General features: G+C 38.9%; 1 protein-coding gene across 2 annotated transcripts; it reads left to right on the top strand.

Moving 5' to 3' along the window:
* The first annotated feature begins 14,609 nt into the window (after positions 1-14,609).
* Positions 14,610-61,809, top strand: akt1 (v-akt murine thymoma viral oncogene homolog 1). 2 transcript variants are annotated; one of them, XM_083550494.1, is made up of 14 exons: positions 14,610-14,821; positions 25,461-25,601; positions 44,724-44,852; positions 46,643-46,754; positions 47,241-47,367; positions 48,303-48,434; positions 49,509-49,574; positions 51,205-51,273; positions 51,362-51,487; positions 52,536-52,664; positions 57,870-58,084; positions 58,275-58,362; positions 58,790-58,892; positions 60,523-61,809. In XM_083550494.1, the coding sequence occupies exons 2-14, from the start codon at positions 25,556-25,558 to the stop codon at positions 60,600-60,602; spliced, it is 1,422 nt and encodes a 473-aa protein (XP_083406620.1). In that variant the 5' UTR covers positions 14,610-14,821; positions 25,461-25,555; the 3' UTR covers positions 60,603-61,809. The 2 variants fall into 2 exon arrangements, with proteins under 2 accessions (XP_083406620.1, XP_083406621.1); XM_083550495.1 differs by lacking the exon at positions 14,610-14,821 and adding an exon at positions 14,946-14,963 and having other exon boundaries at positions 25,456-25,601.
* The last annotated feature ends 10,280 nt before the right edge of the window (positions 61,810-72,089 follow it).

The raw sequence follows: 72,089 nt of genomic DNA, 5'->3' as shown, positions 1-72,089 counted from the left end.
TGCAAGGTTGTGACAGATTGTATAATGTTACAGTATCTCGTTTTTTCATGTTCTTCTTCTTAAAGAATAAATCAACCATATCAGCTTTGTAAGTGATACACATCATACATCATTATCATACACATCCAGCCTTTTCAGCAACATGCAGAGAGATATGGATACATAAAGATGTAGCACTGCAGCCGTCTCCCTGATCTACTTGACCTAAAGCCAGGTGCCTTCATCCAGTAGTTGCTGAGCGTAGCCTTGCACAAAAATCCCCAAGGTCACAAACCAGCACATTTTTTGTGCAAGACATATCCTCACGTAGAGTACTTCAACCAAACTGAGTGGCAACTCGAATGAACCCAAGAGTCTCGAAGTAAGAGCAGTCTCTTTCTCGAGAAAATCAAGTGCCCACTTAGAGGGGGTTCTAGACGTTTAGCAGTGAAGAACCCGCCTAAATAGATTTTAATGTTCCTGATTGTTGCTATTCCATCAAATGAGTTGAGGAAAATGCATTCCTGTCTTTTCACTAGATTTAAGTGTATAATTAGAGGCCCTTGCAGACAGTTCCCGCCTCCATCTCTGCACACTGTTGTGAGTGTGTGTGTGTGTGTGTGTGTGTGTGTGTGTGTGTGTGTGTGTGTGTGTGTGTGTGTGTGTGTGTGTGTGTGTGTGGATCTAGGATCTCATGGAGTGTGGTGAGGGCTAATCCTAATCAGAGTTGGAATGCTTTGGCTCTGACTCACCTCTTAGCGATGCTAATGTTGTCACACACACACACACACACACACACACACACACACACACACACACACACACACACACACACACACACACACACACACACTCAACATTTCATACGTAATAACTGGTAATGCGTAATAATATTATTTATCATTTTCATCATATTTATCAACTTAGATTGCGTTTGAGAAAAATAATATGTGTAATCAGATTAGTTACTCCTGATAGATTTTAGTCAATAGGTATGTCCTTATTTCTTAGACCCAGCTAAAGAATGTACCTTTACTCCTTGCCTTCACACCTACAAATATATTTTGAGTTGATCATTTTATACAGTGGACAGTAAAATAAAGGAGGTCAATAACATTGACACGCTATGACGACTCAAAACATTTAGTCATTTCTTACAATGTCGATTAATAAGGAAAATGTTCGAAGAGCCATGTGTGAGCGTGTCATAGGCTGAATGAATATTAATGAGGCCATTGGCATTCGGCCACACACTTGGAATAATTTTATTCACACATCATGCATCGTATTAAAACTTCTTCTTTTTATAGACATTTATAGATTTTAGAAAGAGGGAAAAAGAATATTATATGTTCATTTGATTGCAATTAGGTCAAGCAGTTACAAAACCTTTTTTTCTCCATGTCTTTCCATCCTTCCTCGAAAACTCATGTTAAGGAGTGTAGTAAAGAAGCAAACTTGGAGGTGCAGCTGCTGAGCTTGTGCCCTCCACAACTGCTCAGGTCACCTTTGGCCCGGGTCCCAGCTGTCAAACGCTTTGAAAAGCCCATTTGCAGCTTCTCCCTGGGGTGCTGGGAGAGTTCTGCTTGCACACTGATTCGAGACCAGATTTGTTGCTTCTTCTACACTGGCCCGAGGGTTCTGATTACTTAGTTTGTAGCAGTATGAAAGGCTTTATTGCCCTGGGGAAGCAGTAGATATTGGGTACCATGGTGGAAGGGTTCTTCCACAGCTCCAGTGAATTCCTTGAGAGAGACTATTAATTAGTTTTATAGGTAAACCACTTTTCATATTAAACAATGATTCATTTTTTGTTCTGATTCTATTCTATATTGTATTTGTTAATTAAATCTATTGGTATATTTGAAGCTTATTATCAATTGTATATTATAAATGGTATGAATATATACACACTAATTTACTAGTAATATGTTTATTAGCAATAATTAATTACAGGATAGTTTATAAGCGTATGTAAGTTATAAGCGTCACATAACTCTGAAATGATCCGATATGGAAACAGTGAATATGTTGACTTCTCTATCGAAACCAACTATGTCCTGTTTGTAAAGCAGCCTGATCAGCATGGGTGTAATGATTTCCTGAGGACGATGTTGTTCTATGAGATGTAAATGAAGCCCCTGGTTTTCCCAACCCGGAGAGAGGGAGGTTGATTGTGTTTCGCTGGGGTGTGTGTTTATGGGTGAAACAAAGCAGTTGTTGTGCACCCTGGGACCGGAGCTCCTGAGAGAGCCAGCAACTACGAGAGGTTCTCACAGAAGGGAGAGACAGAGAGCTTCCAGGAGGCTCACTCTTTCACTTTGCACTCATCAATGGCCCCACCCCCTCCCCCCGCCCCCGACCCTCTCTTCACTCAGACAATAGCAGCGCATTCCTTTGCGGACCTTTGCTCAGCTCAGCCAGAGTTTCACCATGTCATTCATTTCCAGTTCCAGCACACGGGACATTAGATGCTCCTCACACTCACAGTCTCACAGGCAGCATCTGTGTGGTACTGAATGTCCTAATGTATTCTGAAAATACAAAGGCAGGGGAAACATAATGTACACTGTGGAAAAATGAGGTTTTAGGGGTTCACATGTAGGATTTAACCTCCAGTAAAAATTATATACAAAGATTCAGAATCTTTTTTTTTTGTTTGTTTGTTATTTTTTTACATATATGAGACAGTGTTTTGTTAAATTATAGCGGATGTATCTAATCAGAGCTGTATTTGTGCATTTATTTTTATAAGAGGCCATAAGTGTAATAATCATTAACGAACCATATGCACAACAAAAAAAACCATGCAGGACATTAGAAAACTATCAGTTATAAAAATTATATAAACTCATAAGTTAAAATGCAGGTCCATCATAAATATTATTCATGCTTTTTGCTGATTGAACATAGCAGACGACTTTGACAAAAAAATGGAAGTGCATTTCAGTTGCAGTTATCTGGTTAGCATCAGTGGTGTACAGTAACAAAGTCAATGTAATTCATTACTGTATGAGTAGCCATTTTGTGTATCTGTACTTTACTGAAGTATTTCCATTTGGGGAGACTTTTACTTTAACTTACTCAACTACATTTAGCAAAATCAGTCGTTAATTTTTATTTATTTATATACTTATTATTTATTTATGGCTTGAGACTCGGTGGTATCTACTCATCACCTACATACAGTTCAACCTTAGTTCAATTTTAATAGACATTAATCAGTATTTGACTCAATAATATGATTCTATTAATAGATTGGTTTGCTAAATCTTTTCACATAAACTGAGTTAATTAAGCAACAGTCTTGTGACAAAAATTATAATAGGAACAATATAGCCATAATAAATCTTAGTACTTTGGATACTTAAGTACATTTGAAGGCAAATAGATACATCAAATGCAGTGTTATTCAATATACATGTCTTAACTAATACTATTTGTTTCTATTACATCACTCAGACCTTTTGGGTAAGAGCTTGCCAAATGAGCAGATCCGGATTTACCAAATTGTGAAAATACTCCAGGTAAAATTCCACACTTTTCGAATAGGATTTCAATTTAGAACTGATTGAGCTAATTCGAAACAACAACTCTTCTGTATTGACTTGGATTTGTGCTTTGGGTCATTAGTATGCTGAAGGGTGACATTTTTTCTAACAAATGGATTGGAATTTAGAGCTATCCATTTCTGTCTATCCTGACTAGAACTCCAGTTCTAGAAGAACAAAAGCAGGCCCATAGAATGATGCTGTCACCACCATGCTTCACCATGCTTATGATGTTCTTTGGATGATAAACTGTCATGTGTTTGCACAAAGCCCGATTTTTAAGAATTATGCATTTTAATTTCCACTGTGGTCTCATCAGAATTTAAAATTTTTGGCATGTTTGGATGTTTTTCTTTTCTTTTCTGTGAGAAAGGGTCTCCATCTTAGCCAGCGTACCCTATAGTGCAGAGGTTGTTGTCACATTCAAATAAATTTCAATTCATTTTTATTTGTATAGCACTTTTAACAATGGACATTGTCTTAAAGCAGCTTTGCACAGATAATGTGGTAAGAAAGAATCAATAAGATTTTTTAAGGACTGACCAACCAGCTTACTTCTTGTCCATTCATTAATATTGGAGAGATGTCCTGTTCTTGGAAATATCACTGTGATACCCTTTTTTCTCCACTTGTTGATGGCCTTCAGTGTTCCATGGTACATCTAATGGTCAATTTTTGTACCTGACTTTGTGGAACAAAGCTGCAGCACTCGGTTGAAACCAAGATGATTAAAAAAAAAATCATCTTGGTTTAAGTAGAAGGGCTTAACCGATGACAGGTGTATTATAAATAGTTTTGAATACGAGCACAGCCACTTGACCCAAAATGATATAGTTATTTCTGCAGCCTGCAATTGCTATCACATTAAATGCAGAAAATGTTCTTTTTTGCTTGTTTGTTTTTGCATTAGAAAACCTGCAGTTTTAAAGGGGTGTGCATGCTTTTTTTTATATACACTATACCTTCAGTGATTGAAAGAACTGAGCATGAATAAAAGCATCAGTGATTTAATTTAAAATGACTGAAAACTTCCTCTACTGCTATTTTTTACATAGATTTCAGACTTCCATGTGCTTCAGCAATCATATGATGTTCAGTATGGACTAACTCTTTTTATTTTGTGCTAATGCTGTTGTTTTAGAGTTTCCCGGGTTTTTGTTTTATTTTGTTTTGCTGCTGTTTCCAGTTTTTCTGTTAAGTCTTATGTTGTCTTTTGTATGTTCCTGAATTGCTATTATGTTTTTTTGCATTGGAAATTGCATTCATGGTTCATCTGCATTATTTCTGCTAACGCCAATTAATAATGAATTTCTGAGATTGTATTTAATTGCCTTTTGCATAAAATTTGAAATGTTTTATTTAAATCTAGTTTTTTTTCCCCATTTAAATCTATTTTTTTTTTTTATCTGTAAGCATGGGAAGCGCAGTAGTTAGTGCTGTCCCTCACAGCTCCAGGGTTTCTGATTCAATCCTAAACTCAGATTACCGTCTGGGTGGAGTTCACTCCAGGTTCTCCAGTTTCTTCCTACTGTCAGAAACATACAGGTTGACAGATTGACTTTGCTAAATCGCCCCTAGGTGGGAACGAGAGTGTGAGAGTGTGTGATTATCCATGGTGTAATGAATAAACTTCCACTTTGCTGTAAGCATTTTCCGACATCATAAACAACTTCTGTGTAACTGGACAGCAATGACCTTTTTGTGCCAAAATGGATATTACAACTATACAGACAATGGTATAGTATAATAGACAATGTCCATTGTTAGAAGCGCTATACAAATAATAATTAATTGAACTATACAAAATTGCCCCCATTTTCCCCCACTGATCCATTGCAATTGTTGCATGTACGACTATGTATGTCTGAGGGAACAGTTACTGTCAATTCATTCTACAAAGAACAAGTTCAGCAGATGTCACATCAAGCGAAAGCAGGGATTTACAGTGTGAGGTTAAGGAAGACAGGAAGATTAATGCCTTGCACTTCATTTTTAACCATTTCTTTCATTGTATTGTTTATTATGATGATATAGTTTGGTATAATGGACATTATCTTTTTTTACTACGTGGCAATACACTTTTTTCATGGAAGCATTTGATGGAACCTGGTCAGAGTAATATTGGTTGAAGGACCAGACCATCCGATATCCATCACATGCTACTGTGAATTAATTATTATAATAATAGCTAGATATTGTTACTGAAAAGGGTTAAATAATAATAAAAATTATAAAATAAATTAATTCTATATATGCACTGATATCATGCTGTTTAGCTGTTCAACTTTTCCCCATAATGTTTAGTGAGTGTATAACAAGCTGTTACCATTTATATATTTTTTTTGCATATGGATATATTCTGATCAGTTACATCACAGATATAACATTAGACCCACGGAGAGGTAATAACATTGATTATCTTGTTAAAACTGCATATCTTGTTAAAATAGCTCATCGAATGGGATATATGAGGCAGCAAGCGAACAGAAAGTTCTGAATGGGCAAGACTAAGGAACTGAGTGACTCTGACAAGGGTCAAACTGTGATAGCTAGACATCCAGGTCAAAACATCTCCAAAATAGCAGGTCTTCTTTGGTTATACGGGGGTTAGTACCTCCTGAAAGTGGTCTAGGTAAGGACATGTGAAAGAGCAATAAGATAATCGACACCCAAGGTTCATTTAAACCTTTTTGATGTTACGAAAGAGCTCCTGTAGCATAAATTGCTGAAAAATGCTGACATTTTTATGGATTATATCCAGTATGTGTCAGTATCATCCTGAATAAACCCTAGCAAATCTTGAAATATTTTCCCTGAAAATTTCAGAAGGTCAGCAAAACTATTGAAACCAGAAATAGTGCAGTAACAAACACTTAATAATTTATTCCAATTCAGATGTGAACATTTAATAATTTCGGAATTTTCTATACTAATGTTGGCTGCAAACCAAAATGTAACTTTGACAATGCAGATATCATATTCTACTCAAAAATATAGTCTCATTAGCTTGAAACATTGCTTAGTAACTAGTAGGGAACACCAAACATGCTCCAAGTTCAAAGAAGTCACTGAGGAAATTACTGTACATTTAAATTTTGGGAAACCTCGCTACATTTTTATGTGTAATACAGTGCCCTCCACTAATTTTTCACCCTTGTTAAATATGAGCAAAGAAGACAAGAGAAAATTCTGAACTTTTGATCTTTTATAAAAACCAAAAAAACAAGTGCCACAATTATCAGCACCCCTATGAATGTATATGAGTAAAATATATTTGAAAAAAGTTCCCAATGCTATTTTTTTTTTTACATTTGATCCAAATGGAATAATCTTAAAAATACATCAAAACCAACACAAAAATTAATTGCTGATCGCAATAACAAGGTCCTGCCATGTGCATCCCAGTCATCTAACCTGAACTACATAGAAAACTTGGAGGATCTGCAGAGATTCTGTATTGAGGAATGGTTTTAAATCCCTTGTCATGTATTCTCCAACCTCATAAGGAATTATGTGATCTGGACAAAATGAGGTAGCACAAAGTATTAAATAAAAGGATGAAAATAAACGTGACACACAGCAGACACACACATATGCATATTGTATATAACTACTGTTAGAGTCGAGTTTGTTACATCATTTGCTACTATCATAATGTTCTGCTTGCTTAAACTGACGCTAACTGTAAGCTGGTGATAAGTAGATACCATTAAGCGGCAATCAAAACAAGTTCTGAACAGAGCGTGTGCTCTACACTGATTGGTAACTTGCTGCATGCTTGACCAGTTACGTTTTTATCCACGCATAAAGACATTTGACTTTGAAATATAGGAAAATTTAAGTAAAAGTCTCCCCAAATTAGCAAAGTAGAGATACATTAAAAAGCTACTTAAGTAAAGTAACAACTTACATTTACTTTGTTACTGTCCACCACTGTATGACAATAAAACAAAGAAAATCCCTCTCTGATCATATTTAGGGTGCCAATATTAGTGGATGGCACTGTATCTGATTCCACTATATTTCAGAAAAACACAGTTCTTTGCTATTTTGATGTAAATACATACTTTGTATTAAATGAGAACTTTTCGTGAAACCACAAATGTAACCCCACAGTTCTCATGAGAGTTAAGTGGAGTAAGGGTTCTTTCACTGTGTACCTGTACCAATACAAAACTCTCTCTTAATAAGGAATGATGTGCAGGAGAATGAAACATCAACTTGCAAAAGTGATTAAAGTCCTCATATCATAGAACAGTACTTTTACATTTGGTATATTTATAAGCATTTCTACCTTTAATTCCAGAAACGTCCAGCTTCACTGATTAAACGTACTATTTCCTGACATTTTCTGATTTTTGTTAAATAAATGTCTTCAGATTCCAATCTTTCCTTTATTAAAACAAACTGTTGTACTTGGTGCCATCAGAAACCCATGAATGGTGCGAGTCATTGGTAGTTACAGATAATAGCATAGTGTAATCATGGTTATGGGGAGGAGACTGGATTTAAGTGGTGGAATGACATGGGATAGTTTTTTAAATTTGCATGCCCATGCATATTCATCATAGTGAACTGAATTCCAGCTCTTTTCAGGGAGTCAAAGCAATCAGGTCAGTTCTTCAATGTGAATCAACTCTTTCAGCTTTCTCTATTTCTCTCTCTCTCTCTCTCTCTCTCTCTCTCTCTCTCTCTCTCTCTCTCTCTTTATCTATTTCTCTTTTTTTTCTTCTCAAAACTATTTAGTTTGTCAGCTTTGTCCATTTTCCATTTTTAATTGCTCGATAAAATCTTTGGTAATCTTTGCTTTGTAACTGTTTAACAATATAACATCAATTTTATCAAAATCATTATAAAACCAACATTGTACTACTTAAAAAAAAACAACAACACCACACTAGATACATACATGTGACTTTATATCACTATACTTTGCAAAATGTCAATAAAATTCACTTAATGGCTTTGTTACATTAGAAGCAAAAGAATAGCCTTTTTTTTGTCACATACATTACAGCACAGTTAAATTCTTTCTTCACATGGGGTCTTAGTGCAGCGTCAGCCATGACACAGCACCTCTGGAGCACAGAGGGTTAAGGGCCTTGCTCAAGGGCCCAAGAGTGGTGGCTTGGCGATACTGGGGGCCTGAACCCCAAACCTTCTGATCAGTAAATCAACACCTTAACCACAAAGTGACCACCTCTGCAAAGTTTTAGACAATAATCAATAATAATGAAAACAGTGGGTAAAGAAGGCTCTATATATTTTCTATATTGTTTAACCATTTGATCTTTGTTAAAAAATATTACAAAAATATTCTATCTCATGGATATAAAACATTTTCTAACACAACAGTTTTGTAAAAAAAAAACGAATGTTGTTAAATGTGTGTAGAATTTTTAAGCACCCTTATGAATTCATCTGTGTAAACTATATTTAAAGTATATATTTTAGATTTTTAGTATACTTAAGTGACTAGAAGGAAATTAGAAAATTATTCACACATTATTTCCTTTTTCACAGAGTATAAATATGAGGTAAATTTACATCATTGATCACTTCGGGTAGCTGTGATGTGGAGGGAAGAGCATATGAGTCACCTTCAACAAGCCAACTTGTTCTGGATCATATTTATTAAACACATCTGTATGTAGTAATGTATGAGGAAACGAGGCCGGAGATGTTCTACATCATCAGCATTTCTCCAGTACATCCGTGTAAAAAAAAGTTGGGAATTCTAAAGGTTATGAGAATTTCAGCATGTTGGAAAATAAAAGTCAGAACTGTATCCTCCTCCTATTGTACGGAAGTGAGAGTCATATTCAGCTTTTATTGGTTTAATTTATAGTCAGTGTGTATTTATAGTGCTACTGTATGTGCCATTCTTCTACAAATATAATTCATGTCCCTCCTCTGCACATGTCCAAACCATCTCAATCTCGCCTCCCTCACCTTGTCACCAAAACATCCTACAGGGACAGCGCATGTAGGACGTTTTGGTGACAAGGTGAGGGAGGTGAGATTGAGATGGTTTGGACATGTGCAGAGGAGGGACATGAATTATATTGGTAGAAGAATGCTGAGGATGAAGCCACCAGTTAGGAGGAAAAGAGGAAGGCAATGGAGGAGATTCATAGATGTGGTGAGGGAAGACATGCAGGTAGTTGGTGTGAAAGAGGCAGATGTAGAGGACAGAGTGGTATGGAGACGGATGATCCGCGGTGGCGACCCCTAATGGGAGCAGCCGAAAGAAGAAGAAGAAGAAGACTGTATGTGCCATACTGATATACACTATATGGACAAAATTATTGGGACACAATTGAATTTCCCAGTCATATTTGGTTCTTTCCCAAACTCGTTTTACAAAGTTGGAGGCACGTGATTGAATAGGACATCTGTGGATGCAGAAGTAAACATGTTCAAACATGACAATGTTCCTGTGCACAAAGCCAATTCAATTCATTTTTATTTGTATAGCGCTTTTAACAATGAACATTGTCTCAAAGCAGCTTTACACAGATAATTTGGTAATAAAAAATGAATGAAATGTTCTTTATAAGTAAGTTTGTCCCTGATAAACAAGCCGGTGGCGACTGTGGCAAGGAAAAACTCCCTGAGATGGCATAAGGAAGAAACCTTAATAGGAACCAGACTCATGAGGGAACCCATCCTCATCTGGGTTGCACCGAATGTCCATTTATTGCAGATATACGATGTTGTGGGGTACATTGATGGTGATCAGAAGCAAACTGTAGTCCTGAGTCAATGTAGCAGTCTGTTGACATTAACTACAGTCCAGTCCATCCTCAAAGCTCCCGTTCTTACTCCGGAATTTTATGGAACCACCCAAGGCGTTGATGAGAAACCGTCCCAAGCTGCACAGAGTCGCCTCCAGTGGAAGAGGACACTATCCAGAGGCAGGCCTGGACGAAGTGGGAAGATCCACGGAGGGGAGAGGGGCAGGAACAATGGTCACTGGAACCTCAGGAGCATGTTTAATTCGACCGAGAGAGAGAGAGAGAGAGAGAGAGAGAGAGAGAGAGAGAGAGAGAGAGAGAGAGAGAGAGAGAGAGAGAGAGAGAGAGTGTGTTACATAACAATGGTGCTCACACAAAATATTCACACTTTTTAGACACAGTTTTGACATGTTCACTTCGGTGTAGTTTTTTTTTTTTTTACCAGTTATTTATACAATTATGGTTGTATGTTGAGTTACTTTTAGAGGACAGTAAATCTGTACTGCTAAACAAGCTGCACATTGACTACTCTAAAATATATCCAAGTTTAATTTTTATTGTATTGTCCCTTGAGAAGAAATACTAAAATGGTTGCTGATATAGGAGTAGTATACTCACTTATGTGAGCTACTGTAATTGTTTCAGACTGTACATCAAATAGGTGTTTGCATGACTTGTATCATTATAACACCAGGACCAAAATGACCCTAGCAATCTGTTCAATTTGATGAAGGGTTGAAGTGCAGTGGAGTTTCTTACTGTGTTGATTTGTTTTTATATACAGTACTATCTGCAAAGTTGAAAGTTCACGTTTCTCTAATGAAGAAAGCAATGACAGAAAACACTTTAAATACATATACATGTTCTTTTTGCATATGGATCCAGAGCCTATCCCAGGAACAATGAGCACAAGGCAGGAATAAACCATGGATGTGACTCCAGTTAATTCATAGGGCATCATTTGTACATGCATGCACACATTCCTTTTACAATGCAATTTATTTCACCTGCTGGAATGTTTTTTGGGTGGTGTGAGGAAACCAGACAGGAAACCTCACATGAGCAAGACTGAAGCTCTGGATTACACCAGGCAATTTGTAGCTGTAACTGCTGAATCACTGTGTTATATTCATTCACAAATATACAGGATGCACAGCAGGTCTGTGCCTGCCCTGATCACTAGATTATTGCAGTAATAATCGACCTTCTGTAAATTTTTTCCCCATCACCACACATAATCAAGGGTTTACACAAAGCTCATCAGGTTCTTGGTCAACTCTATTATCAAGACCATTCTCTACAATTCGCTCAGTTTGAGCATCTACTGTAGCTTTAGGAATAGACCTGGTTGTTCCAAACATCTTTCATAAGAATTTTACATTTTAGGTAGCCTTACTCAGAAATGGGCCTTGACACAATACTTTTCTGAGCACTACATGGTGAAGTGCTGAAGGTGTGGTGGCTTTTTTTTTGTTTTTTGTTTTTTACCTCTGATACCTATTACACCTTATATAGACAGGTGTGTGCCTTTCCAAATTATGTCCAATCAGTTGAATTTGCCACAGATGGACTCGTGTAAAAGCATCTCAAAAATGATGGAAAGAAATAGACATCAAGTGTCAAAGCAAAGGATCTTAATATTTATGTCAATGTTATATTCAATTGTTTTCTTTGTATTAAGTATGTAATACTTTGTTATCACAAATCTAGTTTTTGCTTTGTCATTTTAGGGGGTTGAATTTTACATTCATGTGAAACAAACAAACAAACAAAAAAAGTATTTATGATATGTTAAGGGTCTTGCTCAATGGCCCAACTGTGACATCATGGTGGTGCTAGAATGTGAAATCAGAAGCTTCCAATCAGAACTCCATAAACCCTAAAAACCAATTCCCATAAAGGTATCATAATGCTGCAACATAATAAAATTAAAAAGGGCCTGAATATCTCCTGAAATCACTGTAGCATCAGCCCAACACTTATGAGCCACAGCATACAGTACTAGTGGTGGATGGAGTAACTCATAAATGATGCTCTTACCAAGGAAATGCAGCCATCATAAAACAATATACTGGTTTGTTGTGATGTTTTTTACTGTATATATCCAAAACTGCACTTTTATGGCACTGTATAAGGTATAATGATGACTGCAGTAATATCCGTCCTTTCCTCCTGAGATCAATTTTTTGTTGTTAGCATCACATATGAAAATAATGATTATAGATACTGACTTATCTTGAAAAATATTGTGAAAAATGAAATGAGAAAGACCTGGATAACAGGCGAGACAAGAATTTCAAACCACTAAAACCTCTGCGTCTTAGAGACGTGACTTGTCCTCAAGTCTCTGAGCATTCAATGAAATTGTTACATGGCACTGTGGCAACATTACTCCCAGAAACACACTTCCAATATTTTTAGTATTGGGTTTTATATACATGTAAACAAAGACATTTTCCAGCTCTAACACACTTGTTTTTTTCCAAGTAGACATGTTTTAAAGTTTATTAAATAGTGTATTTGATAAAGCTGAACGTATTCATCTATTTGTGCTTTTTCTTGTTTAAATTGATTATATATTTCTTTGTAAGGCACCTAATTTAAATTTCAATTCAAAGTTTCTGTTTTGTTTTGTATTGGTACTCCACTGTTTGAGCTCCACCTCCGCCTTGTACATGTTGTCAAGATAAGTCATACATACATACATACATACGTACATACAATGGAGGAAATAGTTATTTGATCTCCTGCTGATTTTGTGTTTTCACCCCTTACAAAGAAATAAACAGTCTAGAATATCTAGAAACTAGAAACAGAGAGACAGAATATAAAAAAATCCATAAAAAAAACATTAAACAAAGGCTATAAATTATTTTTTATTTGATCGAGTGAAATAGGTTTTTGATCCTGTACCAAATTAGCAAGAATTCTTACTCCCACAGGCCCAAATTAGTCTCTTTAGGAAAGTGCTCCTAATATCAAGTCATTATGTGTATAAAAGTCACCAGTCAGAGAATCAACCTCTTCCATTCAAATGGTTTGGTTTGGTTTAGCTACCAAATCAGACATCAAGATGCTACACTGGACGGTCAGGACTATTGGTGCCCTACTGCCCAATCTCCAAGATCTTTACTCATCCAGACTGGAGAAAAGCTATAAGAAAATCACTTTGGACCCCACACACTCAGCCCACTCTCTCTTCAAACTGTTGCCTTTTGGTCGGCGCCACAGAGCCTCGTCCACCAGAACAGCCCGGCACAAAAACAGTTTTTTCCTGCAGGCTATACTCAGCCTGAACAATTAAAATATTCATAACTACACATTGTCCATCATAACAGACACATTTATACATAGAACCCAAATGGTACATTTGTAAACTGCAAATACTACTGTAAATAACATCTGTACATTTATTTAAACAATATTTCTACTTCTGTATATAGTGCGTTATTTAATTGTCTGTTTTACTTACAATTTTTTATATTATGTCTGTACTTTCTTCTGCACTGGAAGTTCCTGTCACCAAGTCAAATTCCTTGTGTGTAAACGTTCTTGGTAATAAAGCTATTTCTGATTCTGATTCTAAAACAAACACACACACACACACACACACACACACACACACACACACACACACACACACACACACACATCTGTATTACCCAAATGGGGTAACACATGTTACCTATTTAATAACATTTTTTTCCATTTATTAAATTTCATTTAATCAATTTAATTTGTGCCAATTTAATTCATTATTCAAATTAATCAATATAATAAAAAGCGTGTTGCATTAATCTGATTCATTCAATTAAATTTTTTTAATAAAATATTATAAAATATTTATATTATAATTTTTTTTTATATTATTTAACCAAGCAGTCATTTTATTTAATAAAAAAAAATGTAAACTGTTCAAATATTGACGATCACTTTAATAAAAAAAAATAAATAAAAAGCAAAAAAGCTTTGAAGTACATTCAATAGCAAGTAATTTTTTTGTACTTTTATGCAAGCATGAGGAGTAGTTTTACTTTTATTTGAGTAATATTTAAGCAGGAGATTTGTACTTTTTACTCAAGCACAGGAACGCTTGCTAAAAATGATACACTGTGATGCTAGGCAGAATATAGCTGTTAACCAACTACAGATGGATGGATAGATGGATATGTTTTTCTTATATTATATATTAACTATATATTTATCTACATTAATTAGTTTTAAAAAATGCTAAAGAAGTGGGTTGAGGGTGTTCTCTGTATACCTGATTCGACTGATGGTGTGCACGTGGTCATTATGTGCAGGGGTGGTGGTGAAGCGGGTCGGCGCTAGGACCGCGGTGTCCTACTAGTAGTAGCAGCCCTGCAGCACCAGAGCCGTTTGGGAGGCGTAGTGGAGCAAAGGCAAAAGGGGAGCGGGGTAAATGAAAACACTTTACCTGGCCTTTTATTTTATTTATTTTTTTTACCGTGGGATTTTAGCAGCCAGCGAAAATCGCCTGACGCCACCCAGGGCAATGCTTCGGAGACATTTTTGATCTGTCATCGAGGTAAGGTGCCATTTTGTTGCTCGGTTTCGGCGGCGGGCGACGCGGACGGCGGACTGTTAATGTGAAAGGGAAGCTCAGTGTGCGCGCTATAGGATGCAGTCCTGCTCTCTCAGGCCTTTTATTCTTCTGCTCGTCTGTATTGCGCTGGTAAATATTTAGACGTGGCGTGAACAACATTTCGGTGTTTAAAACAACAACAACAACCGTGTGTGTGTAAACAAGAAGAGTGTGTGTTGGTGTGTGTGTGTGTGTGTGTGTGTGTGTGTGTGAAGAGCCCGAGTGCTGTATTGATCTGTCATTTCTCTACATTGTGTCTCTCCGCCGCCGCGTGGACTCTGAAGGCCTGCTTGGTTTTGCTCCCTCACATCCCTCATCTTCATCCATTTTCTTTATCTGAATGCTTTCTGAAACAGAAATGTAGGTGGACTTTTCCTTTGTCTATCTGCTGTGTTTTTTCCCCTTTGGCAGGGCCGTGAGTAGTAGTGGCTATTTAAGTTGATTTATTATCCATCCTTGTGTTTCTACTGTATATCGATATCGACACTGCTGTGTCTCAAACAGCTACTTGTTTACTCGTAGTGCAGTAGATGGTATTATCCAGACACACCTAGTGCACCTATGTAGGGATGATTTGATGTATTTGGAAAGAGGTCTGTTCAGGTAGTAGCAGGAAGAACAATAATGGCATTGACTTTTTATTGCTTCTTATTTAACCTATTGTAGGTTTATATTATTTTATTATTATTAATTATTATACAGCTCTGATTACCCCCTCCCCCAGTGTCTTTAAACTCAGGAGACCTTAATAAGGGCTGTTTTTTTTCCCCTTTAATAGAGAAAGTCTTTGATGCCTTGAAGATGCTGAGGCATTTTTTCCCCTCCTGCAGTCTCCATTTCATTCCTTATGTTCATTAATATGTGAAAGGGCTCCGAGTTCCTCTGGGTCCCGTTGACGCAAATGTGCCGTCAGTGACATGCAGAATCTGAGGAATGTGGCCTGAAATCTCTCGCACACAGTCGAGGTTATTGTGTGTATCGGTGCTGGGTAGGGGAGGCATACCTCAGGAGTCAGGCCTAAACATCAACAAGGCGAAGGAACATAAACAACAAACAAACCTGCTGCTGCTCGCCTTGTCATATGACTGGCCCATTATCACTTAAGATCTTTTTTTAGGCTTTTGGAGGAACATCTTAGGAACTCCCGCGTTTCCACGGAATGCTTTTCAGCCAGGATTTGCTGTTGGACATCTTCAGGGTTTATGTGATGCTGATTTAATGCTACTGAGGCCAAAGACATGAAGCACCAACATTGAAGAGTTTCAAGAATTTTGCATAAATCTCAAGGATACAGAGTATTGATGCTCATTTAAAAAAGCCACTGATATCCAAACAGCAATCCAAACATGCAGACCAGCTCTGAATGGTCATGGATGGTTCTAATCTTCATCATGTAATCTGACCTGGAGAACACAAGGTTGTGTGACCCGTCTTTTTTTTTTTTTTTTTTTGATCACTTTATAGATTGTAACAAAACATAATCTTCCAGTTCTGTAAAATCACCCAAGTCCTTATAAGACCTGATGGTATCACGATTGAAATGTTCTCAGATCGGATTCATATTTAAAGTCCAGCCCATTTCTTCGTGTTTTATTTATTTATTTATTTTTTAAAACCCACCTCAATGTAGCCTCAGCTAATTATGTGCTCCACTTGCTTCTTTAGTTGTAAACATGACCAGTAATGGAGTGGAGTATGTAATAGCTTGACCTCCTACTTGCATGTGTGAGCTGCTCAGAGTTTATGGAAAATGGAATAAATTGTTTTATTGCCAAAACCAGACATTCCCTGCAAGCTGAAGCATGCACAGGCTTCTTGCATTTACAGCTTCAGAACCTCGTAGCCCTTTGGGGTCAAGGCTCATCTGCTGATCGTGAAATATTAAAGCGATGAATTCTTCTTATCCTATCATATATCATTTGGTGTGTGCTTGATCTGTTTTATTTCAGAAATTCCCTCAGCATTCTTGTTGCCTCTTTTTATACATTCAACTTTCCAATCCAGGGATTCTGTGCTTCTGTTGAAGTTGATCTTTTTTTGGTTATTTCACTACAGACTGAGCTTTTCCAACCCCATAATCGGATAGTTGTGTTGTAATGGCAGAGCATGATGCATCATTACATGTGACGGAACCAGGGACTAGTATGTTTCTAATCCAGTTTGACTTCAAACTCTTTTTATGGTTTCCGTAATGTGGTCTACCTGACTCATTTGATAAAGTGTATAAAAACCTCCTCTCTGGAGCACAATGTAATGGCTTTGCTGGTAGCAGATTATTATACCTGTAAGAAGCCAAAGAGAGACAATCCTAGCACAGTTACAACAGTAACCTGAAGCAAACTCAAATAGTAATGTCAAGAGCTTAGTTTCTCTCCCATCATTTCCCACTGATGTTTCGTATTAATGAGATTTCTGCTGTAGAAGTAGAGGAAACAACAAACATTGGACTCCAAGAAAGAGACTGAATTGCCTCTTTACGAGTTGCAGCAGTGACGAGATTGCAAACCTGGTACTGTTAGCCTCAAAATAGAAGGTTTGAGTACTGCACACTAAAAGACGAAAGTGCTGCTGCATTGCCCTCTTTACGTAGAGATGAAGAGAGAGCTAAAGCCCACTGGACCCAGCATTAGTATTTGAATGCCTTTGGCAAACTTACTCAACATGAACCATGCTGAGGAGAAGAGGTTTCAATTAAAAATAGGAAATCAAAAAAAAATCAGGGTTTTCATTGCTTAAGAAATTGTTGATGCTTGTAAAAAACAAATACTTGTACACGATTATATACAAAATTAGTTCTGAGTGGATTTTTCCATTAATACGCTGTAGCAGTAGTGCTATTATTACTCCAGTGTTTCACCTGATATGAAGCGTCTTCAGCACTTCTTGTCATTCTTGATGACTCATTTTTGCCCTAAAACGTTCTTCCACGTTGTAGTGGTAGTGTAGAAAAACTGTTCCACCAGGACGTGGTTAAGTCTGAGCCATGAGGCACTGATTTACTTTGAATGAGGCCGATTTGAGCAGGCCGGACTGGAATGATGAATGGCTCGAAAGAGAGAGAGAGAGAGAGAGAGAGAGAGAGAGAGAGAGAGAGAGAGAGAGAGAGAGAATGTGTGTGTGTGTGTGTGTGTGTGTGTGTCTGTGAGTGAGAGTGGGTGGAGGCCTGGAAGCTGCCGTAGACCATGTGACCCCGAGTCAGGGTATTGAGTTCATTCAGTTGCTGCTGGCTGGCTGCCAGCAATGCAGGCATTTAGCTGTTGGTAACGCAGAGACTGCTGTGTTTAATGGTAGCACTGTGTTTGGGTTTCAGGCCCATCATACACTGCTGTTATTTTCTTTTTTTTTTTCCTTTTTCCATTTCTGTCCATTTCTCTCAGCTAAACACTGTTTTCTGTATAAACCTCCTCACTCTGAGTGCTTCTGTGGTTTGATATCTTTAGCCTGGTAGTTAAGATGCTGTGGGCGTATCCCAAGTGCTACTGTTAAAGAAAGGGAAAAAAAAAAAAGGTAAAAAAATTTTTTTAATGAAATTTTAGCTTGTTCAGTATCTGATATTAATGTGCATGGATGGTGAATACACGATTTCCAGCTCCTAGACCTATAGTGCTGCTTTATGCAGATATCTTTCCGCTTTTATTTTTTATATATAATAACATGCACGGAGGAATGTATGGGCGTATATGGGGATGGATGACGTTTATAGATGCACACTGTCTCGGTTCACCTCAACTGGTATGCGCTAATTCAGTAACCGTCTGTTCGAGCTGACCCGGTTGTCCACAGCAGAATATGGAAGATTCATTTACTACAATCCTGCCAGGTTTTTTTTTTTAGACCTATTAATGTAAAATCATGACCATTTCCCCTCAATAATCATTAAAACCTTTTTTACTTAACTACTTCATTACCATTTATGTAACTTCTTCTCCACCCAGTGTTTAAGCACTTCTCTTAAGTAGTTTCATATTGCTTACGGTATGGTAATGTGTGTGCATGCGTGCGGTGCTTTTGAGGAAATCGCGCGGTGGTGGAAGGCACACCCAAACAAAGCCAATATTTTCATTGAAGTGAGAGAGAATGCAAAGTGGAAAGTTGCCGACTGTGTTAAATTGCAACAAAAACAGGAGTCACCCCTCGTCTGTGGCTGAATCTCACCTGCAAGCAAAGAACATTTACTCATGAGAAGGAAATCAATCAGGATTTGGATGAAAACGTGTGAAGATGGTGGATTTGAATTGAGAAGCTCCAAATATATCTCACTGGAGAGAAAACCAAACATCGCATTCGATGAATTGATATTAAATCTGAAATGTTACATTTATTTCAAAAATTGACTATAAAAAGAATGTTTCAGATTAGATCATTTACCTCACAAACCTACTAGGATCAGGATATTTTTATTAGGGAAAAAAAAACGTTTGTCGGTAACTGCAGTAGCTACACAATTACTGTGAGCTAAAAGTAATTTATAACAACTTTTGTGTGTTTTTTTTTTTTTGTTTTTTTTCCCGTCTATATTTAGCAGTGATCTGCTAAATCCTCAAGAATGACAATAAAATGCAGTAGTGTAGTGTATAAAATGTGTAGTTGAGGGTGGAATGAATTTAATTTATTTGCACAGTGTATAGGAAGTGTATCGGGGAACACAGACTCAGAAGGTTCTTAAATAAAAATGGTAAGAAAAAAGTGCAAGCATTTAGACGGACCAATGAAACCAGATAAAAAAAAAAATAAAATCCGAAACTGGGTGCATGTTGAGGACGGCTCTGTTATCAGTGTGAAGAATCTGTGCAGCAAGTGCAAACGAAGTGTCCACGCATCTTAAAATGAAGTCGGGAATATGTTAACGTGAACACCGCTGATTAAAGGAACATTACAAGCTGAAGCCCTCCGAGTTCACTCATAGTGGGGTCATGACACTGCACAGCCTCATCACGGTGCCATCAATTCTGCCATCGTTCTATTAAAGCTGATATGAAATTGCGTTATCCAGGGATAGAGTATATTATTTTATTATAATAATATATTGTTATTGAAGGGTGTGTGTGTCATTGAAACCTTTTTCTAAGGTACACCATACATACATGTTTGTGATGTTGGTTAGAGCCAGCCCTTCATTAGCACAGAACTTAGCAATCTAACAGGTAAACGTTACATCAACCGATTGCTAACACCAGCCAGGGGCTTCTGATCAGTAGTGTAGCCTGTAGGGTTATTTCCAAACTCTGACTCTATTGAGTAAACATCAGCATAATCATCTAAACTAACCTAAACAAATACAGTAGATCTGTGTCTGCTCTCTGAATCCGGCTTCCATTTCTGAGCTTATCAGGCTGTCAGGTGTGGCAGAACACCAAATAGAGGCTAAGCTCCCAGATCTAAATATAAATACTAATACTAATAAAAATGTTGTGTTTATTTGACATGAAATGTGCTAATGATATTTTGATTTGACTTTTGAGAACACAAGTTAATTCCAGTGTTTTTAGCTTTTCCTCAAACAGGTCACTGCAGCGAATGTGGCACAGGAATGTCTCAGGAGTGCACGTGTTTAATCTGCTCATTTCCTGACGTTTTTTCCGTAAAGTAAAAAAAAAAAAAAAACCCTGCCCTTTGTGCCTGAGAATTTAAAATGAAACTCATTTCTCAGAAGCTCCAACCTTAGCTTGGTAGCAAACAGTCCGTCAGTCAGTCGTGACTCGGCTCTAAAGAGTGTGTCCAATTTTTTTAATTATTCCACCCTAGCCACCGCCGATTCCACACGTTTGATTAATCTGAATTTCAAGTTCAGTGGAATTATCAGCAAGAGCTTCTGCTGGGTTGGAATGAAAACCTTTGCTGATAAGACTGGACTAAAATCCTCATTTGACAATGATTAAATAAAAACGTGTCGACCTTCTTTAGAGTATTTTGCACGTCAGATCTTCAGGAACTAGGTCTTACCGTGCACATTTTAGGCTTAAAGCATGTGAGGCGTATCTACAACACTTTTTCTGCTTCCGAACTCTCTACCACGCGGACTCAAAGGTGACCCTCAATATAAGATGTTACAAATCACAGGAACGATTTTGAAGGACGGAGAACGTTTCCTGTCTCACTAATATGACATTGATCTATTGTGAAAACAGGAAGTAACTTGTCTTGCAGGGGTTCAACAACATTAACTGCGACTATAAATGTTTAAAAGTAAGACGTGTAATTAGGGGACCAAACACTGAAGGGGTCCTAAATTACATGTCGTACTTTTACATTATTATAAATAATTGATGGAATTACAAAGAACCAGAAGATAAAAAGAGCGCAAATAAAGCGAATCACTGTTAATCAAAAGAATGTGGAATTTGGGTTTTTGGCTCTCACAAGTAGAAGGTCAGCATGACTTGTAAGAGGAGCATGCGCTCAATACGTTTCTGTTTGTCTCTTCCTTCATCAACTAAGGAAAGGAAAATTGTATTTTGTATTTTTGACTCTATTTAGCCATAAATACAGAACGATCAGCTGTTAAAAAACTTGAAGCTTGGAGACGACCTTTTTTTTTTTTTTTTTTTAAGTGTTTTTAATCATAGCTCAGAAATATCCTAAAGCTAAATTAATCACACCCGTCGCCCCAACACTATTACAATAAATTCCTACTATTATGTACTCTCTATATACATTTATTTAATAAAGCAGCTAATCAGAGAAGTGTAATAGAAAAGAACACACCACATGAATCTCAGGAATCGGATGCAAGACTGAAGTGTGGAGCTCGGTATAGTCTTCAGTTGTTGTAATCTATCTGCCTCAGCGTTTAACTCAATGTGTGTTCTGAAATCTAAGTTATAAATAGAGGGGGAAAATATTAAGAAATGACTGTGTTTTTCCAGCCAATCAGGCAGGTGAAACTCCCAACCTTGTGCTGATCCAGTCTGCTGCATTGGTTGCCTGGAACTTTACAGGATAACATCTAAACCCCACAGAGTAAAATCAAGCCACATGGATTAATGCTGATTAATCTGAGTGAATCCTTGTCCTCCTGTAGAGGAAAGCATTGTGTTTGATGGCAATGTCTTCATTTGCAATGGACCTTTCTAGTCCAACAGGCAACTACACAAACAGCCCAGAACCACACTGTCTGTATGACTTGGACTAGGGAGGTTTTTGTTTTTGTTTGTTTAACTTTTGCACACTTTAGTCCTACTTCATTAATTGAAGATAATTGGATGGTAATCGTGCAGGTTTTTGTAGTTGGTTATGCCTAGATATGAACAAATGATCAAATTATGGAGCAAATGAAAACATTTTTCCCACCGGGAAACAGGTGCAGGAATCGCAGTTCTCTAATTCTCCACTGAGTTCATGCTACAACCAGGTGCATCGTTTTATTTTTAATATTTATTTCAGGTTACTAAAAGGTTGGAGGCACCCAATTGTATTTGTGATGTATTTGGATGTGGTAGCATTGATTTAACCCTTCACTTGATCTAGGAGACCCAAACCCTTTTCGGCCTGATAATACCCCTGTGCACAAAGCAACCTCTATGAAAATCTGGTTTACATGGGTTGGAGTGGAAGATCTCGAGTGGCCTGCTATAGAGCTCTGACCTCAACCCTAATAAACAGATGTGGGATCAATTAGAATGCTGACTGCACTCCAGCCCCTGACTTTACTAATGGGGAATGAGATGTTCAAAAATCACATACTAACCGTATGGTCAGGTGTCCACAAGCTTTAGTCATTACAGTGTGTATGCCACAAGAACATGACAACACACTTAATGTTTAGAATTCCAAATAACATATCAAGCTACATTGAATTGCATACGAAATTAATAGTAATTAACTGCATTTTACGTTCTAAAAAAATAGATTGCGAGCAGCCACGTATTCTATAAAAATGCGAGCTCTGTGACTTTAACGTTGGCTATTCGAGTATTTCATAATCTGCCGTTCTTCTGGGATTTTCACACGTAGCAGTCTCTAAAGTTTGCAGAGAATGATGCCAAAAGCAAAAACAGCATGCGAGTTGAGTAAGTGCATGCTGAAACCTCTTGATAAGAGAGATCAGAGGAAATTAAGCAGACTGTTTTAATCAGACAGGAAGTATGTAGTAACATGAAAGAATTTCAGAATGCCCAACACCTCAATCTTTGAGGTGGACAGGCTACAGGCTTATCAGGTACCACTTTTGGCAGCCAAGGACAAGAACCTGAGGTGTTCATGGGCAGCATTTCACTGAAATTGGACAGATGAAACCTGGGAAAAAGACCATATGATTTACAGTGCATTGCAAAAGTATTCATACCCCTTAACCATTTCCACATTTTGTCACGTTATAACCACAACCTTGCATGTATTTCATTGAGATTTTATACAAAAGACCAACTCAAATTATTGCATAATTGTGTAAGAAGGAAAATGATTTATGGTGTTAAAAGATATTTTTACTAATAAAAATCTGAAAAGTGTGCTGTATTCAGTCCCCTTTACTCTGATAACCCTGATATAAAATCCAGTGCAATCAACTGCCTTTCGGATGTCACCTAATTAGGGATTAGAGTCCACCTGTGTACTTTAATCCCAGTATAATTACAGCTGTTCTGTGAAGGCCTTAGAGGTTTGTTAGAGAACATTAGTGAGCAAACTGCATCATGAAGACTAAAGAACACACCAGACAGGTCAGGGATAAGGTTGTGAAGAGGTTTAAAGCAGGGTCAGGTTATAAAAACACATCTCACGGAGCACTGTTCCATCCATCATCCAAAAATGGAAAGAGTATAGCGCAACTGCTACCAAGACATGACCGTCCACCTAAACTGACAGGCCGGGCAAGGAGAGCATTGATCCAAGAAGCAGCCAGAACGCTCAAGGTAACTCTGGAGGTGCTGCAGAGATCCACAGCTCAGATGGGAGAGTCTGTCCACAGGACAACTATTAGTGGTGCACTCCACCAATCTGGTTATTATGGAAGAGTGGCAAGAAGAAAGCCATTGTTGACAAAAAAAATAAATTAAGAAGTCCAGTTTGCCACAAGCCATGTAGGGGACACACAAACATGTGAAAGAAGGAGCTGTGGTCAGATGAGACCAAAATGGAACTTGTCCTACATGCGAAACGCTGTGTGTTGTGGAAACCGAACACTGCACATCAGCCTGAACACACCATCCCCACTGTGAAACATTATGCTGTGGGGATGCTTTTCTTCAGCAGGGACAGGGAAGCTGATTGGAAGATGGATGGAACTAAATACAGGGCAATCCTGGAAGAAAACCTATTAGAGGCCGCAAAAGACTTGAGACCGGGGCGGAGGTTCACCTTCCACAGGACAACGACCCTAAACATACAGCCAGAGCTACAATGGAATGGTTGAGATCGAAGCACATTTATGTGTTTGAATGTCCCCGTCAAAGTCCAGACCTAAATCCTATTGAGAATCTTTGTGGCAAGACTTGAAAATTGCTGTTCACAGATGTTCCCCATCCAATCTTATTCAACTGTTTTGCAAAGAAGAATGGGCAAAAATGACAGTCTCTAGATGTGCAAAGCTGGTAGAGACAGACCCAATAGACTTGCAGCTGTAATTGCAGCGAAAGGTGGTTCGACCAAGTATTGACTGATTACATATGCACACCACACACTTTTTCTGATTTTTATTTGTAAAAGAATCTTTAACTCTATGTATCATTTTCCTTTCACTTCACAATTATGCAATACGTTTGTGTTGGTCTTTCACATAAAATCCCAATAAAATGCATGTAAGTTTTTGATTATAACGTGACAAAATGTGAAAATATTCAAGGGGTATGAATACTTTTGCAATGCACCGTATTTTCCAGGCTTTAGTGGTCCAGTTATGTTGATATAATACCTTTTCTCGAAATTCTATTTCTCAAACACAATTGCATAATTCTGTAGTAACACAAATGAAAAATACACTATATGGACAAAATTTAGTTGACACCTGACCTTCAGATTCGTGTGTGCTTTTTTTTTTTTAACACCCCATTCCACATTTAGTCCCCATTTACTGTTCTAGTAACACTTCTGAGAGGCCTGTGGTGCAGTCAGTGTTTCAGTTCATCCCGAAGGTTTTCTATATTGTTGTAGTCAGAGCTCTGTAGCAGGCCACTGAAGATCTTCACTTCAAACTATGTAAATCATATCTTCATGGAGCTCGCTTTGTGCACGAAGACATTGTCATGCTGGAACAGGTTTGGGTCTCCTAGTTCAAGTGAGGGGAAAATTGAATGCTTCTGCATCCAGAAATACAATTGTGTGCCTCCTACTTTGTGGTAACAAGTTATATTTTAATGCTCTCCTACCTCTTTGTTAACACTTAATGGGGGGGATTTCTCAGACAGAGGATTTTGCTGTATCTCTACCATGTCAGTAAGATCTTGAAATTGGTGACTGGCTCTAACTTGTAATTTGGTGGCCAATCACCGAAGTTGTCTAGAAGAGAATTCTCAGATGGTCTTGAAATGAACACGTGGGTTTTTCCATACAGGAGAAAATGTATTTTACACTGTTAACGTGTTCTGCGATGTTTTCACTTGCTGTTGATGCAGCAGACTAATGTGTATTCTGCTCTGTGCTCGAACAGGTAAGCTTTGAGAAGAGGCTCCTTGCCCAAGTGAAGGAGTTTGTGGGCTGTGGAGCTGCTGCTCTCCATCTGAGACGCTGACTGTCTTCCTCTGTCCAGTATGACGGACGTGGTGATCGTGAAGGAGGGATGGCTCCACAAACGAGGTGTGTAACATGTATTTGTGTCTTGCTAGAAACGATCAGCGAGCCAGGCTTTTTGTTCCCTCTACAGTTCATGTTTGCCTCTCACACATATGATGACTTAACACAATAATGGGTTTATGTAGAGAAAAGCACAGTTACCTGCCGTTTGAGGTTTTATACCAGCCGTAGCTGTGAATTATAATAGTTACATTTATCTTTCTTCTAATAAACTCCCAGTTTTTTGGGTTTTTTCCCCAATTCTAATGCATCCTCCATTATGTCATTGGTATAATTGTGGATTTAACCTGTAACGAAATGTATACAGATGAGTAAAATGTACCAATACAGCAGCCTTTATTCCTCCCTGAACACATTCACCCCGTTCTGTTTTATGTTTATTATAACTACAGTGAAGTAAGGAACGCTCGGTTGATCTTTCTCAGTTTTCCATTTCCAGAAACTCTGGCTTGGTTCGAGTGACTGCGACTGTGTCCTGGTGTACACAAACATTTTAATGGCATAACATGTTTGTGTTAACATCGTATGTTTTTAGTGGAGTTAAACTCCAGGAAAGACGAGACAAGGGCTTTTCTTTTATTTCATAGAAGTATGAGAAGAGAAAGCACACAATTTTGGTTCCTTGTCAGTTAGGAGCTTCGCTAAGGAGTATAAAGCATTTAAGATAAACATAAATATCCTAAATATCCATCTTAACTATCCACTTGGTATCGACATCAGTCTCTGTTTATCCTAACACAAGTCTGAACAGGATGCAAAGCTACTTAATTGTTTAAAAAAAAAAAAAAAACCTAAAGGGTTGCATGTACAAATTGTAACAACTGGATTGTGGCACAATGGCTGGTTGCGTTGCTGGTTTGCTTCAGTAAATCAGTCTCACTAAGTGCTCAACCACGGCACATTTCCTTTTGGTTTTAGTGCAACAAGCAGTTGCTGTTTACCTCATCCGCTAATCGATTGACTTTGATAACATGAGTCAGAGGAGTAGCATCTTAATTCTGCTGAAACGGAGAGAGGAAGTGAGCACAGCTGATGTGCGAGAGTGCAGTCAGAGAATAGAGCGGCTCTATAGGCTTTCCTATCTCTCTCTCGCACACACACTCCCTTGTATATACAGCACATATGCAGCCTGTGCAATAAAGAAAAGGCAACTTTTAATAAAGTAAACAGACTTGTGCACAAAAACTCCTTGGGTCCATTGGTTAAGTGAAAATGGGTCTTAGCATTCAGGATGCTGTTGGTTTTCAAAGGAAGTGATGCTCGGTTTGCAAGCGTCATGCACTCTGTAGCTTTCCGTAAATGACCAGCCAACCTTCTAACCATACCGCGCTGAGTATCTTATATTATACATTTGAATTTGAATCACGCCTAAACGAACATTCTTTTATATTCTTACCATTTAGCCAATTACGGCGGCCATTTTAATTTTATTTTATTTGGAATTGTCGAAAGTCAATTGCTTGGGATTGTACCATCTACAATGCTTGTTTTATATATATATATATATATATATATATATATATATATATATATATATAATTTTTTTTTTTATAGCGACTTATTTATAAAGCTGCACATACACCATGTTCTCATTATTCTTAGCTCCTCCAAAGCTCCCATATGACGGCGAGACGCTCTTCAACATCAACCATGAAGAAATCGCTACCATTCGAGTCGACTTTTGTCATTGGGGCGTGGGGGATCTGGGGTGACACCAGATTATAGCAGAGCAGGAAGTAGCAAGCCATTAGGAAGAAAAATGCTGGTTTGGTTGCTGCTAGTCAGTAGATCTGTTAACATTCTTACTCACTTTGATAAGCTGGACGACATACAAGATATGGGCTCATGTTTAAACTATTGACTGAACACGTGGCAGGTTCTTGGGGTGGATGCGAGACTGTTGAAAGGAAGCACAATTAAGTTTTATATACACCCCTATCTTTACGCTTTATTAGCTCATTTATGCAGCCTACTGTGTGGTAACAGCTCAATGCAAAGATCTCTGTAGAAACTGGTCACAAGCTCCTTAAGGCTCATATAAGCTTGCTGTTAGCCATGCGTGTGTTTCACAGGAAAGTGGTAGCTCAGTGGTTAAAACATTAGAATTCTGATTGGAAGATTGTTAGTTCACATCCCAGCACCATGCCTGTTGCCACTACTGGACCCTTGAGTAAGGCCCTCAACATTTAAGTGCTCACTTGTATCATTGTAAGTTACTCTGGATAAGGGCATCTGCTAAATGTCGTGACTGTAAATCTAAATAGTGGAAGCAAGGTGATGTGCTGCTGTCTGCGACTAAAAAAAATCACACTAGTGTTATGTCTTCGATCGTACGAACTATCGTGTTCGATTTCAAGTAACTTTAACTCTGATTTTTGAAGAGTCGAAGTTCCACAGATCACGGCAACAGTCCTGCCGACAGCAGAACGGAGCTCGTCAGTTTAACATGCATACGTTTATTCAACTTTACAGCTTGGTTTGACCTAAAGATGGGCAGGGGTTTTGGGCTCTGATGTGTTGCATAGTAGATGCCATTTTTAGTCCTCCAGACGTGCGAGACTTTCAAACAGTTCTGCATGGTAAAAGGGAAGTTTCATCTTATCAGTATGTTGGAAAAATATCTTCGACACTAGAAGTGTGTAGCGTTAACTCAGAATGGTGCATCCAGAAAGCAGCAGATCTGTGTAGGGAAAACCGTGTATATCGTCCATGAAAGAGGTCAGAATGTCCACCTTGTTTGAAATGAGCACAAACGCTACACTAAGCCTGTCCGACTCGATACACGATACACTCTCTCTGTCGCCGCACCTCTTTATTCCAGCCAGTCCTCATTGAGTGTTGTACTTTCATGAAGCCAGCAGCTGTGCGCAGTGAGATGACATCGAGTGTCTGTGTGATTTGATCGGAGGGCAAGCGTTTCTATCAGCTAGAGCAAAAGGCCTCGCCGCAAGTCTGACTCAGTGTCACATCACTGTCAAGTTCTCTTTGCTTCAACCTCCCCACGGCGCAGGAGGCCATTTTAGCTTGACATTGTTCCTCCATGGTCACTTTGGTCGCTACTCATAAACAACAAAACACTTTTTTTGGAAAAGCTTATGACATTTCTGACACTCATTTGCTCTCTGTCTCAGCTTTTTCAGGGTTTTGTTTTGTTTTTTGGTAAACTGTAATATCTTGAATCATTTTCAGATAAAATGTGTTCAGCGTAATGAACACGAGGAACTTTTGGGATTTATGGCAGGAATGTGTTGCAGAAAGGTTATTGGTGTCTGGGTTTAAATGTTTGACCGTCAATGTGGTATTACCTCCAGGCAGATGTGTGTAGATGAAAGGGGAACAGCTGTGACTTGGAGAGAAGAATGTCTGTGTCATAAAGACTATTCATGCTTTTGTAGAAATGGACTAGCCATGTGATGTTGCTCGGCCACAGCTGACGTTTGTCCTGCAACGTCATCAATTCATTCATTCGTTTTCACTAACATATGTTGTCTTTTCCCAAGCATTATTTATTTCTTTATTTTCCATCTGTCTTTCTTCCTTTTTTTTTTTGACGTTGTTATATTGAGCAGAATCTATATTTCCAGAACACAAGCTGTGAGGTAATAATACACCCCGGGTGGGACAACCGTTTAGCAGAGAGCACCATGGACACACACATTTGCACCTTTTAAATCACTTTTTATTCTGTGTTTCCCATGTATGGACCTCACTTTGCTCATACTACTTCAATCAGGTGTTTTTATCCATTGTTTGTTGGTGTAAGATGCAAATCTCAGGATTACCAAAAATCATGCCCAGACTTTTAACCCTCCTGTGATTAGTCTTCATCTGTCTGCTTTAGATAAAAGCCTGTTCAAATAATGTCAATGTACCAATAAAACCAGAAGAACGAACAGTTCTTACACATCGAAAAGGAGACCTGTTGGTGTTTTGCAGTTCAGATAAACATAATGAATAACAAACCCATGCGCCTGGAGGAAATTGTACAAAGTCCCACAGGAAGCTCTAAATCTAAGAGATGTAAAGTTCTATTCCGTTCTTCTTTCAAGCTCTTTACACGCTGAGTCCAGTGCTGACAATCACTCTGCTCGTTCATGAGGCGATGAGTGTTGGGAAGTTTCCTGAAGTTCTTGACTGGAACTTTCATTGTTTTGAATGAGAAAAGAGGTTCTTCCAGACCCCCCCATGTTCTGGCCAAAAATTGCTCTTACAATGCAACAGGCCTTAATGGAGTGTTTAGTTTGGGGGGGGGGTATGTATATGTTTAATCAGACACAAAATGACCCACTGCCTCTTTCTTTTGAGGTCATGATTAACGGGGTAGAGCGTATGAAGCTGGCTCCACTGACAAGATAGCCAGAGAAAGAGTGCCGTCTTTGTACTCCTGTAATTGTGTTTGATGTGTGTTATGTTGGTCAACTGCATGTCCAGACTTGTGCTCGGGAGCTTTCTAGCTCCATGGTGGTCATATGATTAGAGCACAACACCTGTGCATTATATTGTGGAAGCCCCAGTGGTATAAATTAGGCACGGTTGTCTGTGCATGTGGTGCACAAACACCCCCCAACTCCCGTGAACAAAGCTAAACTCTCGCATTATTGGTTAATTCTTATTACTAACAACCACCCCTCTGCCGCCCCCCCCCCTTTTTTTTTGCGCCCATTCATCATTAACACCACATCCTGTCTATTAAGAATGCGCTCTAGACTACACGGAAAGTGTCCATCACTGGTTAACCCCTCACATAACACACACGCACACACACACGCACGCAAAATTGCACTTTGTTGTATCTGCAACATATTTTAACTCTCAACTGGTGACATGATGTGGATCAGATAAAAGTAGTTGGAGTCCAAAAGTGCTGACAGAGGTGGTTCTTCCCAGCACCCAAAGTATTTTTTTTTTCTTTATTGAATGGAGCAAAATCGGAACATTTCCTCTAAGGATGGTGTCAGGCTTCCCGTGATGAGAGCACTCTGTCTGCTGTCTGGAGGCCAGCAGGGCCTTGAGTGAGAGCAGACTGGCTCTTGCTAAATGTGCTGGAGAGATGTAAATTGCCAGGGTGTAGCTGTTGGGAGGGGGAGTGTGTGTGTGTGTGTGTGTGTGTGTGTGTGTGTGTGTGTGTGTGTGTGTGTGTGTGTGTGTGTGTGTGTGTGCGCACCAGCAAGACCCACCTCTGTCGCAGTCAGCCTGCTGTGTGCTTACTTTTCTGTGCCAAAGCCTCCTGCTCTGCAACTGCGCTGCAAGGATAAGTCATTTTTCTCTGTGTTTCCTTTTTTGTCGCTAATGTTTCCCCCATCATTATTCCTCCCCTCCTCGACATGCTTTCGCTTCTCTACTGATCTCTCCTACTTCTGTTCAGCGCCTGTATGAACCCCTATTATTCATCTGCTGCACTCGTATTCCTCTTTTACCCTCTCTTTTTCTGTCTCTCTCCCAGGCTGGAGTTCGTTCCGCCCCGTTCGTTGCTTCTCCTGGTCGACGTAAAGTTCTCACAGATTCTGCACACTTTCCTTGTCTCTCGCTTTCAGCCCACTTTTCCCTTTCGCTATATTATATTTTCTACTTTCTTTTGGACAATGCGATACGATAAATCCACCACCATGTGGGGGGTGTGCGTGTGTGTATGTGTGTGTGTGTGTTTATTTATTTAAAAAAACATTTTTATGCCTGTCAGTCATTTGTCTGAGAGCATAGCATTTCTTATTTAGTTTGTTAGTTTTAAGTGCTGTTGTGTGCAATGGTGCATCTCCATGTCCTCTTCAAATGCTCTCAACCAGGATGTGGAGAACTGTGGGTTCGGATTTCTGTGCTTTGGTGCGAAAGTGCTAAAATTGTTCTCTCTCTCCCTCCACTCTGGCAGTTTCTGCAAGTCCCTTCTGTCCCTTACTTAATACAGACATTCCTTCTGACCCCCCCCCCCCTCTGTTCTTCCTCTGTTGAGTCCAGAGACCCCACTGTCTTCCCAAAGTGCTTTGCGTAGGCTGCTTCTGTTTGGGGTTTCACTCATCTATCCTGAGCATCCATCATCAGCTCTGCATTCTTCAGCAGCTGGCCAGAGCAATGCAGATATTCTGCTGCTTTGTTCTGAGCAGCTCAGGTATTAACAGTGAATATGGAGTCCGGTGTCTCAGCCAGGCTGGAGATCAGCTCCTGCAGTTACCTGCTGCATTATCAAGTTTGTTTTTCTTACATCATCGTGCTTTTTGTTTGGAATAGTAGTTTGTTCATTAGGGGGATTTTTTTTATTTACATTTTTTTCTGTATAAATGGAAACACCAAACACTATCTAGACAAAAGTGGGGACACCTGACTTTTCCAGCCACATGTGATTCTTCCCCAAACTGTTACTACAAAGTTGGTGGCACGCATTCGTGTAGGACATCTCTGGATGTGGTAGCATTGAATTCTCCCTGCCCTCGAGACTCAAACCTGTTTCAACATGACAATGCTCCTCTGCTTTAAGCGACATCTTTTGGAAGATGTGCTTTACATGGTTTGGAGTAGAAGCTCTTGAGTGGTCTGCAACACAGCTTTGATCACAACCCTACTGAACACCTTTGGGATGAATTGTAACCCTGACTGCACCCCAGGTCTCCCCACCCTGTACCTGACTTTATTAATGCACTTGTAGCTGAATGTGTTCAAATCTCCAAAAGCACACTCCATCATCTAGTGGAAAATCTTCTCAGAAGAGTGCAGGTTATAACAGCAAATGTGGAATGGGATGTTAAAAAAAAAGGACACTGTTATGTGCAGGTGTCCACAAACCTTTGAAATGTATTATATTTACACTAATAGTTTTCTGTATCCAAACAAAGATATATAGAAAACATGAATAAGCACAGGAGCATATCAGAATATAGAAATGTGGAAGTGAAACCCCATTAATGAATTACACATTCTTTAGAACAAATTAAGGATGTGAAACACCAAAAGTTAATCCTTGAATATCTTGTCTAGGTTATGCGCCATCAAGAAAAAGGGAAAGAAAAAAAAACCTGTCAGTGGTCCGTCCTCTAGAAGTGTCCCACACATTTGTAATGAAGGCCTTTGAGACTGCGGAATTCCGTTTTCTCCCCCTGTTTGTTTATTTGTTTCCTGTGCAGCAGCCCATTTAACTAATCCGCCAAGCGCTTGTTTACAGAAAGAGGAAGGGGGGGGTTGAAACAGAATTTAAACCGGAGGGGGAGACAACGACGGAGGAGGGCCGGGCCTTCACACAGCGTCTCTATGGTAATCAGCAGGTGCCTCTGGCTGACGAGAAGAAGCGAGGGCTTTCTTATGAGCGTGAGAAACAGGGGCCCGAGTCCTCTCTTTATCCTCCTTCCCCCCATTTTTTCCCCCTTTCCTGTAGCGGTGGCAGCGCCCAACCCAGTGGCAGAAAAAGGGAGAGGAAAAAAGGGGCGACTGCCAAAAAGCTTCGTCCTCCCATCCAGCTGCAGGGGAGAATGAAAAAAGGAGGCCAACAAAAGAGAGGAAGAAAGGAGGGACAGAGCAGGGAGAGAGGGACGGAGGCGAAGGCTGAGCGTGGCATGCGTGCGTGGGTCGTCCAGACCATAGACGTGGTGGGGGACGGCATTGATGGGGTTCCGCTGATGCAGTACTCATTGAAATGCTGGGAGCAGTGGTGGCTGGCACAGCTGCAGGATGCCAGTGTGGAGAGAGAGAGAGAGGAAAAGAGAGAGAGGGGGAGAGAGAGAAAAAGAGGGGGGGGGGGTGACCCAGGAAAAGGAAAACAAAAGCACTCCATTCCCAGTTTTTAAGTTTTAATTCCCTTAATCCTCCACCTTACTGCCTGCCTGCCCCAATTTCTCTTTTCTCCAATCACACTCATGTCTTTTTTTTTTTTTTTTTTTTTTCTTCCTGTCCCTCCTCCTCTCAGTCACACACACACACACACGTACAGAGTCACTACTGCCTCTTCGTCTCTTTCCTTTCCTGGAAGATGAATGGAAGGGACAAAAAGCAGTGGCTGCTCTCTCAGGAAGTTCTGCCCTTTAGCCACTAGCACTTTAAAGGGTCTCGCTCTCGCTCTCTCTCTCTCTCTCTCTCGCTCTCTCTCTCTCTCTCTCTCGCTCTCTCTCTCTCTATCTCTCTTGCTCTCTCTCTCCCCCTCAACCACCCACACACAGACTTTTACATGTCTGTTTGACTGTCTCTTTCTCTCTCTTTCTTGCAATCTGTTGTCTATCTATCTTTTTATCTCTGTTTTTCTGCATCCCTCTATGTCTCTGTTCCTGTGTTTCTCATTGTCTCTCTCTGTGCATTTGCCCATCTGTTTCTGTCTCTCTCCTCCTCTGTCTGATTTTGTCTCAGGTTAGTCTCTCCGTTTTCTCTCGGTCTGTGTGTCTGTCTCTTACGTTCAAGTTCAAAGTGGGCTTCACTGGTCTGAGTGTTATTGAAGCGTAAAATGATGAATTTGCCAAATAAACACCGAATGGAACATGAATAGATGATTAATGAACAAACACATTACAGAACAGACATTAATAAATTAACATTAGAATAGAATGGATTAGGGTTAGATTGAACTATGTAAGAGGTGATTTGTGTTTCCTGTGTAATTAACAATGAATGAGTGTCGGTGCAGATGCACACTTCCTTTGTGTTCCCCTAAAACAGCTCAGTTTCTGCTCAGTGCTCAGAGAAGTTTGGGTTTTGGTGGCTCTGAAGTAATCTCTCTCTCTCTCGCTCTCTCTCTCGCTCTCTCTCGCTCTTTCTACAGAGTTATCTTAGCCCCACTTTTAGTTTCATGTTTTTCACTCTCATGTCTTTTGTTACCTATTTTTTTGTGGTTGGTTGTTTGTTTGCACTGCTGTGTTTCCTCACATCATTATTAATGGGCATCTTGTTGTTTTATCCACGCATATTTTTTCGCTCTTATCATTGTTTTTTTTCCCCAGTGTCTTTATTTAATCTCCCTGTCTCTCTTCATGTAGAACTTCAGTCATGTTTTAGTGAGCATTTACCCATTCTCCGTTAAAGGCACTTGCCTCTGCTTTCTTTCGTCCGTTCACTTATTCATTCTCTCGCCCATTTTCTTGTTTCTTTTGTTCTTGCTTTCCGTTCTTTCATACTTTTATTCTGTCCGTCTTTCTGAAAGGTTTTAAGCAAAACTAGTTCCAGCACTTCCTGTAAAATGGAGCAAACCTTGCACACCTTCACGTTAATTCCCCCTGCTGCAGAACGGAGCCATCAGCTGTAACTCCACAGCGACACAGCTGTACTCAGCAACTTCCAGCACCTGATAGTCGAACAGCTCGGGTTTCTGTCCAGTCCATCAGTCCAGTTTGAACGGAGAGGTTCGGAAGTGCTGTATAAGCATTTCTGTCTGATGATGTTCGAATATCTCGCTGACTTGGCTCACACGTTCTTCAACGGTTTTTGTGGCGCGCTTGGATGTTTAAGCTCGGTGTAGCCGTCTACACAAACTGCGTATCTGAGGTGTTGTCAAGGGTGTAGTCGAAGAGGCAAGAAATATTTGAGGATGTTTTTTGTGTGATAGGTGATGTTTTGAGAGAGCGAGAGAGAGGAATACTGCTTTTAGTGCTGTATAGGCAGTGCAGCAGTTGTCAGATAGAGATGAATGTGTGTGTGTGTGTGTGTGTGTGTGTGTGTGTGTGTGTGTGTGTGTCAGGAGTAAGTTGTCAGATAGAGATGAATTCTCTTTTGAGTGCTAGAATCTTGCTCTTCATTATATTCCACTTTAGCATCCCTGAGCTCTGCAGCTGTTCTGCATGTATAAGCACTCTATCAGGACCTGACAGGTCTACACACACACACACACACACACACACACACACACACACACACACACACACACACAAACAGAGTCGTTTATCTCCAATTTATCTCTATCTGACAACAGCTGTAAAATCAGCAGATCTATGCATGTACAGTTTATTGCCGTACACACACACACACACACACACACACACACACACACACACAAAACCTTTGCTCCAAGTCACATGTGTCTCTCTGACAAGCTCTAAACATCACTTTATAATCATCTTCTTGCAAACACAGCATGTTCCTAAAATCTGTCTGAGACCTAAACAGTGTAATGTGGCCTTCTCTGTGCTGCAGCAGAAGCTGATAACACTGTGCCAAACACAGCGCTCTCACTCGACGTACTCACAGGCCACTTCCTGTTTGTGTGAAACTCTGATCAATAGATGCCACAGTCTATTGTGCCAGTGTAGGTAGATAACGGACATCGGTTATATCACATGATCTGCTGAACTGAGGAATAGCGTTTTACTCTCTCACACACTCGCGCTCTCTCTCGCTCTCTCTCTCGCTCTCATTCTATCTCTTGCTCGATTTCCAGGTGAAATGTGTCGTGTGTGCAGACTATCGAGTGATTATTGAATTTTGAACTGTTGTGTGACGTGTGTATTGTTACTGAAGTTTATAAGTTGTGTTGCATTTCAGGAGAAATGAATAGACAGTGTATGTTGTAATCTGATTCAGGGAAGTAGATCCTTATTTTTAGTTGCTTCGTACTTTCTGTAATCTTTTTAAATAATTAAGTTTATACTTTTTGGAAAGTTGGTGTGCATTAGTTCAGGCTCTGTGTCTCCCTTCTTACTAAGGTTTTTTTCCCGCTCTCTATTTAATATAAAGACGACCAATAACAAGTCTTTCTTTTGCCTGTCTTTCCTTTCGTCTGTCAATCTTTTTTATTTCCTGTCTCTCTGTCTGCATTTTCTTTCTTCCATCATTTCGTCTGTCTGCTTGTGTATGCCTGTGCTGTCGCTTCCAGAACGACTGTGGCATTTTTGTAAATATCTCCTTTTCCTTCCCCAGATTCCGTATCTGTTTTGTAATTATTTTTTTTTTAACAGCTACTCTGTTAACAAACTGTTATAAATTCTCTTCACCACAGTCACCAGAGGTTTTAACACCCTCACTTAACCAACCAGAGAAACGAGACCTACTTCCTACTGACTTTCACGAAAGCAAAGAGAACATGGTCTGTTCTTTTTGTACTAGTAATATTAAATGGATGCTGGATAATTTGTCCAGAGTCAGGATGTATAGAAAATTGGATGGATGGATGGACAGATGCACATGTTTTTAGACACCTGACCATTAGATTTGTATGTGCTTTTCGAACATCCCATTCCACATGTGGTTCCCATTTGCTGTTATAATATCCTCCACTCTTCTTGGAAAACGTTTTACTAGATTCCACTTCTAGTGTGTGCTTGTGGAGATTTGTGCTCATTCAGCCATGCAGGTGTTGGTAAAGTCAGCTACTGATGTATCTGGGGGCAGTCAATGTTCCATTCATCCCAAAGGGGTTCACTTCAAAGAATGTAAATCATGTTCTTGGTGCTTAATTTGTGCTCAGCAGCACTGTAATGCTGGAACAGGTTTGTGCCTCCAACTATGTAGTAATGGGGAGGTGGAAGCTCAGTGGTTAAGGCTCTGGGTTGCTAATAGGAAAGTTGAGGGTCCAAGCCCAAGAACTTGGGGCCCTTGAGAAAGGCTCTTAATGCTCTGTGCTCTGCTGTGATTACTGCGTTCTGACCCCAGCTTCCTAACATTGCCGGGATGCGTGAAGAAAAAAAAAAATCATTGTGCTGCAGAGTACATATGTCCTTTCTTTCTTTCTTTCTTTCTTTCTTTCTTTCTGTCTTTCTGTCTGTCTGTCTGTCTGTCTGTCTGTCTGTCTGTCTGTCTGTCTGTCTGTCTGTCTGTCTGTCTGTCTGTCTGTCTGTCTGTCTGTCTGTCGAAGAACCACATATGCTGGAAAAACCAGGTGTCCCAATACTTTTCTCCATATTGTGTAGTTACAGATGGAGCAAGAAAGAGAGACACACTTTTCTTGGCCACTTGTGCTGGTCCACTGTAAAAAATAGTTTTTGTGGTTTTTTTTTTTTTCTTCTTCTTTCTTCCACAGCCTGTTAAGTGTTCTAGAATAAAACGAACAAAACAAATCTCCCAGTACTTCCTGCTTTGTAGCTTTCTGTCCACGTGCTCAGTGACATTTTATTCTCCTCCACATTGTTATTGTGACCTCATCCTGAGACCCAAACATGGACAAACACACTCACAGCCAACACTCATACGCTTCGTTCCTTGTTTACTGTCTCTGTACGAGAAACAGGAGGTGAGTGTAAAAAAAGTGGAAGCAGTGTGGGTGAAAAAAGAGGAAGAGTTGTTGAAAAAAAGGAAACGTGGGTGGATGTGGTGGCTGTGTGTGTGTGTGTGTGTGTGTAAGGGGCGAATTCGCAGAAGTGATTTTATTAGAAGCTGGCTGATGTGAAAGGGAAGGTGAAAGAGACCAGCAGACAGTCAGACGGATGTGGTGGGCAGGAAAACTGTTGCCAGTAGCGTTGCTCTTTCACTCTTTGAACTATATTGTGCAAATTCTGTAGTAACTCAAATGACTGGACTAGAGAGCAAAATAATATTTTTTTTCAGAAAATGTTTTCTTCTGGTCAGTGTATGCAGCCTTCATTCTTTATTTTATTTCTCTTATTTACATCACACAAAAGTGTAGTCATCAAAGTCTCACTGTAACTAATAGGTCCCAAACCTTTTTTGCACCACGGACCGGCCTTGTGGAGGATAAATACAACAAAATAAAATGATACGACCTGCATAAAAACTGGTATTTTCTAAATATAATAATAAACGTGAATCCACTGTGTTGTGTTTTGTTCATTTTGCTCTCTTGGGGGGTTTAATTAAGCAATAATGTATTATGTGTTAGCGGCCGGAGGCCCTTTGAGAAGGTAGCGGATGTTGGTAGGACATGTGACCACAAATCCACAAATTTTCCCAAATAAAACATCGTTCAGAATAAGATAATTAATAAAACTGAAATAATGTAAGTTATGTATTCTTTCTGTGCGGCCAATTGACCCGGGGGTTTGGGGACCACTGCTCTAAAGTGCCGATATATCTAACTATCCTAACCTAAAAAAAAGTGTTTCTTGTTTAAAAAGAAACGATGCATAATTCTTCTTCTTCTTCTTCTTCTTCTTCTTCTTTCGGCTGCTCCCATTAGGGGTCGCCACAGCGGATCATCCGTCTCCATACCACCCTGTCCTCTACATCTGCCTCTTTCACACCAACTACCTGCATGTCTTCCTTCACCACATCCATGAACCTCCTCCTTGGCCTTCCTCTTTTCCACCTATTGATACAAATAATATTAACTACAGCAATATACTACAGCAATTTGAGCATTTATCAATAATCGTCCAGAAATACTCGAGTACTAAATCAATAGCAGCAGCTCTATTTTCATTCATTTAAAATATAGAGCAGGAACCTGCTTTTTCTGAAGAGATGTTTTATTGTACCATGACTCAAAAGCCTGTGCAGATCTCGATAGAAAAAATTCGATTTTACCCAGCTATCATTCCTTTTATTTAATGGATAGACATATAATTCATATTGGCTCTAATCAGTTTGGTGCACAAATCGTGGCCTCGGTGTTTGGGCGGGTTTCACAACGCAAGCCTGTAAAACCCTTTGCATAAATTAGACGCACTGGTCACTTTCATTCACCCAAAATCCAGGTGCACCAAGTTCCTGATAGTTCACATGCAGTCATGTTATTGAAAGACATTATAAGAAATAATTACAAAATACAAGCAGATTTTATGAGAATTAATAGCACCATTGAGGCTTTTTTTGCATCGAGTAACAAACTTGCGCTCTGTTTCGTTGCGAATGCTGGAACCAAGCCAAAACTTATATACCAGTGTTTCTGCTGGAGTTAACGGCGACATGAGCAGAGAAATGAACGCGTCAGCAGTTCACTCTTAATTATAGGAAAGGTAAAAGGACATGCTTAAGAGCAAGGCAAGCCTCCAGGAGGAATTCCTACTTTTGATGTTCTCCGTTACCTGACAGCGTCTTCAATACTAAAGAAATGTGCCACCGGTGAGAACATGCAGAGTTCAGAATCTAAAGCAACTACAAGATTCCCTCGGAAAAATGCCACAGGATCTTTGCTGTCCCCAAATCAATGGAGATCTGGCGGCCTGAATGTTTTACACATCATGCACATTTTGATACATGACCTGAATCGACATCCAATAAATAACTCGCTATAAACCTCTGTTTTATATTTTATCATGGAAATGAGTGTTTTAGATGAATATTTTACGACAAAGTCTTCATTTAGGGTGATTTTCAATAACCGTAAAGTATCAACGGCTTGACTAATAGCCATCAACAAGGAAATGTTTATCGTTTTTTCCGCTTGAGCAAATGCAGTACTAGGGGAGATGGCGAAAAAACAAACAAAAAAAAAAACAACAAACATTAAGCAAATACCTTTAAAGTCACTTTACGCCGAGCCTGGGTGAAAGAAATTCGCTTTCTTTGAAAAGAGGCTCCAAGTGGTGCATAAAGTTGTTGTATGTTCATATTTTCATCTAGCCAGCAGGGAAGAGAACACTTAGTAAGACCATGTTGCATGTAGCGCAAGGAACCAAAAACCACCTTCAGGTGCTTCACTTGGAACCAGACTACAGACATTAGGTGCAGCTCTGGTTATGAACCCATTATAATATCCAAATAATGATATGTAGGAAATAAGTCTAATTCCAGTCAGGCACCTTGCTTGTTATTTTCATTTAATCAGTTCTGCTTATTAAAAAAATAATATAACTCCTGCACACATTCATGCAAATAAGAATCCTAATGAATACGGATATCCTAGTAATTGTTAAACGGTGTAGTTCTAGCATGTTCTTGAGTACTATAGCTTTCATTTCACGCATCTGTTGCTTAGTGACACTTTAATGCCACTGGTTTAGAATTGATCAGATGTTTTGGGATGAATTGGAACACTGACTGCAGTTGGAACAGTGAGGGCATTTGGCAGACACCCTTATCTAGAGAAACAGTGATCTCATTTATACTCCTGAGCAGGTGACTTAAAGGGCTCGGCGGCAGCTTGCTGGTGCTGGGAACAGAACTCATGACCTTCTGATCAAAGGTTGAACACAATATCCACCGAGCTACCACTTCCCCTCACATCAGCACATCGGGACCTGATTCTTACTAATGCCCGTGCGGCTGAAGTCTCCACAAGCGCCATGCGAAATTGTTGTCCATGCACAGTGACTGATAGTTTTAGTAAAGGTTGTTCCAGCGAGATCATGCTTCAGTGATTCAGCGCTGTGTAGATTCACACACACTCTACAGTTCATTAGATTGAAACCTAACCTACATAACGTTTCGCAAAGGTCTTTAGGGAGGATTTTTTTCTTTTGAGTATGGTGTTTTCTATGTTTATTTTAGAATAATAAATATGTCTAGTCCTCCTCTGTATAACTACGAATAAAACTAACAGCTGAGACACAAAGTCTCTACACATACATATATTTGAAAGTGAACGAGCTGGATGGTGTGACCTCTCCTGAGGGCTACAATGTGCGTATTTATTTGTTGGATGCCAGCCTGGCTGACGCACAGCACCCACCCCAACCAGCATGTGTCGGCTGCTCCTTGTGCTCATCGCCTGTGATGACGAGCAGTGCCACCCACTGAGGCAGTCATAACATAGTCAGAAGCTATTTCTTGTGCACACACACACACACACACACACACACACACACACACAGAATCGGAGCTCTGGGTCCTTATGCACACATACAATTACATATCTTTACACACAAACAGTCAGTAGTTAGTGACTGTTATTATTCTGACCCAGTCTGTGAGTTGTAAAGCACATTTTGACTAAACTTTTTGTACTGGAAGTACTGGTAGTGTATGTGTGAGCATCTATAAGTTGCCCTGGGGATCCTATTTCTCTCCCTCTCTGTTTATCTCGCTCAGGTTCTCTCTGTCACCAGCACCATGGCCATGATGTGGCTGCATTGTTGACATGCTGTTCTTGGACTCACTTGGCAGCTAAACAGCTTTTGGGATTGAGAGCAGGAGAGAGGAAGGAAGGAAGATGTAGTTTAGGAGATATACCCTATGGCTAAAAGTAATGGTGGGTGGTCAGTAGATATCTGTAGATACAATTTGGTATGATTGTGTATGATGTCTTTTTGTACTTTGTAGCTTTACAATTGTTTTCACTTGATCAAATGTGTTCCAGCAGGTCAATGCCCCTATGCACAAATTGAGCTCCATGAAGACCAGGTTTGTCTGGTGCGCAAGAACTTGAGCGTCTTGATCAGAGCTCTGATCTCAACTAAACCGAATACCTATGGGATGAACTGAAACACTGAATGAACACCAGACTTCCATATGCAACATCAGTGTGCGTTATGTCGCTTATGTGCTTGTGGTTGAATTCCCCACAGCCACTCTGCTTTATCTAGTGAAAAGCTTTCTCCAGAAAAGTGGAGATTATTATTACAGCAAAAAGAAAGCAACCAATTCCGCAATATCTTGTTTCATAAGAACATCGGTGTGCTGTAATGTGTGCAAATACTAAACACCATATAGTGTGGCTCATATAAGGTGCCCCAGCCAGATTTGTTTTCTTGAGAAAGCCAGAAATAATCTGGGCTGCAAAAAGTAACCGCTTGTAGTTTCGAAATTGTTAAACAGATCACATACTGTCATTTCTAAAATCACACCAGTTTTTTCTTGTATCAAAAAAATACAATGTACAAATCCACAAATGAAAAAAAAAAAAATCCTTTCACTTGAATAAGAACAGTCCCAAGTTCTTGATCAAGTTCACTGACGGTCTTAATATGGTAATTTCTAAAAGAAAAATTGTAAACATTTAATAATAAGCATTTCTCTGTATGTTTATACATTTTTGATTGAACGATTGTTTGCTATTAAGACAAAATGCTCAAAACCATTATATGGACGAAAGTTCGTGGAAACCTGACCATCGGATTTGCATGTGCTTTTTGAACATTCCATTTTACATTTAGTCCCAATTTACTGCTCTAATAATCTCCACTCTTCTGGAACAATGTTCCACTAGATTTTGGGGTATTTGTGGAGATTTTTGCTCTTTTCACCACAGAGGTTTTATACTGATGTATGGTGAGGAGGTCTGTAGTGCAGTCAGCGTTCCAGATTATTCTTTGGGGGGGGGATGTTTTCAGTCACAGTTTATTTTGTAACTGTAAAAATGAAAAAATCATATCAGCTGCTCTTTTACAGTGACCGAGATAGAGCTCAATTCTAAATGAAAACAGGCAGCCTGATACCATGTACCAGTGACCATTCACCCCCCACCCACCCACACACACATTCTTAAAGGTCCCTTTTTAACTTTCTTTTCGCTAAACCTGATCACCTACTCTTTTTTTTTTTATTACATGGCAAATGAACAATGAAGAATTCAGGCGCAGTTTCACTCTTCTCATACCACTCAGCCGTGCAGCTTGAAAAGTTGCGACGTCGTTGACGCTCCTGTTACAAAGTGTCTTTTGATCGCCGAACCTCCTTACTTAGCAGAACTGGCGGCTACGCGGGAGTCCTTCCGCTTTCCGATGGCGCGATGAAAAATGACAACAACCGTAATAACACAATGGACATCTGGTGCAAAATCGTGTGCAGATCTGGGAGGCGGATGTTTTCCCAACACGTACCAGTACACGCCCAGTTGTGTTTCAGGAGGATGTGTTCGGTGGGCAATTGTACAATTCATATTAGACATTTTGGTCAAATGTAAGGGATGGAGAATCATGCCTGTGTTTTCTTTTTCTTTTTTTTATTTGACCTATGTGACATTTAGCAAACAGATTACTATCAACTGAGTGAAGTGTGATGTTCTATTGACAGGGTGGATATCAGTTGCATTAGCTGATGGATGTGTTGGCAGTCCAGCGCAGGAGTTCAGGCTCGATTGTGTGTTCAGTTCTATGACAGGTCTGTCACAGTGGGAGCATATCAGAGCTCAGTGGATGGCAGAGAGGAAGCAGTTTGCTGTGGCAGCTCTGACTGATTCTGCATGCCTCAGAACTGAAGCGCCAGGAGTAAATGGGCCAATTAAGGACAGCTTGCTCAGCCTCTGCATGGGGTTAATACCACTCTGCCGTAATTAAAAATGAATTCAGATCCTCTATCCTGGAAAACTATTTCATTCCAACTTTTTATTCAGTAAGACATTGCAGATGCTTCACTTGGGCTCCCCCTCCCAAACGCATAAGCTTTCTTTCCTATGTTTTAATTGTGCAACATCTGGCACACTGTCTCCTTCTGGTGTTCAGCAGAAATAAGGGTTTACTGGTAAATGGTAGTTGGTTTTAGGTGTAAGGTGTAAAAAGGGGAGATGGGTTTTTTTTTTTTGTGTGTGTGTGTGTGTGTGTGTGTGTGTGTGTGTGTGTGTGTGTGTGTGTGTGTGTGTGTGTGTATTCTTTCATGCTAACTGCACAAGCAGGTTGTGTGTGGGTGGTGGTGGTGGTTATTACTTATTAGGGACCAAATGTCCCCACAAAGATTGGGATATGTGTCATATTTGAGCTTGTAGGGACGTTTGTGTGGTCCATGTGGCGGGGAAAAAGTTTGGTAACTGGTTTAGTTGTAAAATTTGGACCCAAGTTTAATAACTGTTAAGTGCATGAACAATTCTTTCACTAATGATCCTAACACAATATAAAGGTTTTTATCTGATTTATTATTAATAATAATATTAAATGATGATGATAAATCATATTATTTATATAATATTTTATATTATATACCAAGAATTCTTACTAGCATGGTAGCATGGAGTGTTGCATTGCCATATTCTTCTATATGGTTCATAGCTGTTGTACATTATACAAGCCATTTCATGTATATATATTTTTGTACACACATTATATATATATATTGTGTGTACATCACATCAGTGTGTTCACACCCCCTTTGCTGAGAAACAAAGCGCTGGGGTTGCACAATTCTGGGTAGTCACGGCCGGAAACAAAAGGAAGAGAAACCACTGGTAAAAGGAACTTGATTAGGTTTAAAAGGAAAAAGAAAGTAGTCATTGGTGAGGTCAAAAAGTCATTTGGGTGGTAGTGTGATTATACCCAGAGACTCACCATGGCAACAGCCCTTGCCTGCAGTTCTGTATTAGAAAATTAAAAATAAGACTTTGACGTACCAGTACCATGCAGTAATATAGCACAATGTTTTGATATAAACTGAAACCGTGGTCTCTTCCTAATTGCTCCACAGGAGAGTACATAAAGACGTGGAGGCCGAGGTATTTCTTGCTGAAGAAAGATGGTACGTTTATTGGCTATAAGGAGCGGCCCCAGGACGTGGACCAGCTGGAGACTCCGCTCAATAACTTCTCTGTGGCACGTGAGTATCCCATGCTAATGCTTTGATAGGTGGATATGCATGACCCCAAGAACTTGCGGACTTCCGTTGAAAGTCTCTTGTAAGAGTTCCAGCACTTCTTTCTCTGTCTCACTTTCCCCTTTCCGAACTCAGCTGAGCATCAACCCTCCATCGCTGCCAAAAGCCGCTTGAATGATTGAACAGGCTAATTAGACAGCCATATTGTTTGTTAAAGGAAGTGCTTCCACCCTGACACTCGTGAGTTATAACGGTTATTAAGTGCCTTATTCTCATTATTTATCTCTGCTCTGCTCCAAAGCAGCAGCAGCAGCAGCAGTCGTCCCTGGCGTCAGGAGCAGTCAGTCGTGTAACAGCAATGATGTTGGTGTACACCGATGACATGGTGCAAAGCATTCTGGGCTGTTGATGAGCCCTGCTGGAGCGCAGTGGTGGCCTCCACTCAAGTCCTCCATCTCCTCGACAGGCCTCTTATGTCGCGCGCCCCCCCCTCATCTCCTGCCCCAAATGGCTATGTGCTACAGCTTCCTCTTCCACATATGGCTCCTGATGCGACTCCACTGCCATTGTGCTTTGTGACTTCAGAAAGCACAAGTCATGATATTTTTGTGTAGTTGCCACTGCTTATTTTTGTTTCCTCGCTAAAAAAGACGTGAGTGTTTGCTATTTAACTGCTGATGTACAATTCTCTGACTTTTTTCAGTGTAAGCACAGAGAGCGAAAAGGTGTTGATTTCTAGCATCTCCACAACATATTACATTGAACATAGTTTGAACCTGGTGTAATGTTTACTTAATTTATCATTTATATTGTAGACAGGCAGTTTTTTTATGATACAAAAATATCGGGCCTCCCCGACGCACAGATAGTGGGGTAAAATCCTATTAATCTTTAAAATAATGTCTGTTTTTCAAATAGATTTGTTTATATATACAGTATTTTGTATATACATATACAGTAAAACCCTGTTTATCGCCGTGGTTACGTTCCAAAACTGCTTGCGTTAAACGAAAAACTCGCCACCTCAAAAATGCTTTTTTTAAAAATTTTGATTATTATTGTTTAAGCCATAAATCATCCTCCCACACACTTTAAACACACACAGATTTGCAAGAATAAAGCAGTTATATTTTTATTAATAAATTTCATTATTTCAACATCATTTCAACTCTATAAACAAAATTGCCTGTAAGTGTTTTGGTCTATCGTGCGAGACCGGGAAAATCAGCGAAACAAATTAGTTATGTGGCAATGCAATGCCGTGATAAACCGGGGGCACAAGACTTTATATATATATATATATATATATATATATATATATATATATATATATATATATATATATATATATATATATATATATAAAAAATTAAACAAAAGGGGAGGGGGGGGGGATCAAAGCAACTGTTCATTTCTTTTTTTATATAGACTTTAATATTAAAGTATTATTATATTATATAATATATTATATTATGACTTAGTAGAGCAGTCTCACCGAGGTTGCAAATGCATCACCAATATTAAAGAGAACACCAGGGCTGGAACTCTGTTGCAGTCCCATGATGCACCTGCTCAGCTGCAGTGCAACTGGGGATCTCTTCTACTATGTGTGTTTAATGCAGTACAGGGGATGAATGGAGATAAATGACTGTCACCATGTCTTTCTCTCCTCTCATTTATTTCTCTCTGCATCTGTCTCTCACACCCTCACTCTCTCACGCTCTTTCTCTCGCTCTTCCTTGCTCGCTTGCTCATTCGCTCACTCCCTGGTGCACTTTTGTGTCCGTGTCCAGAATGTCAGCTGATGAAGACAGAGAGGCCGAAGCCCAACACATTTATAATCCGTTGTCTGCAGTGGACCACTGTTATTGAGCGCACGTTCCACGTGGAGACCCCAGAAGAACGGTCAGACTTCCTGAAACACACTTACCCCTGCACTTTTCTCATTCTATTCAGATTCAGTTTAAACATTTAACACGATAATTAGATGAACCTATTCGCACAACACACCCACACTTTTAGCTGAATTCAAGAAATGTTCATTCTACACATTAGTGGTATGATGTATTCACATCAATGTCATAATTATATTTATTATACAATATTGTAATTTGGTGCTAATATCTTAAAATATGATTTATAATAAAAACAAAAAAAAACAAAAGGATATTATCATGGATCGGTTAACCAGATGAATAAACATCAGTGTCAGAATGTCAGTGCTGAAGTTCAAATGAAATTTTTTTTGTGTATTTAAAAGCACCAATGTATAAATTTTTTATTGAGTAACTTCTATTATTTCATTAAGGTTTATGTTTACTTTGATTCCATATTTAATAAATCAAGATTTTTTTGAAATGTGCTTTTGTTAACTTCTTTTTCCCCCCACAGGGAGGAATGGACTAAAGCCATCCAGGCCGTGGCTGATAGCCTGCAGAAACAGGAGGAGGAGATGATGGACTCTTCTCCCGACCCCATGGACATGGAGATGTACCTAACCAAACCTCGGCAAAAAGTGGTACGCTCCGCTTCCGCATCAATTTTCTGCAATCTTTTCCCCCACACTGAGGGAACGAGTATTTTCTGTCCCACCCTTGTCTTAGTGTTTATCCCAAAAAACTGTTTTGTCCAAATACACTGGAATCAGTAGCTAGGTAATATTGTGACTGTAATTACAGTACCGCTGTGCTCTAAGAGTTCATGTTACGAAACATAGCTGCAAATTTTGTCCGTTCATCAGGTTTTTAAAGGAAACTGTAATCAGCCTAAGAATATAATTGTTCTCTTTCTGCTTAGCAATTCAAGAGCTTTCATTCCCCCATGGGCTTCACAAAATAACTGCTCAGGTTGCATTGTGGGAAGATTTCAGAAGCTTTGTTGCTAAATATAGAGACCATGAGGAAAGATATAAAAAAAAAAAAAGGGGTTTTGTTTGCTGAATATTTGTTGCTAAATAAAGGAATATATTAGGTTCTGCTGAAGCAATAAGGCTTTTCCCATACGGTTCTTCTAAACCGTACTCCAAATGTGGTCCAGGGACAACCAGGAATCTATGAAGCAGCCTGTCTGTGATCTTTTCCTGTTTTTAAAGTCTTTAATTTATTAATTATTTATTGATTTGTGGGAAGTGGTGATGGTATGCCACCTAAAATAAAAAAAAAAAACAAAACCAAATTCACGTTATGTCTCGCCAACACACCCATGGAGGTGCATCTTCTACCAGATCAACTTGGCCATTCTGAGGTCAAATGTGTACCTCACGCAAGCAGTTTCATTAATGAGGGATAGGGGCCAAATGTGCAGTGCGAGGATGGAGCTGTTGTGTAAATAAATGCAATGCTGTAAGCAGGGCCTTTTTACTCCTGCATCTATGCTTTGTAACTCCTTGTAGGATTATTGTTCTGAACTTGTTTGTTGACATTTTCTTGTTCTTCTATTTGTGTGCCGTTTCAGACTATGCATGACTTTGAATACCTCAAACTCCTTGGCAAAGGCACTTTTGGCAAAGTCATCCTAGTGAAGGAGAAGGCCACAGGAAAATATTACGCCATGAAAATCCTTAAGAAGGAAGTAATTGTAGCAAAAGTAAGTAAAAGGGACGCGAGGTTATATGAAGGGATCGATTGAGTTAAAAGTGGAGGATACTAGACAAGTATGTGCGTGTCTTTGTATACACTCCTGGGGCAAAAAAAATTTTTTTTTTAAAGGCAAAATATGAAGCTTTTAATGGTCCTTACAACAAATAATTGTTAAGGAAATGAGCAAGAATTGACCAGAAAAGGTAACTGTGTGGCATAACATTTTCCCTTTGATTTCTTTTAAGGTTTAAACATTTGGAGTAACCTTGTAGACCGAAAGAAGAGCCAGTGTAGTTCCAGTCAATGGATAATGGCTTCAAACTGTTGATGAGTACTTGAAAAATGTTTCCCAAACAGCTTTTGTTTAATGCAAGACCAAATAAGTCTCAACAGGGTTCACATCTGGACTAACAAGGCCAGAACATGAGTCTGATAAATTTGTTCTCAAGCCATTTTTGGTCGCCTGTGGGTTTGAGTATTGTAAAATAACATCTGGATCGTTCCTCTTTTTTCAGTTGCGGGAAGCCTTTCTGCAATAATCTCCAGTATTCCCGAGCATAATTCACTTTATACATTGAAGCAGCTCACCAGTACCAACAGCAAGGTCTTCTCAAAACCTGACACATTTTCCATGTGAAACTGTGGTGGAGATGCAGTCATTTATTGTATTTCTTACCAGATCCTGATTTAATGCTCCACACAACTCTGCTGAACCACCATCAAACTTTCCATACTGTGCCAAACAGCCTCAGGGAGTGCATTTGTTTCACTCCTGCTCATTTTCTGACTAATTATTTGTTGTTCGCTTATTATTGTGCCATTTGGGGCTTGGGCCAGTTTTTTTTTCCCCAGTCCATCATACTTGTGACTGATTTGTTTGTGTGCTTATTTGTGTGTGTGTGTGTGTGTGTGTGTGTGTGTGTGTGTGTGTGTGTGTGTGTGTGTGTGTGTGTGTGTGTGTGTGTGTGTGTGTGTGTGTGTGTGTGTGTGTGTGTGTGTGTGTGTGAGAGCGAGAGAGCGAGAGACAGAGAGATTCCATATAATCCAAATACACTACAGCTCTTTGTGATCCATCTCTCAGGATGAAGTGGCTCACACACTCACAGAAAACCGTGTCCTTCAGAATTCTAAGCACCCTTTCTTGACGGTGAGGGAATCTGCGTGTGAGCGTGCGCACACACACACACACACACACACATACACCCCTAACATTTCTCTTTTACTTCTTGTCTGACATTTAAATAACATCTCTTTTCCAGGCTGTATATTTCCATTGGTTCTCTCTTTACAATTTAATGGTGCTATAAAACTCTGCTCTAGCTATTTTAGAATTTTGTTATTTAATTCATTTGACAGTGAAGAGACACTGCTTGGGGCAACCGGTCAACTAAGGGAAATTTAGATGTGACAGTGTTCAGAATCTGTTAGGCTTTATATAGAAAAGCAGTACTCAAACATGACCAAGACAGTACAAATATAATGTTATTTTCACTTACAAAATCTGTTTTCTAAACACTGTTCATAAAACACACAAACGTTAGCTAGGTAAAATCTAGGACAATTTGATTTCTTTTTGTGCTGATGGTTTTGAACTTGATAGTAGTGTAAAAGCATTAGGTTCGCATAGAGCAGACAGAACTTTGACTGCTCTCTCTTTACAGCCATCATCCAAAAGAGCATCACCTAAAAAAAACCCAGAAAGCACAAGTAGCCTCATATGGATGAAACATTAGTGACCAGAGGCGTTTGAAAAGTTTTGCCTGGCGGAATTCGCTGAACAGAACATCGAGGATTTAGTTAAAAAATGGGGCTTAAAGGAGAGAACATTTTTCTTGTAGTAATATTAATTTCATCATTAAACAAAGGTTAAGTTTACCATAGCATTGCAATATCTGTATATGTACAAAGGAATATCCATTTAAATCTCAACAATATGTTCATACAGTTGTTGCTGTAGTTGATATACACATGAAGGCCGTTCCTTGAAAGTTTTCTAAACCCTCGTCATCGACTTTGAGTATAAACAAAGGGATTTTTTTTAATCAAGCTGGAAATTAAAGGAATTATTTGTAAATTGTTTGCAGACCAAAGAAATGTTACTCATGAAAATCCAGTTCAGAAAAACATTCATATCCAGCCGAAGTGTCTGAATTTGTTTAAATTTACATATAAGAAGGCTTATTAAATGAGCCTTGACTGATTGTATATTTGTGTGTTATTCCGAGTTCATATACAGATTTTTCTGTCAGGTTTATATATATATATATATAGCATACTTAGTGTCTCTTAGTGTACATTTTGTGAAATCAAGCAAATTACATAAGATTATTAGTACTAAAAATGGCAGTGTTTATTTAAAAAGAAAAAAGAAAAAAAAGGGAAGATTAGTCCGTGTCAACACAAGCAGCAGTAGCTGAGCTGCATTAGTGGAAGTCTCTCACTGTTTAATTGTTGTTTAGTTGTTTTAAGCTCTTGTTAGTTATCTATGCTTTGCCTTTTATGGAGTTTTTTGGCAGCATTAAACTGATTTGAGATTTACATGTTGTGTCCGATACAAGTGTATTTAAGTGTTTTTATTGTTTTGTTTATAATGTTTAAAAGCTTTTGCTAGATGTCATGGATGATAATCTAGTAGTTGGTATTAAGCTGATTGTTGGTACAGGATTTAGTATCTGCAAGTTTCTTTTTTGTTTTGTCTAAAGAGTCAATTGATGAATGATTTGGTGATGAATATGATTGAGTGTTGAATAGTTGTGTTTTTTTTTTTTTTTTTTAAGGCCCTGAAATACTCATTCCAAACACATGACCGCTTGTGCTTTGTCATGGAGTATGCAAATGGAGGAGAGGTGAGTAAGGAATAGTGTTTGAACTCATTTAGTTAATTAGGTAACGTGGTCTATGTGACTAAATATACAAACCTTTTCTTCCCAAAAGCTTTTCTTCCACTTGTCCCGGGACCGGGTATTCTCTGAGGATCGGGCTCGCTTCTATGGGGCAGAAATAGTTTCTGCACTGGACTATTTACATTTGGAGAGGAACGTAGTTTACCGTGACCTGAAGGTGAACAGCTTTTTAGACTGAATCTAAAGTGATCTAAATGAATGTTATAATATTAATGTTTTGAATATTATTTTGTGTACCTTCTGAAAAGTTTGGAGTGCTTCGAGTGTGTGACACACACATTTCCTTTACCATCCTTGGGAGGACCGATCACTGACCCCCTAATAAGGGATCAACCAAATGTCCCTACAAGGTCAAAACTATTAACAAAATATATATATAAAAAAAAAACTCCCATAAACTATTTAGAATCGTATTTCCTTAAATAGCAGTAGAACAGTTATGTCATCCTTCATGTGCTTCATGCATTTGCACATTAGCAGGGCACTAAAATAAAATTTCCTTATCCTGCATATCAGCTTTGATAGAAGCAACTGTGCAATCTGTACATGAATTAATAAATCTAGTCAGATCAATAGAATACTGAGCAATCTGCATTCCCCCTCCTTCTGCGTTTCTTTTTTACACCATTTATCTATTTTCTCTCTCTCTTTCTTACCCTGCATTTTCTCGTATCCTCCCAGCCGCTGGCCCCCACCCCTTTTAAGCTGTGCTTGAGTTGTGGTACGGTTTTTTTGAAATTGCCTTAGTAGCAGGATGGGGTAGTTTGTGCTGACTGGTGTGCCTGAGCCTCTGGCCACGTGTGAGTTACAGCTGCCAGGTGACTTTTAGTAGCCCCAGAGACAGAAAGTACGTGCTGATATTAAACCCCTGCAACACACACACTCAAACTGGAGTGCTTATACACTAGATATGTTGGACCAGTGGTGTTTATTGCACCTCTTTGCCCAGCTGCAGATTTAGAATTGTGTTGAGTTAAATATAATATTAAATAAATGAATGTTGCAGGGAAAAAAAGACCATTAAAATAAGTGAACTATTTATTTATTTATGTTTCTTTAGTGCTGTACTGGAAATTGGTTACATTTGAAATTTTAACTTTTGCCCCAGAACAATGAAATGGATGGAGGCCTGGGAAACCTAATACAGGCCTAATATACAGAATCTTGCTCTGGCTTTTTTTTTTTTTTTGTATTTGTTTCTTTAGCTGGAAAATCTGATGCTGGACAAAGACGGCCATATAAAGATCACCGACTTTGGGCTTTGTAAAGAAGGCATAACGGATGGAGCGACTATGAAGACCTTCTGCGGCACCCCAGAGTATCTGGCCCCAGAGGTAACCACACACACACACACACACACACACACACACACACACTCTTCAGAGATTTGCCTAAATTAGGCAATCAGGTCAAAGTAATTTTTTAAAGCAGTATTCTAACACATGTATGCATGAATGGGAGTTGTGTTTTTACGTTCTTGAGACTTGAGGTAAATGATTAATCTCTGCCAGGAAAGCTGAGGTAAAGAGCAGCTGTGTGGCGATACACCCATTGTGATAGTGTTGGGGTGTGGCTCTCGCTAGTGCATGCAGGTATGACATATGGCACTTAAACAGTAACATAATAGGGAATTTTGTGTGTATTCATATATATATGTGTGTGTGTGTGTGGTTGCCACCATCATGAGGAATGTTTTCTGGGTGAAGGGTGCTTCTGTTGACAGTTTTGGTATTTGTTGGGAGATCAGCATGGCATGTAAGCCTTAATGCCAGTAAAATTGACTCCATATTACTGGCAGCTCCCTCACTCCTCAGGTGACCGACACCCACGTTCTGATGTAGTTGGGCATGCTCGATCACAGTCATAGTTTAGGATTAGGACCTAAGATATAGTGCTTAGATTGAGCTGGATGGTAATGAATCGTAAAGAAGGATCAGCTGAGTGAAATGTCTGTAATAGTTTGCATTGAAGTAACCAGGATTACAGAAATGGAGGGCAGTAGTGGCCTTTTACAGCTTGATTACGGTTCCTTAACATTTCTGCTCCCGTAATAGGGCCAACTGCGCTAATAACCCTACCTGATTTGTCCCATATTTTAAAAGTTGCCCTGAGACCCCATCAGAGCTGGTATCCGTTTATTCTGAATGTTACACTCTCACCCAGTTCTCCTCACACTGATATGACTATGCAGTCCCGTTTTTCAAGACCTGTTGTTGTTGGGGAGGATATCGCTGTGGAAACAGTGCGACCTCTTCAGTGGGCTGAGTTACAGGTTGTTCTGCCATACACAATGAGCTTGTTGTTTGGGCACAGGGCTAAGGAATGCCTTTCCGTCTGGGAATATTCCACACACACACACACACACACACACACACGCACAGAGAGAGAGAGAGAGAGAGAGAGAGAGAGAGAGAGATGGTCACTCAGGGTACACTCAGAGACATTCTTTTACTCAGTGTTTGAATATCAGAACCAGGAACCTGCATGACAAAAGACCCCGACACTCAGATAATTAAACATCCAATTATAATCGTATAACCTTAATGCTAATGGTTACTACAGTATAAGCCGTACATTTGATTTACGTTCTGTATCAGATGTCATTTTCACAAGCAATCAGTGCAGGTAGGAACTAAAGTTGGGAGTCCGGCGGTTTGGTTAGTCAGTTTACAGCATCATACATCATTTCGAGAGAATAGATGCAAGTTGTAGTTCGACTCTGTCAGTGAAAGCATTAACCATGTTGCAAATATTCTTAAATGATGAAGTCTTTAAGTAGACAATACAGTTTGTTTGTATTCCCAGTAAACGTGATTATGGATTTGGCTTTTAATAAAATCGATCATACACGTGTCGCTACTTATGTTTCATTTCATGGCAAAAATAAATTGATACAGTGTTCTATACATATCAGCTATGAGGCATTTGGTTGGGTGATATCCGTACATTTTGTGGACAAAAGTATTGGGACACCAGCCATGTGTGGTTCTTCCTCAAACCCTGCAAACACTTATTGCACCCCAGGTTTTCTCACCCTACACCAGTACAGACTTTAATAATGCATGTGTGGCTGAATGAGCACAAATCCCCACAAGCACACTCCACAATCTAGTGAAACAACATCTCAGAAAAGTGGAGCCAAATCTAACAGCAGACTAAATGGTGAATGTTTAAGCTTCGTTAAAGCTTTAAGCTTGGAGACATTTTCAGAAACTAAGAGGACCTAGAAGGGGAAAGGGAGTTTAAAGTCTAATCACAAGACGAGAAGGCTTTAGTAGTCTAAAAGTTTTCTTGCTCATACTGGATAAGAGCGTATTCCAAATCTAAACGTTTAATTGGAAATATTGACTGCTTGTGTTTTTTTTTTCCCGGGGGAGACTGCAATGCAGCGTGTGTGTGTTCTTGTGTGTGTTTGTACAAACATGACAGGTGGAAGAAAATAGGTGGCCCTTGTGTGTTTGTGTATGCAGAGCTTCTGAGGAAGCCTTCAAGCTTCCTTGGGGTGTTTCTGTACCCATGTACACAGTTTGTATGTATGTGTGTGTGAGGGAAAGGCTTTGGCTCCTGGACTCCTGGCAGCTCCACAGCTGTGCCGCTTTTCTACATATAAGGGGCAGCTGCAGGCCCAGCTGTCTGTCTCGGCCTTTCTGTGAGTCACACGACAGCGGCGCTGGAAATAGAGAGCAGTTCGTAATCCAAGCAGCACACTGGCTTCACCTTACCACCACGGGCTTAGTCTCTCCCTCTGAGGGCACAGTGTTCACCCTGACCTGCTCTCTCTACCATGGGTCTTATACACTGCTGGGATACACACACAAGGGTAAAAAACGTATTATAGCTATACGACCCAGCCATGTAAATTAGTATACAGTGACGAGCAGAAATGTATGCACCCTGCAGGTCTCTTCACAAACTTTGTACAGGGATTTTGGGATTAGTTTTCAAACTATTAAATTCTTTACAAAAATAATTTTTTTTAATTTGAAGTAAAACTGTATTAATAATGTGAATACAGCTCTGCCTGTTTTTTTGTTTTGTTTTGTTTAGTTTTTTTTTTTTTTTTTTTTTTTAAATACCAATAACATGAGGCATCTATGTTTGCTGGTGTCATTGAAATTTGACAAGCAAAGAGCAGAGGGCTGTAAAAATGACAAACTGCATCTTTAATGCAGCGGCTCTCAAACTGTTTTGCGGCTGTGGACTTCAACTGTAAAACATATCCCACAAAACTACTCAGTTACCGATTTATTTGACAAACATTATTATATTATAAATGTGTACAATAATATTTTGTACTATCCACCGATTATAGCGTGTTATGTCTGAGGATTGTCTGCTCACTGTTAAGATTTGGATTATAACTCATTTCCTCCTTTCTTGTTTTGATGAAGTGCAGATTAATAAAAGTTTATTTTATTAATAATAAAAGTGCTGAAAAGGTCTTTTATGAATAACCAGTGCTCATACTAGTCATGCTGGGGAATACCCAGTCACACCTCAATCACACTAACCTGAATATTTATGCCAGTAATCATAATAGGGGACTGTTTTTGTTTTCTTTTTGTTGTTTTTGTTCTTCTTCAAAATGCATTATGTGCTTTAAGTATATAAGGAGTTCATGTACAGTACAGGAGTTTGGTTCCCCCTCGTCCCTACATTAACTGCAGCGTGTCAGTAAACAGTAAAGCTAATATACTTGTTAACTTATGTTTTCTTCCGAGTTTAGTTTTTGAGTAAATATTTGAGATTTATTCTAATACCGAGATTTTTGAACATATAGAACTCGTATAGAAAACATTTTTTTCCCCCATGTTTCTGTTCTTGTGTTTTTACTCATAACGTTTGAGCAGTTTGAACAAAATAGAAAGCCTTTCACATGGGCTGTATGCATGTCTGATATGATATGGCAGGTTTGAAAAGCTTTTGGACTTGGCAGCTGTGTTTGTATTGATAAGGACGTGTACAAACACACACACGGTCACATACAGTCGCTTACCCACACTGGCTATTTATTCTCCAACCTGTAGCTCATAATAATTTGCCGGAGCCTTGTATTAAAATAAATCCAAACCGATTGTTTACTAAATTACAAACATATCAAAGTTTTAAGATGATGAGCAGTGTCTCATGGATGACATTACTAATGGCATGGCCTCAAAATAAAACAAGTTGAATGGCTTCAATTCAGTTTTATTTGTATAGCAAATGCTTTGCAGCTTTACATTTGTACTGTAAATGTAAAGCTGCAAAACATTTGCTATACAAATAAAGCCATTGCCATTAGTAATGTCCACACACACCTGCACGTGTGGATTTTTGAGGCTGAATAAATATCTGGTGAGGTGTAACGTTGACGCTGAAGCATTCAGGGCTTTGAAGGACTTCACTGAATTAAGAAAGGAAAAAAAATTTACATTTGCTTTTAACATGCATATTGACATCTCTGTTCCATATTTATGGTTTCCTGTTTGTGGCTTTTGTATCATGCAGTTTACCTTTTGTTTTTTTTTGTCCCCTGGTTACATTGGTGGTGTATCAGTTCTGTTTGAACCGACACCTATTTGTAATGAGCAACACAAGAGGAGGGCTTGGCATTTCTGCAACTTATTTGAAATCTGGAAAAGCAGCTATTTGCACGTGCAAGAATAAGCACTTTTCTATGGCAGATTTGCGTCTTTTTACATGGGGTCAGAACATTAACATGTATCGTTGGTTTAAGAACTCTGCCTGATGGCTCGCTTTCCTGAGACCAAGTGAGACTGTTAGACTCATCTCACTGCTGCCAGTTTAACTGCATCTCTAGCGCTTGGTTACTGCAGTAACTATGCTGACACAGTGTTCTGTGCTTCTGAGAGAAAAGCTATCTCCAGCCGTCTGGTGCCAGCTGGGAGCTCTGCCTGACCACAGACACCCCAAGAACGGGAAAGGGGCAATCCAGATTTAATCAAAAACATTTAGGCCAGTAATTAAGTATATTTTTTGTATGGATGGTACTTCTTGGTGAAGTGTTGTTTCTATCAAGTCTGTTTTGTGTTAATGACACACAGAGAAAGAGAAAGAAGCAGGTGCTGTTCAGTGCCGTTCCTGGTGATCATTTCGATTTCTCACTGCTTCTTTCCAGAAAGAAGCATTAAGCAATGCATCTGTGTATGAGTAAGATCCATGATTCTATTAATATAACTACTACAGTACAGAGTGATCTTCACTTTTGCTTTTACAGATTGTACAGAACAGGAGTCAGAAAGGACTGTTAATGTCCTATGAATCGGACAGGGGAGATTATTATAATGTTTTTTTCCCCCGGTTTTTTTTTTTGCCAGCAAGGATTTTTACTAATGTACTACAACACCACCAAGCGGCCTAGGCAATGTATTGCTGAACTTTTAATTGAAGGTTGGACTTACATGTTGGGAATTAGCATGATTTTAGGCTTTGCCCCATCCTTTGTGGTGCTACACATACAATTGCACACATTCTATACATTTGGGATGACTAAAAGCTCTGATATTCAGTATTTTGTTATAACGGATGTGTTGCAGGTGCTGGAGGACAACGATTATGGCCGTGCTGTAGACTGGTGGGGCCTGGGTGTGGTCATGTACGAAATGATGTGCGGTCGCCTGCCCTTCTATAACCAGGACCACGAGCGCCTATTCGAGCTCATCTTAATGGAGGACATCCGCTTTCCTCGTACTCTCGCCCCTGACGCTAAATCATTGCTCAGCGGCCTTCTTAAGAAAGATCCCAAACAGCGGTGAGGAGCAGCTTCTATCATTACACTTCTTATAAAGTCATGGACAGATAACACATGTAACTATGAGTTAATATTACTCTGTGTAGAAGTCCAGGGTATGTGTAGTTTTACTGCAAAAAAAAAAAAAAATCAATAGTTATGCAAATATTGAATGCAAAGAGAAACTTTTTCCTTAAATGCGTGTTTTTAGGTTAGGAGGTGGGCCTGATGACGCGAAAGAAATCATGCAGCACAAGTTTTTTGCTGGAATTGTGTGGCAAGATGTTTATGAGAAAAAGGTAAGGAAACAGATGAGGACTGTTGTTTTTCTTCAGTTCATGTAAATGAATACGGTTACAGCTACTAGTTTGTTTGTTTGTTTGTTTGTTTGTTTGTTTTTTCATTGATTGTTTCAGTGTACAAGTGAAACACAACACCTTTAAACATGGATTCAGTGTGATCACACCCTCAGCTGTAGCTCAAACTATAAATAAGGGTTTGGTCTAATGTTAATCCCCTGTTTAAAAGCCGCACCGCACCCTTCCCTGTATTTTTCATTGTGCCGATGTCGGCTTTTTTCCTGATTTTCAATTGATTTGAAGAGTTGAAGGTGCAACCTGAAAGCCTGATTTAGTAGATACAGTTTTAGCATTGGTGTAAAACTCACCTTTCTCTCTCTCTCGCTCTCTCTCGCTCTCTCTCGCTCTCTCTCTCCTATCTTCTCAGCTAATCCCTCCATTTAAGCCACAGGTTACCTCAGAAACAGATACAAGATATTTCGATGAGGAGTTCACTGCACAGACCATCACTATCACACCACCGGGAGAAGGTATTTATCTAAACAATATGTGAATTGGGCAGGCAGCACATGGGTAGAGTTGCCACCTCCCAGCTCCAGGGACCCTGATTTTTTAGCTTGAGCATCTTCTCTTGGTTTTCTCCCACCTCTCAGTAGGTGAACCTGCTGCGTTAAGACTGCATCCACATTCGTCCAGATAGATCTAGAAAGCACATTTTGTTTTCCAAACGCACTCTGTCTAGAATCAGGTTAAGTGGCTTTACTGCTATTTCAACCATATACAGTTGGTACAGTACACAGTGAAGTAAAACAATGTTCCTCCTGCTACGTAAAATACAGATTTACAGAAGACAACACCCGATTAAGCAGACCTACACATAGAACTTCATAAAGGGCATAAATTAATGAACGATTCAAATTATAAAGAACATTCCTATTCATTCTTTCTCCCCACATTATCTGTGTAAAGCTGCTTCAAGACAATGTCAATTGTTAAAAGTGCTATACAAATAGAAATGAATGAGGCACAATAGTAGTTTTGTACACATCTGCTTATTTAATATAACCTGAGCTTGAGCTTTAGAATTTTTGAAGTTTTAGGTTCCACAAACAGGAATGAATGAGCTTTTGTTCAGAAGAGTACCACCAAAGAATCACTTGTTCACTGAGCGAACTCTGCCCCCTGCTGGAAAGTGAAAACTCTTCCACAGCAAGTTAAACCTCAAGTTCCTGAGTCTTGGTCTAGACCAGGGGTCTGCAACCCGCAGCTCCACAGCCGCATGTGGCAATTTCATCCCTCTGCTGCGGTGGATAATTTAAGTTTGGCTTTTTATTTCATAAATACGAATAGGACTCAAATAGACATTGAGTCATTTATTTGGAAGTAACCTTCAACCCAAAATGTTTTTGCTGCATGCAGAAATAAAAATCCATTTTCTCTTGTATTGATTTTATAATTGCAACACACTAAAGCTTTTTTAATACATAGCATAAAGGTAAAAAATGATATATGCAGGGTTTATTTTAGATGTCAAAAGGGTTCTGTGGCTCCCAGTGTTTTCTGTGGAAATCGGATCCAAATGGCTCTTTGAGTGTTTAAGGTTGTTGATCCCTGCTCTAGACTACCTCTTGCCCTGTATATGTTCGTATTTCTCCTGCTCTAACTCTCCCACTTACAACTTACAAGTGGCTGAATCGGGTACATTAGAGCTGGGAAAACATTAATATATGCTGCATAGTCAAGGGTTTGTGGACACGTGCGTCCGATTCAAACGTGCTTTTTGACCATCCCGTTTAACATTTAGTCGCCGTTTTCTGCTGTTAACCTCCACACTTCTGAGATGTTCTCTTTTTCTTCTTAACTTAGTAGATAGTCTATAGTGAATCTATGTCATAACACAAACTAACTTTATAAAGTGTCCATGAAAGGAACATTAGAATTGTTGGGAACTTGTTGTGGTATAATGGAGAATTAAGGACTTCAGGATGTCATAGGAAAATAATCGGCTTCAGATTGGGAACGGGAGCTGTGTTACACATCGCACCACTCTGGGTTCTATTCCAGTAACAGTCTATTTCCTTTTTATTGCGAAAATACATTTTTACTTGGAAAAAACTAATTGCTATTCTGTCGTTCTCTCCCTCTCTTTTTCTCTTATAGATGAAAACATGGAGCCATTTGACAGTGAGAGGAGACCCCACTTCCCCAAGTTCTCCTACTCTGCCAGTGGAACCTGTTAGATGAACCCCTATTCCTGTATCAGCCTCCGCGCCACTGAGTCCAGCACCCTCTGCCGGGTGCTTCGGGTAGCTGTTGCTCTTTTGCACCACTGACCAACGACACATTTCCCCTTAAAACACAGAAACTGCCCTAAGCGTGCAGGCAGTCTTCCCCCGGATTTCATCCTCTTCAGATTGTGGCTCTTTTCACCATTTTTGGTTTGCTTTACATTTCATAATCTTACAAACATCAACCTTCCAGCAATTTTAGGTTTCCTTTGTGGCCTTCGGATAATTTAATTGTATTTTTTTTTTTCTGAGGACGTGAGAAGGAACACAATGAGAACATCAGCTGACGGGTCTGATAGCACTTCAGAAACCAAGCCAGATATATATATATATATATATATATATATATATATATATATATATATATATATATATATATATATATATATATATATATATATATATACACAGTAGATCTAATGAAATGCCAAATATACTTGTTTTACATGTATTTAAAATAAAAGAAGACCAATCATTTGGAAGAACCAAACCATTTCTACGTTTTTTACACTGAAAGACTCAATTTAACAAAGTGTCTTTGGGGGAGGGTGGGGGTGTAACGCAATATTTAAATTGCCTAGGCTGTATGAATATCAGTTCTTCTAGATGTGTGGACTGGTTTTTGGCACACCTGCTTTAGGCTCAGTTTTCCCCTGTATTTATAATCATTTGTACTAAAATGTGCAATACTGTAGCAAATAATAAATAGATTTTAGTACCATTGTTAAGTTTAAAGCAAAGCCAATTCAGTCATTAGGAAATGAGCATTTTACACATTCTTTTCCCCTTTAATCCTCAAACAGTCAGGAGTTGTTCTCATGCATCCAACTTTTCTGGACTTTATCCCACATGCCATGCATAGTATAATCTTTTTGTCTTGGTACTCATCTTCCAATTTCCATTCTTTATTTACTTACTTTTTGTTGGTCCTTTTTTTTCTTTCTTGTATGAAGTGCATTATCCGCAGTGCACATTGCACAGCCTCAGTGAGGTACTACAGCTAGAACTACTCTAACTTTAGGGACTTTCTTTGGCTTTGAATCCAAGGGACCCGTGTGGCAGAACCAGCTTGCGTCCTTTTGGACTGTCTCATATTTTATTTATTTTTTTTTTTTACTTTGATGTGTTCCATATTTTTATATATATATATATATATATATATATATATATATATATATATATATATATATATATATATATATATATATATATATAATCTTAAAAAAAAAAAAAAAAAAAAAAAAAAAAAAAAGGCAGATTGACTGTGCAGGACAAGTGCTCTTTTCTGCTTCAAATGTTGTTTCGTTTGTACATTTCGGCATTATACACACCGTAGGGGAGCTACACGTGAAACTAAACATATCGTGGTGCTTAGGCCCCCCCCCCCCCCCACTCTCACACACACACACACACACACACACACACACACACACACCAACCACCCAAAAAAAAAAAAAAAAGCAAAAAAAAAAAAAAAGTCAACCTTTGTTTACAAACTAAAGCCGTTGAGAGTATTTGAGCCTAGATATGAATGCGTTTGATGCATTTCCAACAACAAACACAGCCACAGTCGTCCTGGTTTTAGTGGCTCTCGCACTTAAAATGCTGATTTCGAAAGCGAATGATACGAGCTACAGTGATGCATGGTGTTCTGAGTGTAATTTAATTTGATTTATGAAGTCTTTAATAATGAAAGAAACAAGAAACCTTACCTGGAGCTTCTTTATGCTTGAAGGTGACATGAACCAGCACATCTCTCCACTTTTATCCACTTCTATCAATCTATCTAAAGGTGTAAATACAGTGAAATTGTTTTTCAATAAAAATCCAGTACAGTGCATGTACAAATAATGAAACGAGACTTGTACAGTTATAGGATCTGTTATGCAAAACATCATGAACGTGTTTTTTTTTTTTAAGCGACAATTTTTTATCGTCATACTTTTCAAGTGCATTACTCTGATCAGTGTTCTGATTTCATGTAGTAATCATCATCAGGCTAAACATCAACATGAATAAATGAATGTAAATTCTTTTTTTCCCCCTCCTTTTTTTCCTCTTGTTTAAAGAAGTGATACGTGACTTTGTTGCATAAAATCTGTCCTCATGCCTATTCTATCGTGTTATAAAGACAGGTATTACCCGGCATGTGAAAATCTTGCTTATTCCTACCTTCTAACATTCCACATGTATGTATGTATGTATGTATGTATGTATGTATGTATGTATTGCATATAAATCTACTTACTGCTTCTTTAAGACCCAATTGTTACATATGCCTATGTTTTCTCATACTTTTCTTCTTTTTCTTCTTTAAATTTTTTTTTTTAATGGGGAGATATTTTGCTTTTTTAGCTGCCTTTTTTCAACTCTGACACAATCTTTAGTATATGAATAATATAAACTTTGTATGCACATTTGTTTGTATGGCTTAAAATCTTTTCTGTGAAATTGAGCAAATAAAACAATTTTTTGCCTACAATAGTCTATCGATCATTTCAGCATCAGAAGGAGGACAGGAGTAACAGATCTATCGACTGTGTGGCTGTGATCTGATGTTGGATGTTTACGTGGTCTGAACCACTGGATGCATTCTACACTAGATTCTAGATTGTATATTAGCGCTGGGGAATTCTTAAATCTGATTGGTCGGAAGGTGCTGATTAAAGTTCTGTGACAGTAGTCCGTGTGACCGTTTGTCTGCAAGAAGCAAACAACTGGTTTATATAAATGTTTACTATCATATTGTTGTATCTATAATTGTTAATGTTAAGCTTTTTGTAAGGAGTTTTTAATATTTGGTGAAGGAGTCCCAATGTCTCTGCTTAGAGCATTTTTTTTGGCCAATATCTCTTAATTATAACAAGCTGAATTTTTTCCTTGTTTTTTTTAGCTTTAGGATTTAAAAAAAATGAAGCGTGGTGAGGAAACGAGTTTTTGCACTAGTTATTCGACCCTAATGATACCAGGAGCCATTACATGTAGGTCACATGTATGTTGCACAGCATTAAACGTAGAGCTGTAATGATCAAATGATATGTCTTGATGAAAAAGACACACTATATGGGAAAAGTTTGTAAACCGCTGACCAGGAAATGCTTTTTTGAACATCTCATTCCTTCTTTGATGTTATAATAAGTGCCACTCTTCTGAGAAGGTGGTCCACTAGATTTTGGAGTGTGGTTCTGGAGATTTGTGCCCATTCTGCCACCAGACGTTAGAAAAATGAGATACTGATGTATGGTCAGGAGGCCTCAGGTGATGTCAGCGTTCCAATTCATCGGAAAGGTGTTCAGTAGGGTTGAGGTCAGAGCTCTATTGCAGGCCACTCAAGATCTTCCACTCAAACCCATGTGAACCATATCTTCATGGTCATGCTGGAACAGGTTTAGGTCTCCTGTTTCAAATGAAGAGAAAATTTAATGCTGCATCTGAACACATCCTATACAATTGTGTGCCTCCAACTTTGTGGTAACAGTTTGGGGAAGAACCAGATGTGTCGCAATTTCCTTGTCCATACACAGTAGGTTTTTAGTTGTTTAGTTTAAAGGCAGGCAGTGACTCAGCTGAAGTGCATTAAATGAGGAAGGTGCTGTTCATTTGTTGGCTTTGTTGCAGTCATTTAAAGCTGATGTGGGCTACAGGATATCAGGGATGGCAAAGTGCTAAATTGTTATTTCATCTTAGCAGATTTATGAAATTGAAATTTTGTGGCAGATTCAGTCATATTAGCAAATACCTAATCTTACAAATTCTCCCAGACTTGATTTTAGGTTATACTGTGTAAAAGCTTGAGTTTGCATCCTTTATTAACTGTAATAAGGTGCAATGAAACAAGGCTAAAATGTGCATGATTCTTCAGTAGATCAAAAATATTTTGTAATTGTTTGCAATATGCTGTGGTACAATATAAATAAAATCCATTTGGGCTCTTGTTGAATATTTTCCTACAACAGCACACCCTGTCTCTATTTTTTATTTTTTTTCTTCCATATAAAATGTTTTTGTTTTCCTTTTTTTTTAAAGAAACTTTACCACTTTTATGTCCTACCCAGAAAAGAAAAACCCTAGAATAGAATAAAGGGAAAAAATATAATTGACAAAGAAACAACAGAGGTAGAATACTGAAACAGATATAGAATATTTATTCATTATTCATTTCATTCTGGAAAGCAGATAAAGTGTGACTGAATGAAGGTAACCAAACAAAGCGCAGTTGTGTGAGGTGTGCGTTTCTTAATTGTATTTCCGGGCAAAAATCAGAATGAGGTGTTGTGTGTTGTGTGTACGAGTCCAGGCTCTAGTCCTTTGATTTCTATGGTTTTATGTATCAGGACATTACATAAAAATCATCTGGTCTATAGCAGATTTTAGAATAGGGTAAATGCAGGATTGGATGTACAACAAATGACAAGCTGAAATGGAGAAATCATGTGTGAACACCAAATAGTTAGTAGAACCACTTTTAGCAGCAATAAATGAAGTAACCATGTTCTGAATGACATTATCAGTCTTTTACATTATTGTGAATGAATTTTTGACCCAATCTTCTTTACAGTGTGGCTTCAGTTCATTGAGGTTAGCATGGATTTATATATTCACAGCTCTCTTAAGGTCCTGTTACAGTATTTCAGCTGGGCTACGTTCTGGACCTTTATTGCAACACCTTTATTCTGTTCTTTTTTCCATCATTATGTTGTAGATTAGCTATTGTGCTTGGGATCATTATCCTGTTGCATGCAAGCTTGTCAGACACACCTCCTCATGTTTGACTAGAATACTTTGGTATACAGAGGAGTTCATGCCCAACTCAATGACTGCAAGGTTCTCAGGTCCTGTGGCTGCAAAACAAGCCAAAATCATTACCAATCCACCACTGCACTTTTCAGTTGGTATGAGGTATTTGTGCTTATATGATGTGTTTCTTTTTTTTGCCAAACGTTGTGCTGTGCATTCTGTCCAAACCTCTCCATTCATCTATCCAAAGGACATTGCTTCAGAAGATTTGGGGTTTGTTCAGATGCAACTTTGCAAACCTAAGCCATGCTTCCATGTTCTATTTACAAAGAAAAGTGTCCTGGCAACCATTCCAAACAAACCATATTTGTTCACCCTTTTTCTTAATGTACTGTCATTCAGTTTCACTTTTAACATGTTAACTGAGTTCTGTAGAGTCTGAGAGGTAACTGAGCATTGCATGGTTTCTCTGAATATTGCATGGTTTGATTTCGGGGTGAATTTGCTGGGACGTCCACTCCTGGATGTTTTCCACTTGTGAATAATGTTCTTCACTGTAGAATGACGGACATTAAATTATTTGGGAACGGCCTGATAATCCCTTCCCAGTTTGGTGGGCGAACCCAGTTTGATCACTGCTGATGTCTTTTTCCCTCGGTGGTTGTAATATACACATAACTGCTAAGACGTACACATTTGCTGATGCTCAATTTATCTAGAGCATTTAATTAGCAGCATCTAAATGCTACTTAGGTACTGCTCGAATCCTATGGAAGCAGTAAAGGGATGCTTAGGTTTTTTACACATGGATTTTTCCTTTCGGCATTCTTTTTGTAACATAAACAATGACAGGTTGTAATAGGTCATGTTTTGTTGTTCATCTGAAGATGCATTTACCAAATTTTTAGACCTGCAAATGATTGTCCTCATGAATGAGTCCTTATACTTTAAACCATAGAATTCAAATAGGGTGTAGTTTTATTTTCACATGACCGTTTATAGCGTGTTACACTGACTCTCCTACAGCATTTATCCTCCTAAAAGTGGTACCGTTAGAGACCATGTTTCATTTAATATGCACATTTATTTTGTCATTCCCTACACTTTATCTTTGTCAGGTTTCTCACCAGAGTTGCTGCTGCACATGATACACTCTTCCAGTAAAACTTCTGATTATGCAAATGGGTGTGTTTTTACCTAGATGGTAAGAACACACCCATAGGATAGGATTGCATAATCCTGGTTTGGCTGGTAAACAAGCTCCCTGAATTGATCATCCTGAACATCCTTGTGACTCAGAGCTGGAGTTATCTGCTGTTATTCACCATAGATATTGTTTATTACAAAGGAGTGCAAAACTGGTCAAAACTCAGGTATCTCTAAAACTTCAATGCCGCTAGGTGGTGTGCTCAAATTAGAAAAAAAAGATTTTTGAGGTGTCTGTTAAGTATTTCAGAAAAGCCTTGTTTTCATTCACCTGTACTATGAGCATAATAGGCTGGTGAGATATTATTTCTTAATATTTGGTGAGAGTTCCTTGAATTTGGCCTACGCGTTTGATCACAGTCCTTCCTGGCAAATTTATTCTCTTGAATCGTGGCTTTACATCAATTTCTAACACTAATGATCAATTGTTTTCAAAGGAAATTCATTCAATTACAAGTGCATTAATTCAATTCAATTCATTTTTATTAGCGCTTTTAACAATGAACATTGTTTCAAAGCAGCTTTACACAGATGATGTGGTGATTAAAAGGGAATATGTTCTTTATAAGTGTAAGTTTGTCCCTGATGAGCGAGCCGGTGGCGACTGTGTCAAGGAAAAACTCCCTGAGATGGCATAAGGAAGAAACCTTGAGAGGAACCAGACTGAAGAGGGAAACCATCCTCATCTGGGTTGCACTGAATGTCCATTTATAGCAGATATATGATGTTGCTGGGTACAGTGATGATGATCAGAAGCGAAAAGTAGTCCTGAGTCAATGTAGGAGACTGTTGACATTAACTACAGTCCAGTCCATTCTCAAAGCTCCTGTTCTTACTCCGGAATTTCATGGAACCACCCAAGGCGTTGATGAGAAACCGTCCCAAGCTGCACAGAGTCGCCTCCAGTGGAAGAGAATACTATCCAGAGGCAGGCCTGGACGAAGTGGGAAGATCCACGGAGGGGCGGAGAGAGAGACAGAGACAGAGACAGAGACAGAGAGAGAGAGAGAGAGAGAGAGAGAGAGAGAGAGAGAGACTCACTCACTCACTCACTCACTCACTCACTCCGGCAAGACGTGCTATGGCAGCATAACTAAAAGGGAGAGCCAGAAGGTAACACAGACATGAGGGATCTCTGGGATAAGAGACGACCCACCACACCACCGTCAACAAACCTGAGTGAACGTGTGAAAGTGAGGGGACGACAGCATACAAATATCCCAGTTCACCAAACACTCTATATCCATGTTCCCTCCCGATCTGCGATTAAATTGATGATGAATAGAATATAGTACATCCTATTTCACAGCATGCCTGTGATTTATTTGGCAGTTTCAATCAGTATAACTAAATGAATGTTTGTCAGAAGACTGTTGGGTTTCTGTGTGCAAGGAAAAGGGAGGTGTGCTGTATTCACAATACTGACACAATTAAGTAATAATATTTAAACCCTGTAGGCTGGGTATAAAAAAAGCCCTGGATATTATATTACAATACAATACAATAAAATACAATACTATACAATACAATACAATACATTTATTACTGTGGAGTGGGACATTCCAAACAAATTTAGTGCTAAACACAAGCACAGGAATTTTCAGAATCCAGCTCCTAGAATTCCTGTGTTCCAATGACCCATCGTGTTGGCGAATCTTAGGATATCATGTTAAATTCATCATTACATATTATATTTTGCACATCCATGTGCAATTATATTGGCCCATCTGAAAATTCTTGTTCCTGATAAAGAAGCGATTTAATACAACTGGTCTGGAATATTTGGAGCAGCACTTTTTGGTCTATTTAAAATCACAAAATTACCAGAAATAAAAAACTTCAGAAACACATTCTGCTGGTGTTTTGAGAAATAAAAGTTGTTCCATGTGTGAAATTGACAAGAAATGAAAGATTCCTTACAAAGGTGTGCATTACATCCTTCACAGAACAGCGCAAAATGTAGCAGGTGTCTAACGAGACGTAGCAGCTTTATTTAATCAGCACATTTCAAACATGTTGAGACATCATAAGTATCTTAACCCGATTGTGTGAAAAAAGCCGTCTACAATTTCCATGCTTTGTGGATGAAAGCATAGAAATACATATTTTTGGTCCTTTTTTGGACTATTTTTTATTACCTACAAAAAGGCCACTCCAACAGAAATTCAGCTCAATCCTACAGAATTCTGGCAGGGTTTTTTTTAGTTATTTGTATTTGACTTGTTACTTATAGTTCCCAAACAAAAAGCAACATATTCAGAACAACTTTTACCAATATAAAGCCATTATGATAAGATAAATGAATGAATGAACGAATGCATCTCCATACAATCACATTGTACACTCCCATGTTGATTAATATAGCTTGCTTGTTGTGCCACATCACACAACATTCACAATTTTCACACTATAATGATCTATAACATGGTGTGTTTCTGGTGTGTGTGCTGTATAGTTTTGTATTTATTGTATAATTTAAAGCTCTGTGTCTATTTTTTGTTCTTTGTAATCTATTGTGTGCTGACACTAATTTTTACAATAAATGCTGATGGATGTTTTCGCTGTTTCTACATTGTGTAATGTTGGGAACACTATTTGATTTTATTATATATTTGTATATTAATACAACCCCTATTCCAAAAAAAGTTGGTAAAAGCTTTTGCAGTGTAAAACATATATAAAAACAGAATGCAATGATTAACCCATATTTTTATATTAGTTTTATGTAATATGTATACTTATTAAATGTTAAAACTGAGGTAGAATAAGGTCATTTTGAATGTTTCCTCAGTTTAAACATTTGACTTGTTTTCTATGTGCTACTGTGAACAAAATACGTGTTGATGAGATGCAAATCCCTGTGGTATAAAAGGAATAAATCATATAGTAAAGCATCTTTGTTTCATGTCCGACCACATTACATTACCTTGTCATGTAACAGCATGCTCTCATCCGTTTGAATTCATTTATACAGTGGTGTGAAAAAGTGGTCTTATTTTTTTGCATGTTTGTCACACTTCGATGTTTAAGATCATCAAACTAATTTAAATATTAGTAAAAGATAAATAAAAGTAAAACATGCAGTTTTTAAATAAAGGTTTTTATTATTGAGGGAAAACAAAACTTCATGGCCCTGTGTAAAAAAAAAAGTGCTGGCCCCCTAGTTAAAACTGTGGTTTAACACACCTGAGTTTAATTTCTCTCGCCACATCCAGGCCTGATTACTGCAACACCTGTTCACAATCAAGAAATCTCTTAAATAGGACCTGCCCGAAAAGAGTGACATAGACAAAAGAGCCTCAAAAGCAAACCAAAGAAATTTAGAAACAAATAAGAAAGTAAGTAATTGAGATCTATCAGTCTGGAAAATGTTATAAAGGCATTTCTAAAGCTTTGGGACTCACAGTACCACAGTGAGAGCCATTATTCACACATGGCAAAAACATGGAACAGTGAAGAACCTTCCCAGGAGTGGCTGGCCGACCAAAATTACCACAAGAGCACAGCGACGACTCATACAAGAGGTCACAAAAGACCCCACAACAACATCCACCCTCTGCTGAGTAAAAAAAACATAAAGGCTCATCTCAGTTTTGCCAGAAAACATCTTGATGAGCCCCTAGACTTTTGGGGAAAATACTCTGCACTGATGTAAATGTTTTGGAAGGTGTGTGTCTTATTGGTCTGGTGTAAAAGTAACACTGCATTTCAGAAAAAGAACATCATACCAACAGTAAAATATGGCGGTGGTAGTGTGATGTTCTGGGGCTGTTTTGCTGCTTCAGGACCTGAAAGACTTGCTGTGATAAATAGAACTATGAATTCTGCTGTTTCTCAAAAAATCTTGAAGGAGAATGTCTGGCCATCTGTTTGTGACCTCAAGCTGAAGCAAACCAACACACAGCAGCAAGTCCACCTCTGTATGGGTAAAGAAAAACAAAATGAAGACTTTGGAGTGGCCTAGTCAAAGTCCTGACCTGAATCCTATTGATATGCTGTGGCATGACCTTAAAAAGGCGGTTCATGCTCGAAAACCCTGATTTACAACAATGCTGCATTGATGAGTGGAGCAAAATTCCTTCACAGCACTGTAACAGACTCATTGCAGGTTATCGCAAATGCTTGATTGCAGTTGATGCTGCTAAGTGTGGCCCAACCAGTTATTAGGTTTAGGGGGCAAACACTTTTTTCACACAGGGCCATGTAGTTTTGGATTTAGTTTTCCCAAAATATCCCAAATCCTTTTTAACACCACTGTACTGTCTATTACTAGGGCATGAATGGATCTTCATGCAATCCAAATTAAGATTTACATTCAGTCTTAAAATGTTTATGCTTGTTTAAAATAAGCATGATACAATGGCATTAAGATGTGATTGTGGTGCTTATATTTATATTTTAGCTCTATTTTAGTGATAAACTTTTAGGCACTAACATATAAATTCAAATTTGATTACATATTTATTATTAATCCCAGCCATTAGGGTTGCACAAGCCAGTGCACTCTTAGTGCCGGTCCCAAGCCCAGATTAATGGGGAGGGTTGCGTTAGGAATGGCATCCAGCGTAAAAACATGTGCCAAATCAAACATGCAGATCACGAAAGAGAAATTTATACCGGATCGGTGAGGGTGGTGCAGGACATGTATGAGGACAGTGTGACAGCAGTGACGTGTGCAGTAGAAACAACAGACTGGTTCAAGGTGAAGGTTGGACTGCATCAAGAATTGACTCTGAGCCCTTTCCTGTTTGCAGTGGTGATGGACAGGTTGATGGACGAGGTCAGACAGGAGTCTCCATGGACTATGATGTTTGCAGATTATATTGTGATTTCTGGTCAGAGTAGGGACTGTAGAAAGAACATTTCTCCAAACTTTCTTTTAAAATGAGAGGTAAGTATACTTCAAGGCTCTTCTCTGTTCTGGCACCGAGGTGGTGGAATGAACTTCCCATAGATGTCCGTACATCGAGTCCCTGGCTATCTTCAAGCAACAGTTGAAGACCTACCTCTTCCTGAAACACTTAAATTAGCACTTTCCAAGTTTGCTTTGTAGAATTCAAGAGTTATATTTATATTAAGTTTGTAATCTTGCGTACCAGTGTAGATTTTGTACGTCGCCCTGGATAAGGGCGTCTGCTAAATACCGCAAATGTAAATGTGTAATGGTTCAGTTTAATTGTGGACAGAACAAAATGTAAATGTAAATTACTCATAATCTTACATTCCAGTGCGCATGTTAGTTCTCACTCTCCAGTGTTCTGTATTTTTAAAGACTATAATCACACTCTTGATATCACTCAAATGAGGATGAGGTTCCCCTTTTGAGTCTGGTTTCTCGTAAGATTTCTTCCTCATAACATCTAAGGGAGAAGGGGTAGAGAAGGTGGAGGAGTTCAGGTACCTGGGGTTAACAGTGCAAAGTAATTGAGAGTGTGTTAGAGAAGTGAAGAAAATAGTGCAGGCAGGGTGGAGTGAGTGATCACAGGAGTGATTTGT

Source organism: Silurus aristotelis, assembly GCF_946808225.1.
Source record: "Silurus aristotelis genome assembly, chromosome: 9".
Taxonomy (NCBI): Eukaryota; Metazoa; Chordata; class Actinopteri; order Siluriformes; family Siluridae; genus Silurus; species Silurus aristotelis.
The sequence above is the reverse complement of the archived record's forward strand: the minus strand, read 5'-3'. Positions and strand labels throughout refer to the sequence as shown.

What these genes read in the sequence shown, in the direction of transcription:
- akt1 (XM_083550494.1), top strand. Translation starts at nt 25,556, where the DNA reads ATGACGGACGTGGTGATCGTGAAGGAGGGATGGCTCCACAAACGAG. An exon ending in CAATAACTTCTCTGTGGCAC is followed by an intron (nt 44,853 to 46,642) that starts GTGAGTATCCCA and finishes GTCCGTGTCCAG; the next exon opens with AATGTCAGCTGATGAAGACA. An exon ending in CCAAACCTCGGCAAAAAGTG is followed by an intron (nt 47,368 to 48,302) that starts GTACGCTCCGCT and finishes GTGCCGTTTCAG; the next exon opens with ACTATGCATGACTTTGAATA.